The following is a 52733-nucleotide window of genomic DNA, read 5'->3' as shown; positions in this document are numbered from 1 at the left end:
AACCTCTTGAGCCTGGTCTACACAAAAAACGTAGGTCAACCCAGCTGCACCCCTGAGTGACGTAATTAAGCCAACCCAACCGCTGGTGTAGACAGCGCTAGGTCGACCAAAGAACGCTATGACGACAGGAGAATCCTGCCCATCGGCGTACATTGTGTCTACACTGCAATGGCGCAGCTGTAGCGTTTCAAGTGTAGAAGAGCCCTAGGATGAAAGCCCCAGCCCCTTCCTCATCTGAAAGAGGCGAGACGGGATTCAAGTGTTAAATACTCAGTTTTATTTTTCTTTTTAACGATATATAAAAAAAGGCCCCAGGTGCCCTCCACTGCTGTCAGCTGGTTTTCAGTGTGATGCCAATGCCATGGAACCATTCACGTGCCCACTTCACCGGTTCTCCGTTATAAGAGCTTTTGGGGGAAGGGTTCTTTGCCCTTGAGCTGCGGCGGCCTCATTCATCCTCCGCTCTGCCCCGCCGTAGTTTGTTCAGGATGCTGCCACTTGCGTGAGCGGTTCTTCCAGATACTGGACAAGGGCCTGGGCCTGGGAACGGATTATTACACAGCACAGTGAGATGAGCATTAGTGAATGGGTAATAAGCCACACTCAGCCTTGACTACAGCCGAACTGCTCAGAGGTAAGGAAATATCATCCCAATTTTACAGTGGGGAAACTGAGGCAAACAGCCTGCCTGGGGGTACAGTGGCCCAGAATTGGGACTGTTGTCCTAGGTGCTGTACAGACACAAAAGACAACCCAGACCCTACCACACGGATTTTGTAGGCGGTTATAAAATCTATGCGATACACCACGGATCCCACATTCACTAAGCTCTGGTAGTTTACAGAGGCCTTAAAATGTAAGTGCAACTTGTTCCCAATTTTAGGCTCCCCCTTTGCTAGATTGGGGTTAAGGGGCCTTTGGGTAAAGTGAGAATGAGGCCCTTTGGTTCCCCAAAACTTCACCTAGGTTCCCCCCCCCCTTCCCCCAACATCAGTTAGAAATCCGCTCATCCTATGCAGAGCTCACTAATCCACTTTTCAAACCGCAGCTACACAGCCGGCTACCAGCAGCCCCTGCCCTCCCCTCAGATGAGATCAGTCAGCGCAGCATCACCTTGGCTTTCAGCATCCCAAATCCAACGGTCTCTTTTGCATACATGCACAGCAAGAGATTCGCCACCCGGGTGATAGCAACACGGCCCTCCTGCAAAGGGGGAAGAAAAATGCATTTGATTGATAGGTTTGCAGAATTCTGCCCTCACACCCCATGTCCCAGGGTCCATAGGTACCCTAGAATAGCCATTTTGACCTTCTGCTTTTAGAGTCAAGCTACTGGGGACCTGGATTCTCTTCCCAGTTCTGCCACTGGCCTACTGGGTGACCTCGGAAACCCTCTGTAAGACTGGAGACTGTGAATGGCTGAGAGATCTACTGATGCCAGTGTTCTGCTTCAGAGCTAGGTACCACATTCCTACTGCCCTGCACACGGTGGTCAAAACAACTGTACAATGTTATCCAATCGGACTGTCCAGTCACACTTGAAAGTCTAGATCATTCTTAAAAAGCAAGGCATTTGCTCTGAAATAAGCCCTTTCAACTGTGTGGGGGTGGGGAGAGGGGCATGGCAACCTTCTTAAAGTTTTGGCTTTCGATAACTTGCATTCTTATAGCACGTTCCATTATAGGATCTCGGAGCACTTAATTTCAACCTCCACTCCACCCCATGAAGCAGCTATTAGCCTTGTTTTACACCTGGGGAAACTGAGGCAGAAAGCGGCAGTTGCCCAATGTGAGTCGGTGGCAGAGCTGGGAACAGGAGTCTGTAGTCTTGTGTTCTAATTCCACACTTGTTTCAGGGATCTATGGGTTAAACTGGGAAGAGTAGAGACCTGCAGCTCCCCTCCTGCAGAGAAACTCAGCCTTCTTTATGGGAATTCAGCCCTTGCCCCATTCCTCCCCTCCCTGCCCCAATGTACCATGCAGTCCATAAGGATGAATTTCAGATTATCCTCGTTGAAAGCCTGGTGACCGTTCTTGTCATAGGCCACCCAAATGTTACTGGCAATGGCCGCAGTGACCCTGGCATCTGTGTCTCCATAGCCAGAATACGCGAGCAGAGACCCCTCATTGTTCAGAAGCCTACGAAGGAGAGAGGAGGAGAATTTGAGCCAAACGCCCACAGGGCTTTACACCACGTCTGCTTAGGCATGGGCTTTATTCATAGGGGTTTCTATGATGCTCCATCGCCTTAGTACCCGATCAGACAGATCATGCACTGACCCTCCTGACACAGGTCTCACCCTCCTTTTACTGAGAAGGAATCCGAGGCTCAAGGTGAAGTGACATGCCCAAGGTCAGACGGTGAGGCAGTGGCAGAGCTTCTCCTTTATCCACCAGACCATCCTTCCTCCCTAGCAGGGGTGCTCTTTTTCCATGGGTGCAGCTACTAGGAAGAAGGAGTTAAGGGGGAATGGACCCCCCCTCCCCAATTTTTTTACCATCTAGTGGATATTTCTCTGGATTCAGCCACAGCAGTTGTGCAAGCTCAGGATTTCCCACCCCCAGTTCTCATGTGGCTGGAGCTCTGCCCGCTCTCAAACTCCACCCCTGACTACAGTGGGAAGGGGTGTATTAAACACCATATCTACACAGATCCCACTGTTACCCACTCCCATTTCTTTGCACTGGTGTAGCTGCCCTCATGCAAACTCCCCGCATGGCTGGCCTAAGCAAGGAGCACTGAGGACGGTCATGCGGTGATACCGAAGTGCGCGGCAACGGTGTCCCTCAACAAGGAGAATACTTTACTAATGTGTTCTCCAAGTCACCTCCCCACAATGCCTTTTAGTGGGGGAGGAGTATTCCTTATTGGGGTACACTGGGCTGCCCCCTCCTCCCCACTGCTTTCAGGTAGGTTGTATTGCACAATTCCTTGTGTGTGTGTGTGTGTGTGTGTGTGTGTGTGTGTGTGGTGGGGGGGGACGAGATGAACACTGAGATGTCCCTGTTCCTACCTGGGCACCGAGTGTGTTTTTGTGTGTGTGTGTTTTTGTGTGTGTGTGTGTGTGTGTGTGTGTGCGCGCGCGCGGGGGGAAGGAAGATGGGGAAGACCATTTGCACCCGGAGGGGGCACTAATCCTTAATGGGACCACTGATCTGGCCACAATATTTTAGGGTGAAGGCTCCCTGACCCATACCCAGCCACCCTAACTCCTCCCCCAAACACCTTTATACTCACAGGGTGCTCTGGACCCCTCCAGTGTTGGCCTGGCTCAGGACCTGGGTAAGGGCCTTGGGGCGCAACATGGTCGCAACAGACCCTCTCTCCTCCCTGTGGTGGTGGAAACACACAGCTCAGAGCTCCTACTTCCCCATCAGCTGATCAACCCATGCCGGGGACCGCAGCCCAGAGCATGCTGGGAGTTGTAGTTCCTGGCCAGGACTTTGCATAGTCAGGCCCAGGTGGAAGGACATGGCATTTCATTCACACAGATTGCTGTGTAATTTCTCTGTACGTTACACACATACAGCTCGTGCTATACACCAAAGGAGCCCAATCCTTAGCAGTTCGCACAGCAGTATGTGATCTCCTGTAATCTCACTACAGGAAACAAACATAGCATTTACTGACATACAAGCTACAAACACTCCACGTGATCATGGAGGCAACTCACACTATTTGGGGTTTAAAAAACCACCACCACCATCCCCAGCTCCTGGAGTCAGGTGAATCTCAGCTTTTGTTAAAACAAAGTTTCTAGCCTTCATGTTTGCAGCGTAGCAAATCCCAAGCATTTAAAAAAAGAAAAAGAAAGAAAGAAACTCATGGGCCAGACCCTGAGAAGTTATAATAGATGTTGGGTTCTTTTTATTTGCTTTCTGTGTTTTGAGCCTTTAGGAACACCCAGGTCACATTTTCAAGTTTTTTTTCCCCAAAACCATGAGATCCATGTCTATGTGTGATTCTCACGTGACTCCAGGAGCTTGCACTTTAAGTCAGACTCCAAATATGGCAAGACTTATGATTTAAAAAAAAAAAATCTAGTTTGGTAACATTGCAGTTGCAAAGAAAAGCTTACAAGCATGACATCTAAAGACTCAGAAAAAAGAAGTAAATACATGTTATTTTTGGAAGAGCTTGTCCTTAAGCCAATCTCATGGCTTTTGGGGGGGCTCACTCATGATTTCAATCATTTGGGGGGGTAACACTGCTGCCTCATCCATGCCATTTTCCCTACTGCTGTCCCATCAGTTTATAATTTTCCCCACTACTACCCCAGGTACCCCAAAATCCTCTGGGACCAGTGGAAGAAAAGTCTAGGTGGCTGGATGAGTTAACTGGGAAACTTTTGTCTTCTTAGCACTGCACCTTTTAACAGCAGAGAATTCTGGATCTACGCAAGGGCACCTGTCAGTCTATGAGACAGCAGGTTACTGCCAGTCACATTTCTTGCCAAACGTAGAGATACAGCAGTTTTCACTCCACCACTGTGATCAAGGGGGGACAATAAAAATGCAGTGGCCCTTCTTCAGGTTTCCAGAGGCACACACATCCCATTTTATACCCAAATGGGGACTTTATTCTTTTTTAAAAGACTAGAAGAGCTCAGCTGGGCTGGACACAGGCAGACACGTTACAGTAACACCTCAGAGCTCTAATCATGGAGCAGGATCGATGCTATAGCACCTCAAAGACTTTATGACTTAAATAAGTCCAGCTATGAGTATCCCAGCCAAAGCTAGTCACTTTGACAAAGTCTGCCCCCAGTTGAGAGTGCTGAATATCAGGGGATTGGGGTGGGGAGAGAAGGGGAACTAACTTCACACAAACTCTGCTTTAACAACATTGTACCCACAATATAACTACATTTGTAGCACAGGTACCCCCTAAAATCAAGAATCAAATAACTAATTAAGTCACTTTCACACTGCTACTTACATTAAGAGATTCATTTTCTATCAAAACACTACCATCACCCTCCTTCTACATTAGCCTTCCCAGGAGCACCTCACAGCGGGGCTTTTTATAGTTCCTCTACACCAGCAAACTAGTGTGGGTATGTGGGAGGAGCCTTTCAACCCTCCCTTTAGAGCTAATTAGAGTGGGACTCGGGGATTCCCTGCTCTGCCATAGACTTCCTGTGTGACCTTGGGCAAATCATTTAATCTTTCTATGCCTCAGTTCCCCCTGTGTAAAAAATGGGGACAACTGCCCTGCCCTGCCTTACGGGGGTTATTTACAGGATAAATACACTATAACTTGGGAGGGACTCACATACTAAGGCAATGGGGCCAATGGGCCATATAAGTACCCTAGATAGATACACACATTAGAAGAAACAGCTGGGCCCTTGCCTTTACATACTGATCAGCCCCAGGCCAACTGCCCCATTGTTGCCGTTACTGAAATACGGGTACCAATTTTGCTATGGTAGACATGTCCTAAAAGGGCAACTTGTATTTCTCTCTGTGTTTTTGTTGCCATCTCAGCAAACCTACGGGGTGGATCTTGAATAATAATAAAATGCTATCCCTTGCTGATATCCCTAGGCCTTGCCCACAACAGCAGACTGCACAGCCATAATTAACCACCCGCGCAGCTCTGGAAATGGATGCTGTAGTATAGACAGGGCTCTCACCACACTTAATTCACACTTTTCCTTCTCACTCCAGATGCCCATTCCCAGCTATCAGTCAGAACTGTCTTTTCCTATCTGTTCTTTCCCAGCTGCCACGGAACCCTCTCATCCCGACGTTCCGTCCCCGCTACCACGGAACCCTCTCATCCCAACATTCCATCCCCAGCTACCATGGAACCCTCTGATCCCGACATTCCATCCCCAGCTACCATGGAACCCTCTGATCCTGACATTCCATCCCCAGCTACCATGGAACCCTCTGATCCTGACATTCCATCCCCAGCTACCACGGAACCCTTTGATCCCAACATTCTGTCCCCGCTACCACAGAGGCCTTTGATCCCAACATTCTGTCCCTGCTACCACGGAACCCTCTGATCCTGACATTCCATCCCCAGTGGCCATAGAATCCTCTGATCCCGACATTCCGTCCCCACTACCACGGAACCCTCTGATCTCCACATTCCATCCCCTATACCACGGAACCCTCTGATCCCAACAGTCCATCCCTAGCCATAGGTGCTGGAACTAGGGGGGCTGGCTGCTGGAGGTGCTGCTGCACCCCCTGGCTTGAAGTGGTTTCATTATATACAGGGTTTACAGTTTGGTTCAGTGGCTGTCAGCACCCTCACTGTACAAATTGTTCCAGCAGCCCTGTCCCTAGCCGCCAGGGAACCCTCTGATCCCGACATTCAGTGCTTCTCCTGTTCAAGGGACATCACCCGACCTATTCTGCCGGCTGTCAGACTAGGAACCCAAAGGAAAGAATGCCACACGGTCTACCCCACCCCCCGCCCCAGTTACCCCCTCCTGCCCCGAGTCCTTCCCCCACCCTGCCCCGTGAGTCCACCCCTCCCTCCCCCTGCCGCTCCCACTCCGGTCCGAACCCTCCGTGGCTCGCCCAGCACTGCGGCTCCCTCCCTGGTCCCCGCACTGAGATCCCCTCCCCGCCCCCCCCCCCCGGCTGCAGTTCCCCGCCTGGCCGCGCGGGGGCGGTGTGCGCCGGGCTCTCCCCCCCGGCAGCGGCCGGGCGCCGCTCTCCCCACGCCGGCTGCCCCCGGGCTGGCTGGCTGGGCGGGCGGGCGGCGAAGATGGCGGAGCTGAGCGGCGGCGGCCCGGGCCCCGGCGGGGAGGGCGAGGCGGAGCTGGGCGGCTCCGGGCCCGGGGGGCTCCTCATCCGGGTCACGGTGAAGACCCCGAAGGACAAGGAGGAGATCGTCATCGGGGACGGCGCCTCCGTGCGGGAGGTGGGGCCGGGCCGGGGGGGAGGCCGGGCCGGGGGCTGCGTGGGAACGGGGGCGTGGGGGGGGGGCGGCTCGTGGGCTGATGCGGGGGGGGGGGCGGCTCGTGGGCTGCTGTGGGGGGGGGCGGCCCGGGGACTACGTGGGAACGGGGGCGTGGGGGCGGCCCGGGGGCTGCTGCGGGGGGGGGGGCGGCCCGGGGGCTGCTGCGTGGGGGGGGCGGCTCGTGGGCTGCTGCGGGGGGGGGCATGGGGCCGGCTCGTGGGGGGGGGCTGCTGCGGGGGGGGGGCGGCCCGGGGACTGCGTGGGAAGGGGGGTGTGGGGGCGGCCCGTGGGGGGGGGGGCTGCTGCGGGGGGGGGGCATGGGGCCGGCTCGTGGGGGGGGGGGGGCTGCTGCGGGGGGGGGGGGCGGCCCGGGGACTACGTGGGAAGGGGGGTGTGGGGGCGGCCCGTGGGCTGCTGCGGGGGGGGGGGCTCTGCTGCGTGTGTGTCGGGGGGGGGGCTGAATTTGGCGACGGGGTCTGCAGGCGGGTAGTGGGGCTGGGGGGCTGCGGGCGGGGGCTGGAGCCGGGGTGGGTTCGGGCCGGAGGGGACCGAGGCCGGGGACCGATCTCTCCGGGGTGGGGGTGAAGGGCCTGGGGCGTGTGAAACCAGGGAGCTTTGGGGGATTTCACTAGGGAGCATTGGGGGAAAGCGAAAGGGCTGAGGGGGGCTGGATCTGGAGTGGGGGGGGGGGGGCTGGATCTGGATCTGGAGAGGTTGGGGTGGGTGCACAGGAGAGAAGGGGGTGGACTGAGGCCCGGGTTGTGGGTACTTGTAATCTGGGCGCCCCTGAGTGGGACCAAGGGGCCCAGAGTGGAATCGCCGCTCGGGCAGCGGGGGCCCCCCCGGGCTGGGGAGTGAGGTTTGGAGGAGAGGGGCTGGGGGCGGACGGGGTTTTAGGGCACGGAAGCACAGGTTGTGAAAGGATTTAAAAGGCACATCCGGTGTTGCAGAAACATGTGGTCATGGCCACCAGGGCAAAGTGTGCCTGGTGCTGTTCGTGGCAACCTCGGTTGGATGCTGGTCTAGGATATGGCTGAGCTGACGGTGTAGTGGATGTGATGACTGTAGCAGAGTCCTTGGTATTAGACACTTCTGGTCCCTTTGAGATCCCCGCTTCCCCGCATTCAATTCCTAGCGGCCCCTCGGTACAAACACGGCCTTACGTGAATGCGGCATTCAGAGGAGGGTATGAGGGATGCCTTTTTAGTTGTGTGCCCTGGATGGCTTCGGGCTTCACAGCTGTATGTTTGCTGGAGTTGAGTTCAGGGGCTGGGCGCCAGTGTAGAGCAACTGGCTTTTTGAATTTTGAGAACAACCCTTTCCCTTGCAAAGTCTACTCCCATGGTGTGTGGCTACCAAAAAGCAAAGCTGAAGAATGCCCGCTGGCTGCATTAGCCGTGCAGGGAGTAATCCCACTCCGTCCCAAAGAGTAGTCGTCAGATAGCGTTATACCATGTGGCATGCTGAAAAGGAATATGATGGTAGAAGTTAGACCTAGGAAAGACCATTTAATCTGTTTCCCCTGGCTAATGCAGCGTTGTTCCCTGGTTTCTAGCCCTGTTTTAAAATCACTCAAGAACTGGGTTTCCCTTTATGAAATTCAAACGAGCAGAGAGACAAAAAAGTTGTAGACGTTCAGAGGATAAACAGTGTCTTTGGATGAGATCAAAAAGAGACAACTGGTCTGGCTTTGTTAGCCCTCGTTTCTCTTTGAGGTAATGCACTGTGGCTTCCTCCCTGCCCCTTCCCCAAACCGGAGCTGCGCTCCCCAAGTGGATACTGTTAAACAGCTCAGACAGACACTCTAGAAATGTCAGCTGTTGGTAGTGTCTGTGTAGTGAGTGTGATGTTCTGCTGCAGACACTTCGACATTTTAAATTCGCTGCTTTCATTCCTTTGCCTGCAAAAAAAGAATTAGATAAGTTCCTGGAGGATAGGTCCGTCAATGGCTATTAGTCAAGATGGTCAGGGATGCAGCCCCGTGCTCTGTGTCCTCAGACTCTAACTGCCAGAAGTTGGGCGTGGACGAAGAGGATGGATCACTTGATAATTGCCCTGTTCTGTTTGTTCTCTCTGAAGTATCTGGCATCGGCCGCTGTCGGAAGACGCGATACTGGGCTAGATGGACCATTGGTGTGACCCGGTGTGGATGTTCTTATGTTCTTAAATCGCCTTGTTGTCTGTTTTCCAGTTCAAAGAAGAGATTTCCAGGCGGTTTAAAGCCAAACAGGATCAGCTGGTTCTGATCTTTGCTGGAAAGATACTGAAGGATGGAGACACTTTGAATCAACATGGGATCAAAGACGGGCTGACTGTGCATTTGGTCATTAAGACCCCACAGAAGTAAGAAATCATTCCTTTCTGGTGCTGTCAGAAACTTACTTTGTGAAGAAAGTATGTTAGAAAGGCAGTGTTTTGTCCAGTGGCGAAAACAGGGTACTGGGAGTCAGAACTCCTGGGTTCAATTTCTGGCTCTGTGGTGATGCTTGATTTTATGTTTAGAGAAGGGGAACTGGGGTTCCGTTCCCCTTTCTGACACGAGTGTAAGTCACTTAACCTGTTTTTGCCTCATTTTAACCATCTGTAGAATGATTATTACTGCTACTTGGGGTTTGAGCTTTTGTCACGATAATTATTCTGTAGAGCTTTACATTTGAAGAGAATTTATGATTTACAAGCATTAGTTAAGGCTTGCGCTAACCCAGGCAAGCAGGTATCATCCCTATTTTACAGATGGAGAGATTGACAGAGGTTAAGTGACTTTCCTACAAGCAGATATAGTGTCAGCACTGATGCCAAGGACGAGACCCCAGCTCCCCTGACTCCTGTTCCTTGACCTTTAGTTCATGTTGTCTCAAGTGCTTTGAGATCTATTGCTGAAAGACACGTAGTGAATACAAAGCTTTATCCACAGTACATAGTTCAGGGAGCTAAGAAACATATATGAAAATCAACATATCCGGTGCCACCAGATGAAACTTAAGTAAATGTCCTAGATGTCAAATGGTCCCAAGAGCAGTTGCTGCATTTTAGATGTGAACACGTGTCGTTGCTTTCTAAATGCCCTTCGCAACAATTTCATGGGTCCCCATTGCTGCTTGAGCAGCCGTGTGCTGGTGAACAAACCGGCTGCGTCTCTTTGTGAAGCTGCCTTGCCCCCTGGGGAGTCCTTGCTCATTAAAGATCAATGTTTTTTTTAAAAGAAACATGGGTATTGTCAGTCATTGCCGAAGGCCCGTTGCTAAATTCTGCATTTCTGTGTAGAGTGGTAGGTTGATGCCGTTTTCTGCTCTCTTTGCAGTGCTCACACACTATGTCAGTAAACATCTGGCCAGTGTCATTCATTTTATTCCGTGTGATGGTCATTGGTAAAGGTGCTGTAGGGCTTATTGCAAACATTACAGCTTCTTCCTGTGCAGAGAGGATCTAGTGATCTCTGGCCAACTACCCCTCTTCCTTTTGCTTTAAACTTCCTATTTCCCATCCACTTTGCTTCCTACCCTGCCCTGCCTCCCTCTGAGTGAGGGCTGGTTTCCAGCAGCAGTCAGCTGATGCCGTAAAGTGCTTGGGGATTAAAAGGTGCTCTGTACAAGTTTAAAAACACACACCTGACAGTTCCTACCGTCCCAGCTGCCTTGAGCTTGCTACCTGGGGAGTTATGCATCTAGCTCTGGTTCCGCTAGGTCTCTGAATCCAATGTCTTATAACAACTGGCTGGGTGCACTCTGTTTCAGCCGCTTTTGTTTGAGTGGCGGGAGATGAGCTGCCTGATAAACACAGGAAGATGGTAGCACAGGGGGGCCGTATGGAGAAGGACTCTACAGATCGTTTATCTCTAAGTAACTGGCCAGTTGGGCATTCTTTAAAAGACAATGGCTATCTCTGCAAGCTTCAAGCCTCTGATCTCTAGAAGGGGGATGAGTCCAGATTACCTTTTCCTGGTCTGATCGCTCCCCTCCCCCATTCTCAGATGTTCCCAGAATATTTTTGTCTTAAAAAATAAAAAAAAATCTTCATGCGTTTTTGCTCAGCTCAAGTGGCATCATTTGCCATCCAAATGATTGAGTCACTTCCCAGCATACCTTGTTAAAGCGCAAGGCTGCAGCAGCTGGAAATCTAGTCAGTTTAAGAAAGTTCAAAGTAGTTTCAGGTTTGGCCCTGCATCCCCTTGTTGATTTTTGTGCCTTTGTAGATTTTCCTATTTTAAAAGACGTTTCTTTCTCCTGCTGCTGTTAAAGACCCAAACAAAGGGGGGAAACCGGACACAAAACACTGTCAAATGCGCTACGTTAAAGCCCAAGAAGTAGTGAACCCTTTCCCCCTAATCTTGTAGTTATAACCGTAGTCCTGCAAACACTTGTGCATTTTAAGTGTAGCCTTGACTTCAGCAGGATTGCTCATGTGCTTAAAGTTAAACATGTGTATAAGTGTTTGTGTAATTTACCGGTGAGTGTATGTTCCAGGTACCCGTTTATGCCAATCCACAGAGGATATGGCTTGTTACCGCCCCCTGTTTTTACAGAGCGTTAGCAGTTCATGCTTTTAACTCTGCTGGTCCCTGGTTCAGTCCCTGGAGTGTCAGCCAAGATTGTGGCTGTCACATTTGCAGGATGGGGGCTGTAGTTCTCTTCAGTTGATTTTAACCAGCATAGTAGGTTTAAGAGAAAATCCGACAGTGTAAGTTTACTGTATCTATTTAGCAATCAAAACACTGGTAACTAAACAATGTAATATTAAACATTAAAGTCTGTGACTTGTTAAACCAAAATGGGAAACAAACTAGAGATTATTTAATATTAGCGACCTTGCCCGAGTTCAGTATACATATACTAAAAACCAAATTATTTCCTCAATAAAGACTTCAGTTATTGAATCTGAAATGATTTTTAAAATTAACGTCAGTGACGTATTTGCTTTTGCCCAGCTTGGAGAATGAAGATGAGTTAGTTATTCCTGTTTGTAATCCACTATCAGTTGAAACCTCTCATGCACTAGCCCAATAACGTTGGGGTTGTAAACACGCCAGGGGAGTTTAAAAAGAGAAACATGGGGAAAAGAATCATGGTTCTAAGCTACCAGTTCAGGTTGGCTCCACAGATGGAAGGCATTACAGAAAAGCAAATGATTATTGTAGTAAGCATGGTTTAACCTGCTGAGGTTTCTAATGAGGCAGCAGGAGGCTTTTCCTGCTTGGAATGAACTCTGCTGCAGGGTATTATTGAGGCAAATAGCTTAGCATGATTCAAGAAGGGGTTAGACGTCATTCAGAATAAGACTAGTGCCTCCATTACACTGGCCAAGGATGTTGTAGAAGATCATGGCAGACGCCTAGTCACCAGCTTGGGGGGGAGATTTGAAAGAACACACTAGGGGCTGGATGGAAGCACCCAGAGCAGATGTCCCATTGATCTGACATGGATATTGCGAAGTTCCTCTTATGAGCTGCAGGTGGTGCTATTTAGATTACTGAGCCCCAGGTGTGACCTTCTGGTTTTTTGTAGGGTTCAAGATCCTGCAGCTGCGTCTACCCCTGCCCCCGCTGCTCCTGCTGCCACCGCCGTCCCCACTACAACCCCTTCCTCTCCCGCTGCGCCACCTCAGCCTTCCACCTCCAGCAGCGCCCTCTCTGACGCTGGGAGCAGCAGCAGGCGGAGCAGCGGAGCAGGGACCACGGCAGGTGCTGGAGATGGAGCACCCAGCAATGCGGCATCCATCCTCTGTAGGTGACAACTTTGGTTTCTTGGCATCCCGGTGCCTGTTCTGTGAAGGGAGAGTTGCCCAGTGGTTAAAGCAAGGCGGGCCATGCATTAGGACTTCGGGGTCCTATTCTTGGGCCTGCCACTTGCTGGGATGACCTTGGGCAAGTCACTTCACCACTCTGTGCCTCAGTGTCCCTGTCTGTAAAATGGAGCTAATAGTACTGCCCTCCTTTGTAAAGCGCCTGGAGTTCTGGGGATAAGAAGTGGGGGAGGGATAGCTCAGTGGTTTGAGCATTGGCCTGCTAAACCCAGGGTTGTGAGTTCAGTCCTTGTGGGGGCCACTTAGGGATCTGGGGCAAAATCAATACTTGGTCCTGCTAGTGAAGGCAGGGGGCTGGACTCGATGACCTTTCAAGGTCCCTTCTAATTCTAGGATATAGGATATCTCCATTTAGAAAAGCTTTCTGTCGGGGCTGGCTATTACCGAACTGGAAGGTGGTGGTATTAGCAGTGAAGTATCATTGGGTTGCAGTGGATAGAATTCAGCCAAATTCTTTCACACCCCACCCCCACACACGCACACCCTCTTTCTTTCCGGTCGCAGATAACTGCACTAACTGGCATGCGTCTCTCTTCATGTCTTGTTCCCTCTCCAGCTGGCTTTGGTGGCGTCACCGGGCTTGGCAGCCTCGGGATGGGCTCCGCCAATTTCATGGAGCTCCAGCAGCAGATGCAACGGCAGCTGATGTCCAACCCGGAGATGCTCTCGCAGATTATGGAGAACCCCCTCGTGCAGAACATGATGTCCAACCCCGACCTCATGAGACAGATGATCATGGCCAATCCCCAAATGCAGCAACTGATGGAACGAAACCCTGAGATAAGCCACATGCTGAACAACCCCGAGCTCATGAGACAGGTGGGTGAGAGAGTTTACACCTGGGAGCCTGTTTCAGTTGCCTCTGAGATCATCAGCCTGGTCTCCCCAGCTTCTCTCTTCTCTTTGCTCCCTCAGCATCAGTGTCCGTTCTGTAAAGGGAGCGAGTGGAGTCCAGATTCAGTTGATTCAGAGATCAGATTTTTTATCTACCTGCTGCAGGCTCCGCCCAGACACACGGCGGTCTGTGTGTAAACTCATGCATGTTGTGTGTACCACAGTCATGCACCCATGTGCTACCAATCCTTCTACCCGTGTCAGTGCTGCTGAATAGATCACATGCCTAGGGGCAAAAAGGATCTAGAGTGTTCTATTGCAAGACCAGAAGCAAAAGGCGCTGCTTTCCATAGGAATTAGAGATGGCAGAGAAAGATCTCATGGTCCATCTCCCACTGCCAGTGTAGCATTGTTCTCTACAGTGTGTTCATTTCATTATTTTAAAGTATTTTTATTACCATAGTGCCTATATTCCCCAGTCCTGGATCAGAACCCTCTGATACTAGGTGATGCACAAGCACAGGTCAAAAGACAATTAGACAAGAGACAACAGATGGAATCAGGCGGGAGCACCAGGAAGCAATGAGAACTCTAGTTTTAAATACAGCAAGTGACAAGACTTACATCATGTCCCTTGCAAGAAGAAGAGATCTCATTGTCGGCAAATGTTTCTTGGTATTCGGCCCGATGTTTTCTATGCCCAATTTCAGTCTGTTACTCCTAGTCTTATCCCTGCTTGGGCCACGCTAACCAATTCTTAGCTTCCAAACTCCCAGTGAATTGTCACTGTGTGTTAGTTGGACTAAATCGTCTTGTGAATGATCTGTGCTTTGGTTCTTTGAGTTGGAGCTGGACTTTCCCCAGAAAGGCAGAACCTATCTGAGATCTGGAGGACCTGTCGGAGGTCTGGAGCTACAAGATGGTTTTATTTTTACTGAAATGTGAGGGAATCGTTTTCTCGTCAACCCTTGGACAATTTTCAAATGCAGTCCATCCCGGGGGTGTTAGCCAGGCGTTTGGGCAGAGGTGACTTGATCTTGCATAGAAACTACATGATCCTAACCAGCTGAATTGAGGTTGTATCGTAGCTTAGCAGCGATAGCAGGGCACTTGAGAGGCTAGGATCCTGGGTTCTCTTCCCTTGCTGTGCATTATCTTGGACAAATGATTTCCACTCTCTGTCTGTAAAATGGGTTTATTTATGCTTTTCTCCCAGGAGGTCGAGACTTATTTTTTTTTCAGTGCTTGGATGTAGAACAGTGGGGTACTGCTGGGGGCGGTGCCACCCATAGTTCAAGCCACTGGAATCTTTTGTGGTGTAAATGGGCCTGATCTCCCCAAATTCTTCTCCTTCCCCCAGACGATGGAATTGGCCCGCAACCCCGCCATGATGCAGGAGATGATGCGGAACCAGGACCGAGCTTTGAGTAACCTAGAGAGCATCCCAGGAGGATACAACGCCCTGCGCCGGATGTACACCGACATCCAGGAGCCCATGTTTAGCGCAGCTAGGGAGCAGGTATGGAGCACTCCTGCTCCAGTTGGTGTAGATTGGTGGGTCTTATCCCCCCCCCCGCCTGCAGGTGGTGATAGAGCTAATTTGTCCAGCTGTCTGTATGCTCCGGTGCAGATTCCTCAACAGGGAAACTGCACAGAGGGTGTCGCAAGTCCTGGTGAATGTGATCTGCAGGTGTCAATGGAACACACGGAGCACAGAAGAGGCAGGATGCTTAAGGCACTAGCCTCAGACTTGAGAGACCCGGGTTCAGTTCCCTGCTCGCCACAGACTCCCTGTATGACCTTGGACAAGTCACTTAGCCCCTTTGTGCCTCAGTGAAAGCCGGGTATAATAGCACCGTCCTGTGAGGCTGAACGCATTAAAGATTGTGAAGCGCTTTGGGCTCTGCCGGTGAAAAGCGCTATAGAAGGGTCTGGTATTCTTGTGCGGCGGTGGGTTTAGTCTGCTCTTCTCCTTTACAGTGTCTGATTCAGCGATCTCTCTCTTTCTAGTTTGGCAACAATCCTTTCTCATCCTTGGCTGGGAACTCCGACAGCTCGAGCTCCCAGCCTTTACGGACGGAAAATAGAGAGCCTTTACCCAACCCCTGGAGCCCCACGCCGCCCACCTCCCAAGCCCAAGTACCCAGCAGCGAAGGGAGTACCGGATCAACGACAACCCAAAGCACACCCACTGTATCCAATCCCTTTGGGATCAGCGCTGCCAACCTGGGGACCGGTACGTACCCAGCAGTGAGGCGCCAGTGACAGGACAAACCAGTCAGATGTAGATGGCATCAGATTACTTCTAGCATTTGTATGTTTGCTGTAGCGGCTGAGTTCATCAGATTGGCCATTCCGGCCCCATGGCAAACTAGAATGGGTTATTCCTCGTTTGCCTGACTAAGGGCTGCATTGGGAGCTCAGGTGCATTGGGGTTTTCCATGTGCACAGGATGAGACAGGTAGCAGCTGTAGGGGGAGCCCATGGAGACAAAGTACTTCCTGCCTGGCTGCTCAAGATGGAGCATTGCATGCTGGGATTTGCAGTCTCCCTGGGCTGCTGCTATTTAAGATGAGGGCATTTCCATGTATTGGTTTATCCCATCCTTGGCTTATTTACTTACCCAGCCTGAAAAGGGTTAACCACTACTCTGCTGGATTTCCTCTCCAGCATCCACACCCCCACGTCCCACTTGAAAATCTCAAATCGTGGGGAGCATGTGTTGACTTACCCTCTGACCCTTTCTCTTACGAAGACCAACCGGTGGGAAACGAACATCAAGATTGCTCAGTGTCGCTGTCTGCTCCACCTTCTACCAACACTAAATTCAGACACGGCCTCCATCTTCTCGGTGTTTCGAGTTTGCTTTTAGCTCCTGTGTTAGCTGCGATCAGGCTTGTAAGTTTTGCTCTCTCCCGTATTGCTGCAGGGATGTTTAACAGCCCAGAGATGCAAGGTCTCCTGCAGCAGATTTCGGAGAACCCCCAGCTGATGCAGAACATGATCTCTGCCCCTTACATGCGCAGTATGATGCAGACTCTCTCCCAGAACCCAGACTTCGCAGCACAGGTAAACACGTAGCAGCGTCTTCCTCTGTCACAAACAAGCCTTGGGTCCCAGCACAGATGCAGACGTTCTGTCACCATAGCATGAGGTGTTGCTCATTTTAAGGAAGCAGAGCTCTGTTGTGCTTCTTAGCCGCATGAGCCCAACCACAGGACTGAGATCCCGGACGAATGAAGTCTTCTGCATATCCACACAGTGTGTACAACCTGGGCAGAGGGAGGGCAGGCACCAGCCTGACTGTGCTGTCTTCCTGACCTGGGAGGGATGAGAGGGGGAATTCAGATTCCAATGGCCCATTCAGTCCTCCGCCCCTCTGCTCAGACCGCCAGAAAAGGTGGGGTCAGCCAGTGCCAGTGGCTATTGTGAGTCAGATGCACCTGCCCGCCGTGAACCTGGCTTGAGAGCCACCAACTCTCCTGGGTGGCAGCTGCCATGCTGGGGTGTATTTGGACTTGGATCGGGGTGGGGGTGGGGAAGGCTGTGTATCTCTGCACCCCGGGAGCCGTGCAGTCATCTCTAAAGGGGTGGGGGTCTTCACTAAAAAGTACTCCCACCCCTTCTGCTGGGTGCGGCTCCCATTCATCTCTGATGGCAGGATCAGGCTGTCAGTTCCTGTTGGAAGTGGAACATACCAAAGCCACGGGTGGCAAGGGGTGTTAAGGACCCAGTTAACATGTTCTTCTATGGAACTAGGCCATGAAGAGAGTTTAATAACCCCATTGACTCATGCTGTGTGTGCTGTCTCCTGGCAGATGATGGTAAACGTCCCGCTCTTTGCCGGGAACCCGCAGCTTCAGGAGCAGCTACGGCTTCAGCTCCCCGTCTTTCTGCAGCAGGTAAGGAGCCAAGACCCTCGCTCTGCGCTGGCCATCCAGCGGGCCAGAACTGTTCCATGGCTTTCGCAGCGGGGGAAGCCTTTGGTCCAATCAGGGTGGGCTGTGATGCTGAAAGAACAGAGACTTTGCCTTGGTAGGTGATGCAACTGAGGCGTAGAGAGCTGACGGAGAAATGGATCCAGGAATCCACTCTCTTGCTGTAACTACCATCCCGCTGTGTCCCATTGGATGATCCCTAGAGCTCATGTTTAAAGGGCTTTGATTGGCCAGGGCCCTCCTGCCTCTAATGCGGCTCTTTGACTGAAGGAAACTATGGATCTTTGGTAACCGTTGATTTTTCCCGTCCTTGTTCCCCAGATGCAGAACCCAGATTCCCTCTCGATCCTGACGAACCCCCGAGCCATGCAGGCTCTTCTCCAGATTCAGCAGGGACTCCAGACGCTGCAAACGGAGGCCCCGGGACTAGTGCCAAGGTAACTCAGACCTGCAATACCTGTCGGGCAGGTCTGCCTTGGGGGAGCAGTGGCAAATTCCCGGCTACTTCCCAGCACAGCTGTGTGCAGCCTCTGGTGAATTAGCTCGCCCTTCTGCCTGCTCACACTTGCTGAGGGCTCCCCCTGCTGCTCTCTTCCAGGAATGATGAGAGCCCCCTTCTGCTCTGCAGTTCAGAGTACTTAATATCGCCCGGATTTAGCACTGGGGAAAGGTTTGAGATGCACAGCCCTGGAGACGGATAGGTACATCGGGGCAAATAATCCTGCCAGCGCTCCTTAGTCCTGCCCTAGGGTGAGGATTCCCTGTATGGGCGAGGGGGGAGTGCAGTCTTCACAGCCCCTTTAGTTCTTGTCTTCTGCCCAGATTGCCAACTGATAATCCCCGTTCTGCATGGTCTAGCGATGTAGGTACCTGCTCAGTAGGGCCAGGACTGGGTACGACCGGCTCGTTTCACAGAGGCCACGGAATAGCTGTCTCGTGATAATGGCAGCCAGTTGTTCCTGCCCTTGGCTGGATTCGAACTGGCGACCTAGAAAAGACTCCACACCCGTTATTAGAACGCTTGTACCATGCAATCCCAGAGAGACAGGCAGGAGCGACCTTGTAGCATCTCCTGCAGCGAGCGTTCTGCTTTCATTCTCAGCCTCGGTTCCTTTGGAATGCCTCGAATCCCCCCACCCTCCACAGGAGGAAGCACAATCCCAGAGAACCCTGTATCCTCCACTTCGACGCCTGCCAGTGCCTCTCCAGCAGGGGGCAGTAACCCCCAACAGCAGCTCATGCAGCAGATGATCCAACTCTTGGCCGGAGGAAACTCTCAAGTACGTAATGTGCAACCTGGTTGTGTCTATGCAGCTGGGATTCTCCCAGTACCATGTGATCGTCAAGGCATCCTATGGCTGCTGTCATAAGCCAAGTGGTTATTAGTTTAACCCATCACAGCAAGCTGCATGGTAAATATTGTGGGAGATTAGGAGCCAAACTGCAATACTCCCTGTGAACATTGACCCAATAATAATCCCTTGAATACTACATGCACATGTCACCCCATCTCAAAAACGATGTATTGGAATTGGAAAAGGTTCAGAAAAGGGCAACAAAAATGATTAAGGGTATGGAACGGCTTCTGTATGAGGAGCGATGAATAAGACTGAGACTTTCCAGCTTGGAAAAGTGACGACTAAGGGGGAATATGACAGATGTCTATAAAATCATGACTGGTGTGGAGAAAGTAAGTAAGGAAGTGCTGTTTGCTCCTTCTCATAACACAAGTACTAGGGGTTATCAAAAGATTTAAAACAAACAAAAGCAAGGGTTTCTTCACACAACGCACAGTCGACCTGTGGAACTCTTTGCCAGAGGGTGTTGTGAAGGCCAAGGCTATAACAGGGTTCGAAAAAGCACTAGATAAGTTCATGGAGGACAGGTGCATCAATGGCTATTAGCCAGGATGGGCAGGGATGGTGTCCTTGCCTCTGTTTGCCAGAAGCTCAGAATGGGTGACGGGATGGATCACTTGATGATCCCCTGTTCTGTTCATTCCCTCTGGGGCACCTGGCATTGGCCACTGTTGGAAGACAGGATACTGGGCTAGATGGACCTTGGGTCTGACCCAATATGGCCGCTCTTATGTTCCCTAGCTCTTATCAGCCATAGATCTCAAAGCGCTTCACAAAATAGTTCAGGATCACTATCCCCATTTTATAGATGGGGAACCTGAGGCACGGAGAGGGGCCGCTTGCCCGGGGTCACCCAGCAAGTGAGTGGCAGATCCAGGAAAACCACCCAGGTCTCCCGAGTCCCATTCCCGTGCCCTGTCCACTAGGCCACACTGCTCAACCCCACAGCGTCGTGCTAGGAGGCGCGACGCCACTGGCGGTGCCATCTTTCTGAAAACGGCTCAGACTGTGGCATCTTTTACATGAATTGGGGGTGTTGACGGTCACATCCCATCTGGAGACTGCGAGTGCCCACAGCAACTTTTTCTTGGGCATGGTATTCCCCATCCAACACCGTGCCCTATGAAATGTGCCAGCCCAGAAGTGGCTGTATTTTGGCTGGAGCGAAGAGATTTTAGCATGTGACGATTACATGCCTATTAATTGTGGGAAGGAACTTGGCCCGGTGACTCAGGCACCAGCCTGGTATTCAGGAGACCTGGGTTCTCCTCCCAGTTCTGCCACGCAGGCACTGTGGGCGAGTCACGTCTCTCTGTGCCTCGAGGGTGAATTGGGGTGGTGGGGCAAACTCGCCTCTGCCAAAGTGCTTTGAGATCCTCTAATGAAAAGCGTCAAATAATTACCAAGGGTTTGCTACCCACCAGAAAGGGTTTGACCATATATACGCCTACGTCTATCAAGGTACTTGTACACTACAGTGATGAGGGTGGTACAAACCTCTCTCAATTCTTAATAGATTTTAACTGGACTAGATCTTCAGCTACCAGGCATGAGTACAACTCCATTGCTTCATCTTGGGAGCTGGCCCCTTGATTTCAATGGAACTACTCCCATTTAGACCAGCTGGGCATCTGGCCCTCTCTCTATAGTGTTATCTGTCCCAATCTAAGATCTTTGATTCCCTTCCCCTGGCAGGTGCAGAGCCCCGAAGTGCGATTCCAACAGCAGCTGGAGCAGCTGAACGCTATGGGCTTCATTAACCGCGAGGCTAACCTCCAAGCGCTCATCGCCACCGGTGGAGACATCAACGCAGCTATTGAGAGACTGCTGGGTTCCCAGCCTTCTTAAACTCAATCATGCTGTCCCACAGTCATCAAACACACACCCACACACACACAGGGGCCTTTCAGGAAGACCCACCATCATTTTCATATCCTCTGACAGCTGTCCATGTATTTAAAACAAACAAAAAAAGATACAGCTTCACCCCGACATTCCTACTAAGTTAAGATTTCATGTTGAAATGCTCTTTAACTGGCTTGTGTGTGGATCTCGATTCTCAGCAAGTGGCCACAGAGACTTCAGATGTGTATTTTTCCTAAATATGCCCTCTGTATCTCAGACACTCTTCCCTCTCTAGATGGTAGAGACGATACTTCTAGTTACTTACCTGAATGATTGTGTTTGAGTAGCTTGATTTTAACTGTACGTTATTCCTCCCCATTCCTCCTTCCAGGCAAATATTTAAACCTAGGCTGAGTTTTTCTCCCCAGCATCTTATCAGGAATGGATCAAAAGAGGGACTGAAATGACTTGGATGTTTCTGATGTCATTTGTCTTCAAATACTCCCATCAGACGCACTGGGCGTGATTTTCATTTACTCCACTATGGAAGTGTGTAAAGGGGGACATAACATTGGGTGTAAATTACATTTGCTTTGAGCCCCCTCCCCCCACCCCCCCATGCTGCCAGAGTGGTGTAGATGTGCCTTGATGTGATTGAGAATCAGGCCCCTCCTCGTATTTTATTTTATTTTATTTTATGATTTTCAACCCAAGTTTTGGAAGAAGTGTACCCTGCCAAGGGGAACTTTCGAGAAGCAGTTTTCTGCCCAAACACTACAGTTCTCTCGCACTGTGGCGTTACGGGGGTGGTGGCTCTTGTGTCTCTGCTGTCTGGTTTTTGAAAGTGTAAAAGCAAAATGGGGGGCGGGGGAAATTAACAAAGATCTTTCTCTCCACTGGAAAATGTTGAAAGTCCTCGTTCTTGTGTTTGTACGTCTGCTCTCTAATTCAGGGGTGCTCAAACCTCACAATGAGTCCACCCTCCTGAGGACCAGCGGGGTAGCTTCCCAGGAGCCAATACAGCTACGTCATTTGCATCTAAATGTGCATACCACTCTTATTGAAAAACAAAAGAAATGAACACAACCATCTGTCTCCCCTTGCTCCACGTATTTTCCTGGATGGCTCCATTTACCCTTTGGGGACCCTGTGGCCCTTGAGTGACCTGCAGTTTATCAGATTTTGTCCCCCTGCCCTTATCCTGCAGATGGTGCTGGGTTTTGCATGACCGTCAGCCTGTCTTTGTGGGACACCTTTGCTCTAGTTGTGGCGAGAAGCTTTCTGATGCTGGCTGAGGTGCACCAGGAAACCCAGGCTGGCAACTTGACTAATGTCAGATGCCAGGGGTGACTTGTTAGAAACCTCCCATGTACTTAGAGCTTTGAGTGTGTACGACTTGTTAGCCTCTCCTCTCTAGCAGGCTCACCTCATGTTTCATTGTTTAATTTTACCACCTCTCTCCAGTGACCTGATCCAAAGATCACCAAAGGCCAGCAGCCCTCTTTCCACTGACTTCAATAGGCTGTGGGTCAGAACTCCTGGTAGGAAGCAGAACCACCACCCAACGACTGCCTCTCTTGTCTAGCTTCCTCCAGGGCTGGGGCGATCCTGAAGAGTACAGGTGGTTGGTCAGTTCCATACACAGATGAATACACCTCAGGATCTCAAAGCAACCCACTGGGCAGTGTTGTGATTGATCACAGACTGTTGACTTGGCCTCCAGCTGTTCAGAAGTTAGCACAGGCACTTGCCCTGGGCTTCATATTTGGTGGTGGACATGTATCAAGTCAGCTCTCTTTTGGGGGGTGTGGAATGGTGAGTGATCTTGAGCTTTCCTGATTCCTTCGTTTCTATTAAACCATTCCAGGCAAGTCCATATCTGTTAGTCCAATGAGGGAATCCTACATCCTTTTGTCAGAGTGTAGCTGGGGCAGTGGCTGCTGGGAGAGGAGAGAGGAAAAGGGAGGTTGTGGGTGTGATGGGGACAGAGATGCTGCCTCTTTTGCCACAGCATGGGTACTATGGAGGCAGTGTGGACTGGGATTTAGGAGGCTTAGGATCTAATCCTGACTCTGCCAAAGGTCTGCTGAGTGACTGGACAAACCACTTCACCCCTCTCTGCCTTGGTTTCCCCACGTGTAAAGGAGCTTGGAGATCTAAGGATAATAGCGCTATATAAAGGCAAGGTGGTGATATTACTGCACAGGAAGGTGAGGACAGGAGAGTTCTCGTAATACTCTTGATCAGCCCCCTTAGTGTTCGCTCGGAAGGCTGCCCGCGCAGTCCTTGGAGGGATTTTCTGCTCTGCCAGCAATCTAGCGTAGGAATGGGGCAGACTTCCTGGGGCAAGGCAGGTCTCTTACCTGCAGGGAGCTCTGATCGAGCCAGCGGTTGCAAAGGAGCATATGCCTGCAGGATTTGAGGAAGGAGCCTGGGGTGGCAAGATATATTGGATGAGAGGATAAGGGGGAATAGAGGGAACTTAAATTCATCTAGTTTCAGGTGGGTGATTAGAAGCAGGGAAGCATTTACTGCAGAATCTCTTGTCTCAGATGTTTGCTCCAGACGTGGACCGCTCTTAAAAACAAAATAGTCCCTATTTCTTATAGAGCCAAAGATTTCCTTAAGCTTCTGCGGCCACATCTTTGTGCATCTGCAGACAGCCTGAAACAGAGGCGTGAGCTGCCTCCGTGCATCTCCATTGGAGTGTTGATTCTGAAGCCTAATGATTACATGTCAGCGCTGTTACGTGTTTCGCTGCTGATCTCTTGAACAAGCTGGTTCTGCTACTTGCTTATCCAATTAAAGCCAAAAGTTCTAATTATCCCATGTCCAGCTGCCAACATCAGTCTAGGCCTCTCCCTAGCTTTGTATAGTTTTTAGACAGATCAAGTGAGTTCTGTGTGGGTCGTGTGGAGGGGCCAGCAAGTTAGGAATGAAGTGGGAGCAATATATTTACTCTTTTTTTTGTTGTTGTTTATTTGACCACTGGATGTCTCTGAATGCTACAGGGCAGGGTGGGTGGTCTCTGGTAAGCAGAGACACAGCTGGGGCTCGAGCTGTGTAGAAACCGGGTGTTGTGTCTATAGCAGAGTTGATTGGAAACAGGTCTATTTCCCCCCCCATGGAATAATTTAGACAAAAATGAACATTATTTTTAGTTGAAATTTTTTGGTTGAAAACCGTTTTGTTTAAATGTTTGGGGTTTTCCTAAAGAACATTCAATCGAAAACGTTTCCTGCACACGTTTCTGTTTGGACAAAAGTGTTGTTTTTCAGTGGTAAAAAAAACATTGCTACAGGGCAACTTTTTGACCGGCTGTAGGCTGGAGCTTGTAGAGTTTTTTTTTTCTAACAGAGCCCTCCTATGTCCCAAGCCAGCGATCTGTCCCACTTTCCCTGGGGTTCAATCTCCACCGCCCAGGCAGTCCTTGATGGCTCTTTGCTGGTTTAAGCAGAAAACACAAATCTCCCATCACATCAGCAGGAAGCCATCACTCACTCGTTGCTGGCCCAGCATCCCAGCTGCCAAAATACAGATAATAGGGCGGCTCGCTATCTCCCTTTGCAGCCCTTGCTTGCGTCCTGTGTTGGTTTACCGGCTTTCCAGTTTCTGGTGGCTAATTTGGCAAGGCTCCCATCCCCTGCGCTCCACTTCCTGCTGCTCAGCAGGTGCCTTGTCCAACACAACAGCACCGCCACCGCACAGTGTGTTTGTGTTACTTGGCTTGAAGCGTGTGTTGTCCCTTCAGCAACACAAAGGTTGGCCTTTGGCAGCCATGGTAGGCTGAGGCGGGCTAACAGGTTTCCTCCATGCCGGACCGCGCTTGTCAGGTAAGCGCATGCAGCATCTAAGCCGGGGTGCACTGCAACGCAGGCGTGTCCACGTGCTGGGGGTGGGCAAGCCCTGGAGACTGCGTGGGCTGTATTTGCCGTTCGTGTGTTTGGGCAGGGACAGAGTGCAGGGGAAGGAAGGTTATGTCACGCCACCGTTGCACCCTCAGATTCATGGCCTTTGCAGGGTCCTCCTTGAAGCTTAACATGTTCTGGTTCTCTATGGTCTCCAGGAAGCAGAACTAGCTACAGTACAGGGCACCCTGGCTACTGGGGCTGGGAGCAGGGAGGGTGCAGAGCACCTCCACCACTCCTGAAGGCCCCCTGTGCAGGAGGATTCTGGGCCAATTTCCCCCTACTTTTAGGCCTGAGTGTAGCTGAGAACCAGATCCTCTATCCACCGGACAGGGGTGGCCCAGGCAGTGGTAATGAAAGATTTCCCCCATGCCAGCATATCTTATCCGTGACCTCTCTGAGATGAGAAGGGATTTCAGCTCCATGGCCCATTCCGTCCTGGTCTTCTACTGAGCCTGCCCGACAAAGGAGCTTCTTGGGGGCGTGGATGCTTTCCCACTAGGGACCAGACTGAGCCTAAGAGAAGCTACTGGCCCAGGATCCCATTGCTGGGAAGAGGATGCAGAGAGGCACGGATCCGAGGGGCCCCTTGTCTGATCCCTTCCCAGCCCCTGGGATCGTGCGTAACGCATGGCTTATCAATGGAGCAAGAGCTATTGCTAAGTACGTGTATTCTATATTTGGGTCTTGCTGACAATCTGAGAACAGGCAAGGCCTCTAAGACACAGCTGCTGCACCTGTTCTCTCTAGAGAAGCCAGCGTGGCCTCACCTTTAATTAGCTGATGCTTTCAAGGAGGCCGCTTTGAAGAAGGGAGCTTCTTAGTAAGACCTAAGCCACTCAAGGGAGCTAGAATCAGCCTTAACACTCAATAATGTGCTATTCTAGGGGCCTTTCTTAAAGGAACAATTATGTTCTTTCTATTTTTCCTTCCCATAGGGGCTGATCCTAAAGTGCTGCCTGCTGCCCTGAGTTCTGTTATTAGTGTCCATCAGACTTTACTCAGGTAAATAGATTTAATTCCCTTAAACCTGATTATACTTAATACAAAGAGAATTTCCCTAAAGTTGTTTGTGTGTTGGGAGCACGAGGGTTGCTAAACCTGATCAGATCTATCATGCTACTAAGCCAGTCGCCTGAAGCCGGATTCTCAGCTGATGTAAATAAGCATATTTCCAGCTGTTTCAGAGAGAGGTTGGAAGCTAGAAGTTGCATTAAAAAATCGTAAGTTTTTTCAGCAAAAGAACCTTCTGAATGAAACATAAATTTCCTGGAAAATCCATCCACTTTCGTATGAAATGTTTCATGGAAGTGTCTGATGTAAATGACGTTTATTTCAGTTTTTCACTGAAATGTTTAGTTTAGCTTTTTCAGATCCTCACATTTCTCCCTTTTTTTGGAGAAAAGCTCCCCTCCCCCAAGCCAAATTATAAACTTTCCATTTGAAGCAACCCCCCAGCTTGTTTCAAATGGCTTCTGGAAAGGGACAGACTTTTCAATCATTACAGACCTGGGCTCCTGATGTAAAGGCTCCAAAGGCCATTCGCATCTCCCTGCACCATGTGGCTTCCCCTGCATGGACTTCACAGTTGGCCAGCTTAGATGTGTGCTGAAAGTCATAGGAATTGCTCAGACCCAGGGTCCACCTAGCCTGTCTCCAGCTATGGTCAGCACCAGAGAACCCTGCAGTGGTAGGATAATCGCCACCCCAGAAAAGTCCCTTCCTGACCATATTGGTTAGAAGTTGATTAGTGGCCTGAAGCAGGCCAGTTTATAGCCCTTCTAAGTTGCTTTGTTTTTTTAAACCCCTGCTGTTATAGAATATCAGGGTTGGAAGGGACCTCAGGAGGTTATCTAGTCCCCCCCCCTACTCAAAGCAGGACCAATCCCCAGGCAGATTTTTTTACCCCAGTTTCCCTAAGTGGCCCCCTCAAGGATTGAACTCACAACCCTGGGTTTAGCAGGCCAATGCTCAAACCACTGAGCTATCCCTCCCGTGGGCAGTTCTGGTTAGTCCTATCAATATCCAATCGTTGGCTAAATCCCTGTGGCAATCAGTTCACAGGCTGTGTGTTTTCCTACTGCTAGAAGAAGAACAGTATAGATTCACCTTCTCTCCTCGTCATGCTGCTGGGTCCCAGGGAAGGTACCATGGATGGATTCTTGGAGGCCAGTCCTGGGGCTGTGAGGAGACTGGGATTTGTTGTTCGCTTCCCTGACACCGGAAACAACAAAATCACAAGTCTTCCAGACCGACCCAGAAACGAGCGTGGCGAGGATCTGGAATGAGAAGCATCTTCCCCTTGCAAAGATCTCGCCGGGTCACTTGGCTCAGGGACGTTGCGTTAGCGAGAATCTGGAAGAGATACAGAGAATGGGAGCTGCGTTCTACAGAAGTTGCTTTTATTAGCATGCTGCCGGGCTGGTTTCTGGGTCTCCCAGCGCCTGGTGATAAGGAAACAGCTGGATATCCTGGGCTTTTAGTCTCATTTTTACGAAGGCCCATTTTACACCACTCTAGCAGTAAGATGTGTGTAAATTAATTACTAAATAGACCTACCGGGGCTTTACTGTGAGAATCCGCTCCTGGTGCTCCTATCCCCTCTAGGTGGGAGCCCCTCGCAAAGAGCCTGGGCTACAGATGTCTTCCCAGTGGCGGTGAAGTTACGAGAGACTTATTTAAGAGTTTGTCCACCTTGATCTTCCTCACGGGCTCTGAGGGAATAAGTGTGTTGAGATCCTCAGAGGAAATGTCCTAGTGAAGGACAAAATTGTTATTGGAGAAGAGATCCAAGCCCTCTGCTCCAGACAGAGTCTGATGCCCCTCTGTCACAGCACCCAGGTTTCACATACTCCCATGGTTAGGAGTATTCTGCATGGGCGAGATCTGTTCTGTGGATTGGAACGGCAGATCTAGACTCCATTTCAGACGCTGGATGCCCTCAAGTTTGAACGGGGGGTTCCGGTTTGGGATCGTTGCTGCAAAGAATCCTCCCTGAGGTGTTTGTTCTTTGTGATCTGACCAGCGTAAACCCCACAGTCAGGTGGGGCCTCCTGAGAGAGAAACTGCTCTGGGAGGGTGATGGCTGCCATCTTGGCTGACTTACTGGGGATTGAACCAGGCACCTCGAGAGCTGAAAGCAGGAGCTGCTACAGCTTGAGCTAAAGAGCTCCTGTAACTGACCCCCTGTCCTCTGTGGCTTGGGAGCAGAGTAGGACCTGTAACGCACATTCCCCTGTGGGTTATACTTATGCTAGCAGAAGATAAAGTGTCGGGGATGGGGGGGGAAGAGGAGCTGACCTACTAGGGATCATTGTGAACCCCACACGCACACAGAAAGTGAAGTGTTATCAGCAAATCCTCTTGAATCCCGTTATTTGGGACCCAGGGAAGAACATGTTGCCATTCTCTGCACAGAGACCTTGGCCTTCTCCCGTTGCCAAGGCAACCACCACAATCAAAATGGCCTCGCCTGTCGTGGTCATTCTTGTTGTGCTGCCTGGCGGCCAGTTTCCTCGGGTGGAGAGATAATGGCGCTTGTTGGCGGGGAGGACTTTGTGTCCCTCAGCCCCTCTTGGCACCAAAGAGGGTCAGGGCTCTACGCCTGACAGGATCGGGCCTCGTCCAGAACGTTTGTGATTGGGGATCTCGGCCTGGGGCAGCCCTGGTTTGAAGAGAGGGGGCGAAATACCCAAGCACTAGATTAGGTCTCTCTGCTTTTGCGGGAGGAAGTACAAGGACTCTAGCCCAGATGATGGGCCTTTTATATTTCGCCCCAAAACCCAGCTAAATCGGCGTGAGCTATTTCATGGGCTGTTCTGAGCTAACCGACTGAACACCGCGCAGGGACAGGAAAATGGAAGCTGCTTGGCTCCAATTTTTAAAAAATATTTAACAGAACAGATTTCTCGTTTACTTAGTAATTGACCAAAAAAAAAAAAGAGGAGGAAAAATGCCCCGCATAGGATGGAAGTATAGTCTATGATACTGTGGAAGTCAGGACTCCTGGGTTCCTTTCCTCACTCTGGGAGAGCATTTAGTGGCTGGAGGTGGGACTGGGATTTTATAGGGACAGTCCCAATTTTTGGGTCTTTTTCTTATATAGGCTCCTATTACCCCCCCACCCCAGTCCCGATTTTTCACATTTGCTGTCTGGTCACCCTAACTGGTAACTACTAGGTTTTTGTTCCCAGGTCTCGCGGGGAGTTTAGGCTAGTGGTTGGAGGTGGCGGGGACAATGGTAATCAAACTATTGGTCCAGTCCTGTCCCTAAAATGATTGACACCAGCTAGGTGTCTAGCCCCTTATTCCTTCCAGGCATTTGGGACATCTCGGTGACAGAAGCTTCTGTATCTTGGTCCTTGATGTAACTCTTTACTTACTTTGTTCTTCAGAAAACCCCCTCCTTCTCTTCCTCCCCTATAAACAAGCTGGGGTTGGTTTTTAGGGGCTAGGGCAAGGTGCCAGATTCAAAACCCAGGCAGCTGAAACCCTCTGTTTAGCCACAGAACAGGGATCCCCCAAACTCATTACAGGCCACCGAATGACGATCAGATTCCAGCGAGATGCCTTCCATCCAGTTTTGCTAAGGCCAAGGCAGTGTCTCATTTGTATTATCTCATTGGCTGGCTGTCAGGACTCCTGGGTTCTATTCCCAGATGTTGGAGTGTTGGCTCATATTTAGGACACAGGTCTGAGTCAGGACCAATTGTTTCTTCCCCAGCTCCTGAAGAGTGTGGCCTAGTGGTTAGACCAGGGGATTAGGTTGCAGGACTCCTGGGTTCTGCACTAAACTCTGGGAGGAAATGTTGCCTGCTAGTGAGAATGGGACAGAGAGCCTTTTGTTCTAGTCCCAGTTCTGCCATTGTCTTGGTATATGCCCTTAGGTGAGACACTTCCTCCCCCCCCCCCCCCCGTCACTGCCTCAGTTTCCCCACCTGTATAGCAAGGGTCATAATACTCACCCACCTTTACGAAGGGCTTCGATCTCCCATGGAAAGGCACTAGTTAAATTCTAGGGATGACGGTTGTTATAGGGACAGCTGGAAGAAGGAACTTAGCCAGTCCTGGCTCCTTCTCAAAGGTTATTTTGTTTTTATCTTCGCAGACAGAGCAGATAGCGAAGAAATATGAAAGAGTCAAGGATGTTGCCCCGATGGATGCTGGGCTGAAAGCTCAGCTTGGAGACAACGCAAGGGAAATGCCTTTCATTATTAAGTGCGGGTGGAAGAGGAGGAGGGGGCTAGGGAGAGATGGGACTGGACAGATCAAAGGACGTAGCAACAAGTCAAACCCCACGTGGGCATCAGGCCATCTGGAAAGGTGCGTTACGTGCCAATTCAAAGGGCCTGAGAGGCCTGTCCCAGTTAGCAACTTTTAGGGTCCCCTGGATCCGACAGGCAGGAGAAATCAAAGCAGCTGCGTTAACCTGAGAGCTGCATTAGGGCTTGGATGGATTGTTCGGATGACAATCAATGCTGAGCATTGGTGCAAAGTGCTGGATTCCCGGATGAAGCATGGGCGTGCATCCGTTGTGAAGCACAGTGTGTGAAGAGGGCCGGGGAGGGGAAGCAATGCAGAATGGGGCGGGGGTCTGATTCTCTGCTGTGCTGCCCCCTGTTCTGTCATTTACACCAATGCAAACTGAGAGTAAAATGAAGCTATTCTGGTTCGGGGCGGGGGAATTCTGGCCCCGCTGAAGTCAATGACAAAATGCCCTGTGCTCACAAGGTCAGATCCATACGGATAATTTAGTTTTTAAACTCCCTTGGCAAAGGGGATGGTGATCAAGAGATGGCAAAATTGGTTTTCTATCAGGTAGATTTCGGGGGATTGGTGGATGCGTGGGGGATGGGGCAAGGACGGTCTCTTTGTTCTGGGTTTGTACAATGCCTGGCACTGTGGGGTCCAGGTCCATGACTGGAGCTGCTAGACATTATAGTAATACAAATAATATATCTTAATGAAGGACCTAATTAACACTGATAATTTCTGAAACAAGGAGGCCAAATCATCAGCTGTTATAAACCAGTGTAGCTCCCCTGAAGTCAATAGAGCTATGCTGGTCTACACCAAATCTGGCCCCAAATCTCTATACGATCCAAACACCAGTTAGAGAGGTAACAACTGCACCACTTGTCCAGGCTGAGATTCAAGTGACAATGGTTTTGATGGCTGGAAAACCTATTCCTCGTCCACATTACAAAACTGTTCCACAGTGTCTAGGACTCATGTAGTTTCCAGGACTCCAGGTCAGGATCGGGCTATGTCAGGGGGGCAGGCCTGGAATAGCAGCAGGGCTGGGGGTTGAAACTGAGAAAAACTGATAGAACTGAGTGGGTGTGTGGGTGGGTGGGTGGGTGGAGAGGGAGTTCAGGTCTCAAGTAGCACATCCTACCCCTGCTCTGGGTCCCAGTTTCAATGACACTGGCGCAAAAGCCAGAGTAACTCCAGTGAGGTCCACGGTGTCAAGCTAGAATTGCCGCTGGAGTCTCTGGGTACGTCTACACTGGAATAAAAGACCCGCAGCTGGTCTGGATCAGCTGACATAGGCTTGAGCTGCCGGGCTAAAAATTGCTCTGTAGATGTTCAAGCACGGGCTGGAACCAGGGCTCTGGGACCCTCCCGCCTCATGAGGTCCCTGAGCTCGGGCTCCTGCCCAACCCCGAAGGTCTACACAGAAATTTTACAGCCTTGTGAGCCCAAGTCAGCGGACCCAGGCCACTCGCGGGTGTTTAATTGCTGCGTGCACGGACCCTCTGAGATCAGAATCTGGCCCTGGCCCGTGTACACTGTGAAGGCACTGTCCTTCATCTTCCAGACAGATGGGAAGACACCTTTGGTTCTATGCACACACACACAGAGAGACAACACACAATCTCTCCCTCTCCGTCTCTGCCCACCTCTGCAGACACTGTCTCGCAAACCCAAACCACGGACCTGATTCTCATGTACACCAGCACTGCCTTTGCACCACTCTGGCAATGCAAAGAGCCCTTAGAGGCATACGTTACAGTGACACGCTTTCCGGCCCTTTGATACTGTCAGGGCCGTGCAAAAGGGCTTCGGTGTAAATGCAAATTAGCCCAATCCCGCAAATACGCGCGTGCACAATCTCATTCACCGTCTCCCACAGACGGACTGTCTCTCTCTCACACACACACACACACACTGTCTCGCACTCCCTCGGGTACACACACAGGGTCTGATTAGCTTCTCCCTGACTCCGGTGGAAATCAAGAACTTTGCTTGAAGCCACTGGAGTTACAGAGGAGGGGTACTTGAGATCAGAATCTCACCCAGGTCTCACAAACACACAAACTGCCTCACACAACACATGTTCTGTCTCTTACACATTACACACACTGCCTCAGTCAACACGTGTTCTCTCTCTCTCTCTCTCTCTCTCTCACACACACACACACACAGACTGCCTCACTCAACAGGTGTTCTGTGTCTCTTACCCACACAGACACACACACTGCCTCACAAAACATGTTCTGTCTCTTACACAAACACACAGACTGCCTCACAACACATGTTCTGTCTCTCTCGCGTGCTCTCTCTCACACACAGACTGCCTCACACAACACATTCTCTCTTACACACACACACAGACCGCCTCACACAACACATGTTCTGTCTCTTACACACAAACACATACACAGACACACACACACACACACCTTTGCCTTGGTGTTTGCTAGCAGGTTCGTTCCACTGTCAGGATGACTCGAAGTGGAACTGATCAGACAGAGAGTTCAGAGCCACTTACCCAGCAGGCTGGTCTGTGTCCATCTCGTTTTGTTCCTTGTTGCGCCCAAAAGCTGCAGCACCTTCAACACCCAGCCCCTCTCAGTTTACGAAGAAGGGGACTCCGGGCGCCTAGAAACAAGATCGACCCCTCCCTTCCCAAAATCCTGCACAGCCCCCTGCCCCCCTCCAGCCAACACCCGGGGAGAGGGAGCTCTGAGCCTCCGCCGCCTTGTGTGCGTGGGCGAACCCCAGGCAGCTTGGGGGGAATTTTATATCAAGACCGTTCTCCGAATAGGCTGGCCTTGGTGACAGCTTGAGTGGCAGCCTTGGGAAAGGGATGGAGCTGTCTTCATCAGCGAGAGGGAGGGAGGCAGGGGTGGGGGCTTGTCATCCACGCGAGTGATGTCATCTTGAGCACTGATGCAGCCCCTTCCTCCCCAAAAAGAGACACCTTCCCCACTCCACCTCCCTGGTGGCTGGGACACTTCTGGAGTAGGGGTGGGATGGGGGGTTGGATTAGAGGGGCCTGATCCTGCCAGCCGGTGCGGGAAGCGGGGCGTTCGCTTTGCCAGGGAAGGAGCAAACATCCCTCCTCCAGGGAACTCTTCGCGCATCAGGTCAGACCCTCAGCCGGCGCCAATGGGTGTAACGGTGTGGGGCAGCGCCAGGACTGTGCCCCTTTATGCCAGCTGAGGAGCTGGTCTGCTGCCTTCTCCTTGCTCCTGCACCCCCACCTGCCTAGTCTGCACAGTGTTGTTCTGGATTGGCCCGGGCTCGAGAGGGTTTCAGGAGCAGCGCCCCTGGGTCGGGATTCAGGAGACCTGCCCACCAGCTCACGTCGCTGTCCCAATGCTTCCGAGGGGCGAGGGGCCTGTATGTGCAAAGGATTCTGAGTGGGGAGAATGTTTGTGCCTATGGCTTAAAGACCCCGAGGCAGTGGATTAAACCCGTCTCCCCAACCCCCCCCTCGCAGCAGATGCCGTCGCGATCAAGGGATCCCGAGGGTCAGGGCTGCCGTTCGGGAAGCAGAACAATCCCGTCCCTTGGCAACACGGGCGAGAGAGTCCTAGCTGGATTCTCAGGCGTGCTAAGGCCCCTTTGTACCCGCTTGGGCTGCATAAAGGGGTCTGAAAGTGCCTACTTCCGGACCCCTTTACGCAGCCAGCGCAGGCTGGAAACCTGGTTGACACAAGCCACTGCATTGGCCTAGTTAAAGCAGTACAACCCCTTCTCCCCAGTGTGGACCCAGCATATCGGTATAAAGGTGCTTATATCTGTCTGGGAAGCTATAATGGTATAAGGCATGAATATAGCTGTGAATATGTATAATGGTATAAGGCACCTGATATAATGGTGTTCACAGCAGGGGTTCTCAAACTGGGGGTCAGGACTCCTCAGGAGGTCGCGAGGTTATTACTGGGGGTCACGAGCGGTCAGCCTCCACCTCAAACTCTGCTTTGCCTCCAGCATTTATAATAGTGTTAAATATATAAAAAAGTGTTTTTAATTTATAGGGGGGGGTCACACAGAGGTTTGCTATGTGAAAGGGATCACCAGTACAAAAGTTTGAAAACCACCGCACTAGAGGTTGTACTGGTATAACTGTGTCAGTAGAAAAATCACACCCCTAACTGACATAGCTATAGTGAGATCAAATCTGTGTGCCGACTGGGGCTGAGTGTAACTGAGAATCAGGCCCTCTGAGTTTTGCTGGCTCCAGGGTAGGAGAAGGAGCACATTTGCTCTGTATCACTAATGGTGAACTGGAGTCTTGGGTTCTGTTCCCAGTTCTGGGAGGGAAGTGTGACATAGTGGTGAAGGTGTGTGGGAGCCAGGACTCCGGGCTTCTATATTCAGGTCTGGGGGAGAAGCGTGATTAGGATGACCAGACAGCAAGTATGAAAAATTGGGACAGAGTATGGGGGGTAATAGGCACCTATATAAGAAACATCCCCAAATATCGGGACTGTCCCTATAAAATCAGGACATCTGGTCACCCTAAATGTGATCTAGTGGTTGCAGCAGAAGCCTAGGTGGTCAGGATTCTTTGAGTCATTTCTCAGCTCTGTGAGAGAAATGGGGGTCTAGTGGTTGCAGTGGGGTCGGAGTGTCAGGACGCCTGGGTTCTAAGGCCTGGAATGGGAGGATGCTCTGGTGGTTAGGGTGTAGGACTTGGAACCAGGGTTCCTGGGCTCCCCCCTGGAAAGAGTAGGGTCTGGTGATTACAGGGAGAATACCAATGCCCTGCTCTGTGAGCGCAAGTGCTCAGAGCTCCTGGCGGGGAAGGGCAGATGTTCAGAGTCGCGCCGTTTCTCAGGCTGAAAAAAATAAATCTCCTGAACCAACATAAAAGCAGCCTGACAAGTGAGATAAACCCAGCCTTGTGGTCTAAAAATATTGCCCCTTTATCAAGTCCTGCAGTCAGGAATCCCAGATAGCTGATGGCAGAGGGACACTTGCACGGCAAAGGGCCTTGACAGATCATGTGCCTGATGGAGGCAACGTCCCACCGCTCCGCTCAGGCTGCGCCTTCGTTAGAAGAAACATGCGTGGAGCGTAACAGCGTCCGTGCTGTTACTCGGGTCTGGGGGAGATCCCACAGGCACCGATTCTCATTTACACCGAGGCCCTTTTGCATTACTCTAGCCCTGGGAGTCACACCCATGTTCAGGCCCCCTTTACACTGCCAGCGCAAAGGCACCTCAGTGCTAATGAGGCTCGGGGTCCAGAAGTACTTAGGTGCCTAACTCCCATTGGAAGTCAGACACCGAAATGCCATTGAGGTTCTAACTTGTCTGTCAATGCACCTCACTGGGGAGTGTGCGTTACAGTCCCAGTTTGTGCTGGGTGAGTCTGTGACAGCCCCATCTTGGGCCCTTCAGCGACCTTTCGCTCTGCAGGTCCCTGGTTCAATCCCTGGTGTGTTGGCCAAGATGGCAGCCGAAACGGGGGGTATGACACGTCAGACCACTCGCACTGACTGGCGTCACACCGGCGCAGCACATGAACCCCCGGGGTTTGCATCTGTGTCACTCATCACCTCAGCGATGTTCCCTAATATAGACAGGGCCTTAGGGGCACCCCTGGGCTGGAACTGAAAACAGTTAGCAAAGCAACTTTGCCACGGCTTTTCATTTACCCGAAGGCCCTTTGCCCCACTCTGGCAGCATAAAGGGGCCTGAAAGTGGGTGAAAATTGGGGTTCTTCCTGTCTTGATATTGTAGGGTTGTTAGCGAGCCCTGGGGTGCACGCATGAGTTTTGTTCAGTGTACGATTGCTTGTCAGCGTCAGACGACGACGTGAGTTTGTTATGGTGGGGCTGCTCAGGGTGGCTGAATTGAGCAGGCTAATTTGTTATTGTGGAGTCGCTCATAAAGACGGAGGTGGGTGCGCTGGTTTGTTTATTGTAGGGTTGCTGATAATGAGCGAAGGGACGGCGACCATTATTTTTCATTATGAAAAACAACTTCAAAGCATTTGGTTTAAAGAGCATTGCCTCACTCCTCTCTCTCTACACACACACACAAATAAGATTTACAAGGACTTTGTAAACAGGTGGGAAAAGCCGACAGGTCAGATTTTAGCCTGTTCTAAGGAAAATGTCCCTTTAAACACCTCGGCTTCTGCTTAACTATATGATTTTGCCGTTCCCCAGGGATAAGTTGCTAACCCTGTCATGCCTCCGAATCCTGAGTCACTTGCATGATGGAAAGAAAAGAAGCAATTTGATGGCAGTCACTGTATCTCAGCCCGGAGATTCTTCTGTGCTCCAGAGAGTTGTCTCTTAGCAATAGGGCCTGAGTGCATTGGTTCTGCTTCATTCAGTCCCCAGTGGCAAACAACTGCGCTTGTATTTCTTAAAAGGTGAAATGGGGGGAGAGCTTTGGAGAAGAAATTTGTTTAGAAGTAATGATGCCGCTGGTTTTACCTAAGGATTAGCAGGGTTTGCTACTGTTAATGGAAGGTTTCCCTCCCCCCCCCGCATTCCAAAGTGTTCCCCATTTCACAGGTGAGGAAACTGAGGCCCGGAGCAGCGGTGTGATTTGTCCAAGGTCATGCAGCAAGCCAGTGTCAAAGGTGGGAATAAACGGAATGAATCTTGACTTCCAGTCCCTTGCTCTAGCCACGAGGCCGTATTCCCCTTCCTGAACTAGGAATAGAACCCAAGAATCCTGGCTGTGGAGGGAGGGAGTGTCAGCTACTGGATGGAGCCTGGGGGTCAGGACGCCTGGGTTCTCTTCCTAGCTCTGCCCCTGACTTGCTGGGGGATGGCTGTGAAGTTCAATTCGCTGCTGAGCCTGAACCCCCAGTTTTGGAAGGGATGGGAATCCAAACCCATCTGTGAACTTGACGGGTGACTCTGACCCCTTTGGGGTGCTTGAGGTCCCCTTGCCAGCACAGAGCTCTGAGCTGTGCCCACAAAATCCCCTTCTCCAAGCCTCCACAAACCCTACTCTGGGCTGACAGCTACTGTCTCTCCAAAGGGGTTTAATTAGCGGCCAGGATATTAGCAGCTCATTAGTGGTTTTCACTAGTGTTCATGGCAGCGGTCGCCATGACACCCAAACAAGGGTGGAAGAGTCAGTGGACAGCTTAAATAAATGAAGTATAAAAAAACAACCTGCTCCCCCTTTTGCTCTGCCCATGGCTCATTAGCCCGAGAGCTCATTTCCTGCTAGTAATGAGGAAGAAATGGCTTCATGGAGCGCCTTGAGGGCCTGGTGAAATAGAGGTGAGAGAATCTCATTAACATAGCATGGCGGTAAGGGATAGGGGTGTGTGTGTGTCCCCTTCTCTTGGCAACCACCATTGCATTCCTCTGTGTCAGACTCCGACACTGCTAGTCAGGTGGGTGGCAGATTGCCAGATTGGATTGGGTTCCTGGCTGTGTTGCCATGGGACACTGGGAGGGTGGGGGAATATGTAGAACCTTGTGGGTACTTCACCTGCTTCTGGAGCATCCAGCATTGGCTGAGGTTGGGTTCAGGACACGAGGTGAAATGGACCAGCTAGATGGTCTGTTCTGGGCTAGACTGCATGGACCGATCTAGACAACATATTCTAGATAGGTTTCAGAGTAGCAGCCGTGTTAGTCTGTATCCGCAAAAAGAACAGGAGTACTTGTGGCACCTTAGAGACTAACAAATTTATTAGAGCATAAGCTTTCGTGGACTACAGCCCACTTCTTCGGATATATTCTAGATAGTATTTTCTGGACTAGTTCACCTGAATGAGATGCATTGTTCTAGAGGCCCATTCTAGACTGCCCCAGACTTGAAGGGTGATTCTAAGTGGCCTTGTTCTAGGCAGCTCCAGACTAGAAGGAGAACACTACTAGGCTAGGTGGACAGTTCTAGATGGCCTTTTCTGACTGGATTAGCGGTGTTGTTCTGGATGACCTAGTCCAGAGAGAAAGCTCTAGATGGTCTGTGCTGGCATAGCACTTTCTGTATTTCTTGTTACCCTGCCAGTACCTCAGCCATGATGCTGAATTGCCTTTAGAGGACTCTCTGACACACAACACAGCCAGTGAGCGATCTGGAGTCGTCTTTCAGCTTTGCCTTTCACTGCAGGGCAGAGGGGTCAAAGTGCTGGAGTTGGGGCCAGGACTGTTGGGTTCTATTCCTGGTTCCGATGTGGATTCACAGGGTGACCTTGAGCAAATCGCTGCACCTTGCTGTGTCTCAGTTTCCCAAGCTGTAAAATGGAGCTAAGGAGACCGACCTCCTTGGTAAAGCACTTGGAGATCTACATAAGAAAAGAGCTGCGCATTACAATTACGAAGTGCTTTGAGATCCTGAGAGGGAAGACTCTAGAAAAGTGCAGGGTGTGATAATTAATCATGCAAAGGACGCTTGTTAGGGCCTCAGGAGAATCCAGGGGATTTAGCAGACCCTACCAACGCCGTTACTGAAGAATATCAGACTGGCTTTAGTTTAATTCCATTTTTTAGTACAGTCTTTTTGCAATAAGGAGACAGAATAGCTGAATCATTGCATTGTTATGAGTTGCTTTTTGTATTGTGGTGGTGCTTCGGAGCTCCAGTCATGCACCAGGACCCTGTGCAGGTATAAACACAGAACAAGACAGTCCCTGTCCGAAAGCGCTTCCCATTTAAGTACGCGACAAGAGACAACACCTGGCTAGAGACAGCTCAATGGGGGAGCACAAGGAAACAGTGAGACAGTATTGGTCAGCAAGAGACGCTGGGGTCTCAGCCCAGCAGCAGCCTCAGCCCAGCAGCAGCCTAACCGGCCTCAAGTTTTTTCTAGGCAATGCTCTTAGCGCGGCTTTGCTCATAGCTCGTAATGAGGGGGATGGAGGGGCAGGGGCAGGTAATTCTCCCAGGGCAGGTGGAGTCTTATTGTTCTCCTGTTATATCACCTTATTTCGAGTGATGGATGGGGAAGGGATGACGGGACTGGGACAATAGTCTCCCATGTTCCTTTAAGTTGCTCAGACATGGGCACTCTCTCCCCCACCCCCCGGAAGTACTCCTTGCAGCAGATGGGCTGCATGCCATCCTGGCCCCTCGGTGCCTGGGTGGACCAGGCTGGGGTGAAGGCCAAATCATCGTTCACTCTCCTTTAATGCGATGCCCCTAGGTGCTCCGGGGCCCACGATGAGTTAGCACCTTTCATAAAGAGCTCTGATCTGATTAGTGCTCTGCGGATGGAGCACGACCTAATTCTTTAATCCAGATGAAAATTAGAATGAGACACTGTAGACCATTAAAGTGTCAGGGAAATGCTGAAATTCTCATGATGTCAATGGGCCAGCTCCCCCGCTGGTTTAAACGGGCATAGCTCCATGGGTGTCAAATGGGCCAGAGCCCCAAATGGTGTACATCAGCATCACTCTATTGAAATTAAGGGGGCTATGACAATTTAAACCAACTGAGGATCTCTCCCAATGTGACTGACGCGATTTTTACCATCAATCTGTACGCGTCTGTTGAAACTATGAAGCTACAACAGGAAGGGTGGTTAGCTTGGGAGGGTGGGGTGGACACCTGTTCCTCCGACCTTTGATTAAGGTAGCATTTTGACACTGGGGCCAAATCCACAGCTAACGGGGGGAGGGATAGCTCAGCACTTTGAGCATTAGCCTGCTAAACCCAGGGTTGTGAGTTCAATCCCTAAGGGGGCCACTTAGGGATCTGGGGCAAAATCAGTACTTGGTCCTGCTAGTAAAGGCAGGGGGCTGGACTCAATGACCTCTCGGGGTCTCTTCCAGATCTATGAGATAGGCATATCTCCATATATTATTATTTTTTATTTGGTGTAAATCAGCAGCACTTCAGTGGAGTGACATTGATTTACACCAGGGGGCGGGGGAATCTGGTCCATTAATTCCAATGCAACTAGGCTGATTTACCCTGTGTGTGGGGGCAGAATCTGGCCATCTTTTTTTAGGTACAGGCGCATGAAGAAACAAACATCCTCGCGCTGACAGGGGCCAAGTGCCATGTGACGGTTGCCATGGTAACAGAAAGCTTTCTGACAGGGTCTGTCTCTGGGTGATGCAATCCAGCGCTGGGGGTTTTGTTCGGTAATAGCAATGCTTTTATGGCATACAATGGTTGCAAGGGGGGGAGGCATTTCTCTGTCAGCCCCCTCGGCAGCGATCCGAGCTCCTTGTTGTGGTGTTGTCGTCGTTGTCGTGGTATTGCGTGTCCCTTTAAAATGGTGCCTCCTTCCAACCTTTCAAAGGCAAAGAGATAACAGGCGAGGTGACAGAATAACTCAGATGGGAAGGTCACTTGATTCTAGACGGGCTGAGTGGGGATGGGATGGGAGGAGAGGAGACGATGGAGGGGGATAACCTGCAGCTTCATATTATCCGTATTGCAGCATTGCTCATGGACCACAACCACAGAACAAAGCCAGGCCCTGCTTCAGTTTCCAGTCTAAGTAAGTAGCAACATGGAAGCAGATTTGACTCACTGCCAAGGCATCTCGGCCTCCTTGTTCAACTCAGCCAAATGCCACTTGCTCTTCGTGGGACATTTTTTAAAAAAACTTTCTTCCGACATTGCCTATGAAACAGCCCCCTCCCCTCTCCCCGGCTCCTTTGCCACTGGCAAAAAGGAAAACAAACCAAAGCCCCACCAGGCTTTGGGGGAGGATGGTGTTCTGTTGATTTGTTTTGTATTTTGGTTTTACGCTGCCAAAAAAACAAACCAATCCAAGTGAAACAACAATAAAGGGTTGTTGTTTTTTCCGGGGACGTGCGGGGAGGACACGCGTTTTCCCTCAATGTTTTACGGGAAATTTTCCACAGTGACTAGTTGCCCTGGGACCAGATCAGCTGGGGCCAGGGGATCCATGATGCAGGGGCATCAAGGCAGGTGGGGGTGGGACATGCTTTGCAGGGCAACATCCCTGGAGGATTCGAACTCTATGGTTTAGACACGAGGGGCAATTTCTCCTCTATGGTTCCTCGCAAACCTAGAGCGGCGGGCGTGTGTGAAAGGTTTTACTTCCGGGAAGATGGCGGCCTCCATGCAGCGCTGGGCATGTGGCTGCGGGGAAGGAATCCGGTGTAACAGTGAGTGGCTGCGTATGGGGAGCCGAGGGGGCTGGAGATATCGGGGGCCCCTGGAGAGCAGAAGGTGGGAGGCTGGAGGTGGAGTCGGAGGGGCTGAAGATGAGGGGCTGGAGAGGGCTGGATGGGGCGCTGGAGAGCTGAAGGGGGCTGGATGGAGAGCTGAAGGTGGGGGGCTGGAGAGGGCTGGATGGGGAGCTGAGGGGCTGGAGAGGGCTGGATGGGGAGCTGGGGGGCTGGAGAGGGCTGGATGGAGAGCTGAAGGTGGGGGGCTGGAGAGGGCTGGATGGGGAGCTGGAGAGCTGAAGGGGGCTGGATGGAGAGCTGAAGGTGGGGGGCTGGAGAGGGCTGGATGGGGAGCTGAGGGGCTGGAGAGGGCTGGATGGGGAGCTGGGGGGCTGAAGGGGGCTGGATGGAGAGTTGAAGGTGGGGGTCTGGAGAGGGCTGGATGGGGCGCTGGGGGGGTGCTGGAGAGGGCTGGATGGGGAGCTGGGGGGCTGAAGGGGGCTGGATGGAGAGCTGAAGGTGGGGGGCTGGAGAGGGCTGGATGGAGAGCTGAGGGGCTGGAGAGGGCTGGATGGGGAGCTGGGGGGCTGGAGAGGGCTGGATGGAGAGCTGAAGGTGGGGGTCTGGAGAGGGCTGGATGGGGCGCTGGGGGGGTCTGGAGAGGGCTGGATGGGGCGCTGGGGGGGTCTGGAGAGGGCTGGATGGGGAGCTGGGGGGCTGAAGGGGGCTGGATGGAGAGCTGAAGGTGGGGGTCTGGAGAGGGCTGGATGGGGAGCTGAGGGGCTGGAGAGGGCTGGATGGGGAGCTGGGGGGCTGGAGAGGGCTGGATGGGGAGCTGGGGGGCTGGAGAGGGCTGGATGGGGAGCTGGGGGGCTGAAGGGGGCTGGATGGAGAGCTGAAGGTGGGGGTCTGGAGAGGGCTGGATGGGGCGCTGGGGGTCTGGAGAGGGCTGGATGGGGCGCTGGGGGGGGTCTGGAGAGGGCTGGATGGGGAGCTGGGGGGCTGGAGAGGGCTGGATGGGGAGCTGGGGGGCTGGAGAGGGCTGGATGGAGAGCTGAAGGTGGGGGTCTGGAGAGGGCTGGATGGGGCGCTGGGGGGGTCTGGAGAGGGCTGGATGGGGCGCTGGGGGGGTCTGGAGAGGGCTGGATGGGGAGCTGGGGGGCTGAAGGGGGCTGGATGGAGAGCTGAAGGTGGGGGTCTGGAGAGGGCTGGATGGGGAGCTGAGGGGCTGGAGAGGGCTGGATGGGGAGCTGGGGGGCTGGAGAGGGCTGGATGGGGAGCTGGGGGGCTGGAGAGGGCTGGATGGGGAGCTGGGGGGCTGAAGGGGGCTGGATGGAGAGCTGAAGGTGGGGGGCTGGAGAGGGCTGGATGGGGAGCTGAGGGGCTGGAGAGGGCTGGATGGGGAGCTGGGGGGCTGGAGAGGGCTGGATGGAGAGCTGAAGGTGGGGGGCTGGAGAGGGCTGGATGGGGAGCTGGAGAGCTGAAGGGGGCTGGATGGAGAGCTGAAGGTGGGGGGCTGGAGAGGGCTGGATGGGGAGCTGAGGGGCTGGAGAGGGCTGGATGGGGAGCTGGGGGGCTGGAGAGGGCTGGATGGAGAGCTGAGGGGCTGGAGAGGGCTGGATGGGGAGCTGGGGGGCTGGAGAGGGCTGGATGGAGAGCTGAAGGTGGGGGTCTGGAGAGGGCTGGATGGGGCGCTGGGGGGGTCTGGAGAGGGCTGGATGGGGCGCTGGGGGGGTCTGGAGAGGGCTGGATGGGGAGCTGGGGGGCTGAAGGGGGCTGGATGGAGAGCTGAAGGTGGGGGTCTGGAGAGGGCTGGATGGGGAGCTGAGGGGCTGGAGAGGGCTGGATGGGGAGCTGGGGGGCTGGAGAGGGCTGGATGGGGAGCTGGGGGGCTGGAGAGGGCTGGATGGGGAGCTGGGGGGCTGAAGGGGGCTGGATGGAGAGCTGAAGGTGGGGGTCTGGAGAGGGCTGGATGGGGCGCTGGGGGTCTGGAGAGGGCTGGATGGGGCGCTGGGGGGGGTCTGGAGAGGGCTGGATGGGGAGCTGGGGGGCTGGAGAGGGCTGGATGGGGAGCTGGGGGGCTGGAGAGGGCTGGATGGAGAGCTGAAGGTGGGGGTCTGGAGAGGGCTGGATGGGGCGCTGGGGGGGTCTGGAGAGGGCTGGATGGGGCGCTGGGGGGGTCTGGAGAGGGCTGGATGGGGAGCTGGGGGGCTGAAGGGGGCTGGATGGAGAGCTGAAGGTGGGGGTCTGGAGAGGGCTGGATGGGGAGCTGAGGGGCTGGAGAGGGCTGGATGGGGAGCTGGGGGGCTGGAGAGGGCTGGATGGGGAGCTGGGGGGCTGGAGAGGGCTGGATGGGGAGCTGGGGGGCTGAAGGGGGCTGGATGGAGAGCTGAAGGTGGGGGTCTGGAGAGGGCTGGATGGGGCGCTGGGGGTCTGGAGAGGGCTGGATGGGGCGCTGGGGGGGGTCTGGAGAGGGCTGGATGGGGAGCTGAGGGGCTGGAGAGGGCTGGATGGGGAGCTGGGGGGCTGGAGAGGGCTGGATGGGGAGCTGGGGGGCTGGAGAGGGCTGGATGGAGAGCTGAAGGTGGGGGTCTGGAGAGGGCTGGATGGGGCGCTGGGGGGGTCTGGAGAGGGCTGGATGGGGAGCTGGGGGGCTGAAGGGGGCTGGATGGAGAGCTGAAGGTGGGGGTCTGGAGAGGGCTGGATGGGGAGCTGAGGGGCTGGAGAGGGCTGGATGGGGAGCTGAGGGGCTGGAGAGGGCTGGATGGGGAGCTGGGGGGCTGGAGAGGGCTGGATGGGGAGCTGGGGGGCTGGAGAGGGCTGGATGGGGAGCTGGGGGGCTGAAGGGGGCTGGATGGAGAGCTGAAAGTGGGGGTCTGGAGAGGGCTGGATGGGGCGCTGGGGGGGGCTGGAGAGGGCTGGATGGGGAGGTGGGGGGCTGAAGGGGGCTGGATGGAGAGCTGAAGGTGGGGGTCTGGAGAGGGCTGGATGGGGAGCTGAGGGGCTGGAGAGGGCTGGATGGGGAGCTGGGGGGCTGGAGAGGGCTGGATGGGGAGCTGGGGGGCTGGAGAGGGCTGGATGGGGAGCTGGGGGGCTGGAGAGCTGAAGGGGGCTGGATGGAGAGCTGAAGGTGGGGGGCTGGAGAGGGCTGGATGGGGAGCTGGGGGGCTGGTAGAGCTGAAGGTGGGGGGGCTGGATGGGGAGCTGAAGAGCTGGGGGTGGGGGTTGGATGGGAATCCGGGGGGGCTGGGGAACTGGCATGCTTGGGGACGGAGAGCTAGTGGGGGGCATATAGAGGGTTGGAGGGAGGGGGATGCCAAGGGTTGGGTGCTGTACTTGGCTCCCTTTGTCTTGCTTTCCCTGGATTTGATCTCCCATTTGGAATAGCACAGATCAGTTTTGCCAACTGTTCACATGGGATGGGGGGCACTGGGTGGGGCAGGTACTGCCCTTCTGGTTTCTTGCAAAGAACCCATTACAAAGGAGATCAGTATCCTTGTCCCCATTTTACAGATGGGGAAACGGAGGCACAGGGAGGTGAAATGACTTGCCCAAGGTCACACAGTAGGTCAGTGGTGGAACTGGGAATAGAGCCCAGGTTTCCTGAGTCCCGGTCCACTACGCCACACTGCCTGTATGTTTATAGTCTATTGGCAATGGATGCTGCTCAATGCAAATTATCATTTCAGCATGTGTAATTATGTGCCACCTTCCTACGATAGAGTGATGCACAGGGAGGCCTGGAAACTGCAGGGTTCAAGTAGCATCAAGCTTTAGAATAGCAACCTGAGTCCATCATGAACGGCTCTCCCAAGAACAAGACCGGGGGGATGACGTTTGCAGAGCAGCAGTTACAGAGGCACGGCTGGAAACAAGGTACGGACTTGATGCATCCAAAAATCAGGTGCACAAAATAACGATTGATCTGGAGGAGGTGGGTCGGAAGCTCCTTTGCTCCCTGTCTCCCAACATAAGGACCAGGGGATACTCAATACAATTGAAACGTGGCACATTCAAAACTGATACATGCAAATAATTTGTTCGAACAATGTGCCATTGGACTGCAGAACTCCTTACCACAAGATGTCATCGAGGCCCAGATTCAACGAGGGATTGAGTGTGTAGGTAGACAATAAGAATGGCCAAAATTATAATAAGTCAATGATAGAATTTTTTGAAGGGATATTAAACCTCATGCTTCAGGGTTTAAGACAATCTCTGACTTATGAGGGTCAGGAGGAAACCTTGCCCCAGAAAAGGTTATCCCAATAGTGAAGGGTTTCTCACACTCTCTTCTGAAGCAGCTGGTGCTGGCCACTGTTGGGCACAGATCAGTGGGTTAGAAGGATCTCAGTACTGATCCAATCTGGTGATTCTTGTGCTCACAATATTGTGTCTCTTGGCTGCACTGGGTTTTCCATTTCCGTGCAAGGGGCTTGTTGGAGCTTTGTCCCCGTCTAGTGCCTGAACCATGTAGAAGGTTTATGGTTCTGTTGCTGGTTAGTCTTTCAGCTTAAGAAGCTGGGGCTTGTGTTTTTGGATCAAGAGGTTGTGGGTTCGATCCCCACCTACGATCCCTCCAGGAGCCATTAATGTGAGGGAAGTCCTGCATTTATCTTGCTGTGCTCTCTCTAGGCAAAGGGCTGGGGAAACGAGAGAACGGCATCTCTGAAGCCATCAAAGTGAAAATGAAATGCGACACAGCTGGGGTAAGGAAGACCAGGTCTATACAAGCAAAACTTATCATCAGTACATCTAGGCTGTATAATGCGGTGCCCCCTTGGCCTTATACATAGCTGGAGTGCTCTGGGGGCTGGATGACTCTGGGGACTGCGAATAGGCTGTTTAGATCCTGCTCGTTTGCCATCTGGCTGCTCCTTGGGCCTGCATGGAATGAGGTTGATGGGTCTCAGCCCAATTCCTAGTGGGGCAGGCTTGTTGAAATTGTAGGTTTGTCTGATTTTTCTCCCCTTCGAGACTTCTTTTGGTGTGTGTGAGATTGAGGTGCTGAAGGCCCCCTCTGGGCCCCCTTTATTCCTATCTTTCAAAGGCTCTCGTGGCCGCACCTGATGCCGTTCCATCAGCGCTGCTTCTGGATTGACAAAAGAGAATCAGCTGCTCCTTCTCTCTGCTGCCTTCCCTCCCAGAGCCGATTTTGCCGCTTTGGCTGCTCCCCCAGCCCCTGCTAGGCCAACAGATGAGGTTGGCTTTAAACTGGCTTCCCCCTGGCCTGAGCTGTCCCACTCCATTGCCAGCCTAGGGCCCTCCCTTGCACACGCATACGCCTCAAGCTCCTTGAATGTCCCACACTTGCACAAGCTCTGTGCTTTGTAAATAAAGGAGGACCTAGAGCCTGACTGGGTTGGGAAGGATCCCGACAGCTGTGTTGGATCAGCAAATCCTGAAGGGGAGCAAGGCAGGGTTTTTTAAACCCTTTCTTTTCCAACCCAGGTGGGTCACGACCCAGCAGAGCAATTCACTTTCCATTGGTGGGATCACCTCTTCAACAAGTCGGCTGCGAACATCTCGGTGGAGGCTGGGCAGGTAAAGGGGGAGATTAGGGGTTGGGGGGGATCAGGGAGGCCTGGACGTCTTGATCTAAGTGCTAAGAGCTAGATGGGATTGACAAAGAGCGGCCGATGCCAGGCTACAGACGTGGTTGTATAGGAGATGCCCTCCCAGAACAAAGCCGGACCCTGCTCACTTCTCCAAAAGCGCTTTGGGTGTTTTCCCTGGCCAAAGCTATAATGAATGGAGCTCCCGCAACTCGCCACTCAGTGTGCATCTCCCTCTGTGGCCAGTCCTCTGACGCTAGGTGTCTGTTACAGCCCCCTGCTACAGAGCCTGGGTCCTCAGTTCAATCTGTAATGGCTCATGATTTTCGCTCGGGAGATCCCTGGTTCAGTACTGGTGGTGACTGTCACACATGTTCTTAAGGACCGTGCGTCACGGGCCTGATCTGACGAGATGCTGGGCTTTACAAAGGGGGATCACTATAGTCATCCCCTTTTTAAGGATGGGGAAACTGAGGCACAGAGAGGTGCTGTGATTTGTCCAGGGTCACAGTGCCAGAGCTGGGAGTGTAGAATCCAGGAGTCCTGAGGCCTCACCTGTACCTTAACCACAAGACCATCCTTGGACCAGTGATCAGAAAAAACATTACAGTTGATTCTTTCTTTCTTTTCTGCTCACTGGTCCAAGGGTCTCATGTGGAAAGGTACTGGGCTGGGTGGCAGGACACCGGCTTTCTCTTTTTGCCGCAGTGCTGTGCTGGCTCGGGCATGGTGTTCTCCCTCTGGGAAACTGAGGCACGCAATCTCTAAAACAGAGCCGATGATACCGAGCCACGTTGGCAAAGTGATTTGAGATTGAACGCTCTCCTTTGCCGTGATGCTAACAGAAAAACTCCAGAACTGTTAGGCAGCCAGTGTCTGTGTTACTGAGCAATACTGTCTCATCGTCTCCCTCTCCCCGTCCCCCCCATCCCATCTGAGAGTATCCACCGGTCATCTCCTGTCTCGTACTTAGATTGGAAGCTCTTTGGGATGGAGACTGTTTCTTTGTTCTGTGTTTGTACAGCGCCTAGCACCATGGGGCCCTGGGCCAGGGCTCCTAGGCAGTACTGCAATACAGATAAGAATACAAACACCTGTCAGGAATGGTCTGGTTATTACATAGTCCTGCCGTGAGTGCAAGGGACGGGACTAGATGACCTCTTGAGGTCCCGTCCAGTCCTGCACTTCTACGGTTCTATGATTAACCGTATGTAAGTGTGAAATATGGAGCACGTAATTAAACTAGCTAGTGGCCTGTCGTGAGTTCTGGCTGTTCACACGATGCCTGTTTAAATCTCCTAGGATGGCGTCCAAATGAAAAAGCTCTCTGAGCAGGACGGGGAAATCACCAACAAGAAGCCCCGCAAAGCACCCAGTGCCAGGAGCATGCTGTATGGCCGCTTTGTGAAGGTAATAGGGCGCGCGGGTCGGTGTTCGGGATTCCCCGTCGCTGCAGACAGGCTCCTGTGCTGTCGGCTCTAACGTCTAGCATTTCTGTAGTGCCTTCTGTCCTGAAAGATCCCACAACTACACACAGGCTTCAGCCACTGCTGAACTTCAGCCACCTTGGGCGTGAAATGAGCCAAGATTCTCCTGGATTCTGTCTGGCAGCGCATAGTGACGCTGTGCAGGGATTGCCCACCCAGTGTTGAAATGCAGCCCCCTCTGGGGTGGAGCGTGGTAGCTGGACAGCATATAAGGATGCAGCATAGGGTTCGCTCACTGAGCTCTGAAATGCTGCTGCCTCTGGGGTAAAACAGGGCAGAAGTCTGACAGCACATAGCAACGGTGCACGGGGATCACGTTCCCTATGCTGAAATGCAGCTGACTCTGGGGTCAGGCACACAGCTGTTTTGACACCTGTCCTGCAACACTGTACAGTTTAGGGACAGTAATAGTGTATCCAGCTGAAGCTGCGTGGAGGGGAATGTGGCCTAGATACTGGGGCTAATGACACACATTATATGGGGATATATCTGTCTCATAGAGCTGGAAGGGACCTTGAAAGGTCATGGAGTCCAGTCCCCTGCCTTCACAGCAGGACCATGTACTGTCCCTGACAGATTTTTGCCACAGATCCCTAAATAGCCCCCTCAAGGATTGAGCTCACAACCCTGGGTTTAGCAGGCCAATGCTCAAACCACTGAGCTATCCCTCCCCCGCCGCTGCTGCCCTATAGAGTGCTACCTCCTCACACCCCTGTGCTCATCCCTCAAGTGGGGGTAGTGGAGCATTTCGTAGCTTCCCAGGCCAGACGGGACTACTGTGATTGTCTAGTCTGACCGCCTGGATAACCCAGGCCGGAGAACTGCCCCAAAGTCATTGCTAGGGCAGATCTTCTGGAAAAAACATCCCATCTTGATTTAAACACTGCCAGTGATGGAGAATCTACCACGCCCCTTGGGTAATGACTCTCTCTGTTCAAAAGGTACACCTTATTTCCAGTCTGAGCTTGTCTAGCTTCAGCTTCCAGCCGTTGGCTCATCTTAGACCTTCCTCTGCTAGATGGAAGAGCCCATGATTCAGTAGTTGTTCCCCATGCAGATACGTAGAGACTGTGATCAAGTCACCCCTTGCCCTTCTCTCTGTTAAACTAAATACGTAGACTCGGGCAGCTCAATCGCTATATGGGACATTTTCTAATCCTTTAATCATTCTCGCGGCTCTTCTCTGTACCCTCTCCAATTCCTCACCGCCCTTCGTGAATTGTGCATAGATGTGGGGATGGGGAAACTGAGGCCCAGAAAGAGACCATCACTTGTGTCCAAGGCTACCCAGAGAGGCAGAGCTGGGGATAGAACCCAGAAGTCCTGACTTTCAATCTAATCTGCAATGCTACCTGTCTGTACTAACACAGAGCCTGCTCCCCCACCCTCCCACTAGCTTCCCCTTCATCTGCAGCACGGACCGTGGGGAGGTGGGGGTATCTCCAGCACGGTGATTTCTGACTGCACCTGTCTCCGTCCCAGGCGGCCACGCTGACGGCAGGAGGGGAGGAGCCAACGAAGCAGGTTTCCACCTCGGAGAGCAGTGAGGACGAGGAGGAGAAATTGGACCTGTCCAGTGTTAGGAAGTAAGTGCCCAGCCAGGCCTGGGGGCAGGGAGCAGCTGTTCTGAGCCACTGGGCTGGCCCATGTGCTAAAGGCACCAGCCACAGGACCCATCTCTGCTCAGAGGGCCAGATCCTGTGAGAACAGCCTGTACCCCAAGGAGGTTGGGGGAGGGGCAGTCCTACTCTGTGATCGGATTCTGCAGTAGTCCCTGTGACTGCTGTGTTGTCCCACGGCTAGTTGATCTCCATTGTATTAGAGCTGTCGTTCCCCCCACCCCCCAGCAGTGCAGGAGGAGTCCTTGTGCCACATGCAAGGGGGGGGCGGGGGGCGCAAGATCCCTGCTGGGTCTTCCTCCCCACTCCGACTTGCCAGAGAGCTCAGGGTTTGCTCGGGGACTGAACCATTTCTCCAGGGGAGTGGTGCACTTGGCTTCTTGGTGGCACCCTAGGAGTGAAATAGTCAGTTCTCCCCTCCTCGCTGGGACTTGCAAGCACCATGAGGGGTAGGTGAGCAGCTGTCCCTTTCTGTCTAGTGCCCCATGTAGTAGGGGCGGGGTAGGACACAGAATGTGGGCCCGCTGAATAGAAGGGCACTGGGGAGCACACACACACACCCACCCACCCACCCACCCACCTCTGGTGGCCTAGCCAGCCAGCCTCTGACTAATTCATTCAGTCCTGGGGACAACTGGAAAACCGGAAATGCCTGGTTTCCACTGGGGGAATCTCTCCCCAGGTGTTGCCTTATGCATATCGCAGGCGGCGGTGTCATCCCTTGGATATACAGCTCGGCCTACAGAAGCACTGCAGCGGGCGACCCCTTTAGCAGTTAGCACCCCAGTGATCCCTGCTGCAAACTCTCTTGTCTCTCTCCCCCAGGCTCACGGATGAGGAGCTGGTCCGAGCCTGCGGCGGCCGCACTGCGCACAAGTAAGTGGGCGAAAAGACATGGCTAGTGCTGGCTCGGAACGCCACGTCCTCCCCCTTCCTCAATTGCACCAGGATCCCTTCCAGCCCTGGTGCCTTCCATTTATCCAGCATGGTGGTTGGGGAGGGGAGAGAGTTCCACTGAATGACCTACCTTTCCTGCAGCTCAGGTGGACTTTTAAGGCTCCTGGACTGTACGTCCCAGGCTGGGGGCTATTCAGAGCAGGCTGAGTTGGGGGGCTGGTTCTGTTTGATTCCACATCTCAGGAACCCGTCCTCACCTCTGAGTGCGGTGGGAGCGTGGGGCTGGAGCTCAGACCCTATGCTGTGCCCCCTGGCGGCACATTGCTCCGGCTCCCTGCTAACAAGGAGGCCCTGCCAGCAGGACCTGTTCTAACCCCTCCGACACTTGGCCCTCCTGCTTTGCTAGCCCGACCCAGGAGTCAGAGAGGGGGATAGCTGGAGTCCAGTTCAGGCCCAAGGAAGGGGGGTTTGGCTCACGCACCCCCTAGTCCCCAGCATCCCAAGGCACCAGCCAGTATCCAGCTGAGTCTGTCGGATGCAACTGCAGTGGAAGTGGGGAGGATACATTGCAGGGCTGACTTACGAGAGGGCGGTCGCAGGTCTCCCTGGCCTAGGCACCATCTCTTCTCAGGCCGTCGTTAACCTGCCCTGTCCGGTGCGTTCTTCCCAGGGGAGCCCGTCACGGTCTGACCATGAGTGCCAAGCTGGCCCGGCTCGAGGAGCAAGAGCGAGCCTTCCTGGCTAAGTACAGCCAGAAGGAGGAGCAGAGAGGCGGCGCCCCAGAGCGTCAGCAGGAGGCAGTGGCGGGTGCGTCGGCCCCGGAAAGCAGCAACCCGGCTGAGAGGCGGCAGAAAGCCAAGAAGAAAAAGCGGAAGAGATCCAAAGAGAGGGGGGGTTGTGCCGAGGAGGAGGAGAGGCGGGCCAGGAAGAGGAGGAATAAGAAAAAGAAAGAGAAGGGGGAAGCGGCGGAGGGTTTGGAGAGCGAGTTGCCGGACTCAAGGGAGCAGCCTGAGGGGAGGACGGACCAGGGCAGCCCCAGGGAAAGGGCCAAAAAGAAGAAAAAGAGGAAGGGGCAGTGAACGGGGGCTCATCCTGTTTGAGGGGGGTGCCACCCTCCAGCCTGCTATGAACCCGCCGCACATTCATCTCCTGCTGCGGGCCCTCTTCCCAGTCACTCGGTAACCGCTCTTTAGCCCACGTTTCCCACCCTCGCTTTGGCTGCAGGGGTTAACGGGCCGGCCCTCTTACCCAAGGGGGCCGCTCTGTGCACAAGTACGTGGGTGGAAAGACATGGCTAGTGTCCGACTGCTGGAAAAGAGCCACTGGGGCGTTTATAGCCGGGGTGGGGGTTTTTCATGCTGCTGGAGCCCAGCCGGAAGCAGATGCTCTTAGGGCTTGTCCACGCAGCAGGTTACTGCGTGAGGCACTTTCAGTGCATTGCAGCAGCGTCCACACGGGATGTTATCACCCAGTAACGTGCTGTGTAGACAAACCCTTTGACCCCGGACAAGGCGGAGCAAAGAGGAGACTAAAAATACCCCTCACAGCGCTGATCACAACCACTGAGCACGGCTCTGCCCTGCAAGGGAATCAGTTGATCATGCCACTTGTGAATAACTCAATTCTCCAGCTTTTGCATCCCATTTCTGGCTGTTGCGTCCCATGCGGGGTTGAAACACCAGTAGCGGCGGTGCGAGTTTTGCCGCGGACTTCACAGGGCCAGGGTTTCACCCGCTGTATGTTTGCAGCATGGGTCAGATGGGAAGAGAGGGAAGGAAAGGCCAATTCAGAGATTTTTAGTGTCAATAAATCTTTTATTGCAGAGAAAAAACAAGGTGGATTTTATATACACATCAGCGGTGGCTACAGCTGTAAAGCCCATGGAACGCAGGCCTTTCCGTGTGTAGTATATTAAACAGAGTTCACGTCAGAACTTCGTTTCTAGACCCACCTGTAACTCCCAACAAATACACCCCCCCTTTTAATGAACTTTAACCCTTTGGGTCTGATCCAAAGCCTGCCGCCGACTGCAAAGGGCCTTGGGTCAGACCAAGCACAATCCCCAGCACACGTGTGCTGACCACAGCTGGCTTTGCACGCGCCAGGCAGAGCTATGCCGGGGATTTCCTAGCACCAAACAAGGCGCTGAGCGCCCCCACCCGTGAGATCAGCGCAAGTCAAAGGCACTTTGCAGAACCAGGCCCTACTTGCGCAGCACAGCTAGTCTCACCCCTACTAACCAGCAATGCTCCCCTCCCCCC

General features: G+C 52.6%; 4 protein-coding genes across 4 annotated transcripts in view; 2 read left to right on the top strand and 2 right to left on the bottom strand.

Annotated features, from left to right (window-relative positions):
* Nucleotides 1–254: 254 nt before the first annotated feature.
* Nucleotides 255–3363, bottom strand: LAMTOR2 (late endosomal/lysosomal adaptor, MAPK and MTOR activator 2). The gene is made up of 4 exons (XM_054010812.1): nt 3238–3363; nt 1976–2138; nt 1114–1203; nt 255–540 (listed from the first exon to the last, which is right to left on the bottom strand). Exons 1-4 carry the CDS (start codon nt 3303–3305, stop codon nt 484–486), a joined length of 378 nt encoding a protein of 125 aa, XP_053866787.1. The 5' UTR covers nt 3306–3363; the 3' UTR covers nt 255–483.
* A 3343-nt stretch (nt 3364–6706) lies between these two features.
* UBQLN4 (ubiquilin 4) lies at nt 6707–21602 on the top strand. Its single transcript, XM_054010790.1, has 11 exons — nt 6707–6885; nt 9116–9267; nt 12426–12643; nt 13280–13542; nt 14918–15076; nt 15568–15793; nt 16487–16626; nt 17376–17459; nt 17817–17932; nt 18598–18775; nt 20549–21602. Exons 1-11 carry the CDS (start codon nt 6730–6732, stop codon nt 20699–20701), a joined length of 1845 nt encoding a protein of 614 aa, XP_053866765.1. The 5' UTR covers nt 6707–6729; the 3' UTR covers nt 20702–21602.
* A 19235-nt stretch (nt 21603–40837) lies between these two features.
* Nucleotides 40838–52433, top strand: LOC128827026 (G patch domain-containing protein 4). Its single transcript, XM_054010715.1, has 8 exons — nt 40838–40911; nt 44637–44790; nt 45550–45623; nt 46366–46458; nt 47772–47879; nt 49439–49542; nt 50401–50451; nt 51143–52433. The coding sequence occupies exons 2-8, from the start codon at nt 44712–44714 to the stop codon at nt 51549–51551; spliced, it is 918 nt and encodes a 305-aa protein (XP_053866690.1). The 5' UTR covers nt 40838–40911; nt 44637–44711; the 3' UTR covers nt 51552–52433.
* Nucleotides 52292–52733, bottom strand: part of NAXE (NAD(P)HX epimerase) — a 7804-nt gene continuing 7362 nt past the window's right edge. Inside the window, exon 6 of the mRNA XM_054010714.1 lies at nt 52292–52733. This exon is cut by the window's right edge and continues 311 nt beyond it. The gene's annotated coding sequence lies outside the window, so the exon portion shown is untranslated.

Source organism: Malaclemys terrapin, chromosome 21, assembly GCF_027887155.1.
Source record: "Malaclemys terrapin pileata isolate rMalTer1 chromosome 21, rMalTer1.hap1, whole genome shotgun sequence".
In the NCBI taxonomy this organism is placed as follows: domain Eukaryota; kingdom Metazoa; phylum Chordata; order Testudines; family Emydidae; genus Malaclemys; species Malaclemys terrapin.
The sequence above is the reverse complement of the archived record's forward strand: the minus strand, read 5'-3'. Positions and strand labels throughout refer to the sequence as shown.

What these genes read in the sequence shown, in the direction of transcription:
- LAMTOR2 (XM_054010812.1), bottom strand. Translation starts at nt 3,305, where the DNA reads ATGTTGCGCCCCAAGGCCCTTACCCAGGTCCTGAGCCAGGCCAACACT. An exon ending in TCATCCTTATGGACTGCATG is followed by an intron (nt 1,204 to 1,975) that starts GTACATTGGGGC and finishes CCCCCTTTGCAG; the next exon opens with GAGGGCCGTGTTGCTATCAC. An exon ending in TTGGGATGCTGAAAGCCAAG is followed by an intron (nt 541 to 1,113) that starts GTGATGCTGCGC and finishes ATCCGTTCCCAG; the next exon opens with GCCCAGGCCCTTGTCCAGTA.
- UBQLN4 (XM_054010790.1), top strand. Translation starts at nt 6,730, where the DNA reads ATGGCGGAGCTGAGCGGCGGCGGCCCGGGCCCCGGCGGGGAGGGCGAG. An exon ending in ACGGCGCCTCCGTGCGGGAG is followed by an intron (nt 6,886 to 9,115) that starts GTGGGGCCGGGC and finishes TCTGTTTTCCAG; the next exon opens with TTCAAAGAAGAGATTTCCAG. An exon ending in TCCCCGTCTTTCTGCAGCAG is followed by an intron (nt 17,460 to 17,816) that starts GTAAGGAGCCAA and finishes CTTGTTCCCCAG; the next exon opens with ATGCAGAACCCAGATTCCCT.
- LOC128827026 (XM_054010715.1), top strand. Translation starts at nt 44,712, where the DNA reads ATGAACGGCTCTCCCAAGAACAAGACCGGGGGGATGACGTTTGCAGAG. An exon ending in TGAAATGCGACACAGCTGGG is followed by an intron (nt 45,624 to 46,365) that starts GTAAGGAAGACC and finishes TTTCCAACCCAG; the next exon opens with GTGGGTCACGACCCAGCAGA. An exon ending in GACCTGTCCAGTGTTAGGAA is followed by an intron (nt 49,543 to 50,400) that starts GTAAGTGCCCAG and finishes TCTCTCCCCCAG; the next exon opens with GCTCACGGATGAGGAGCTGG.